At 36.6% G+C, this 72089-nt stretch overlaps 3 protein-coding genes and 1 pseudogene across 4 annotated transcripts; all 4 read right to left on the reverse strand.

The window, feature by feature from the left end:
* Positions 1–9075: 9075 nt before the first annotated feature.
* Positions 9076–11765, reverse strand: LOC149221237 (protein kinase STUNTED-like). Its single transcript, XM_089382935.1, has 7 exons — positions 11328–11765; positions 10951–11199; positions 10619–10779; positions 10390–10466; positions 10151–10298; positions 9899–10048; positions 9076–9692 (listed from the first exon to the last, which is right to left on the reverse strand). Exons 1-7 carry the CDS (start codon positions 11548–11550, stop codon positions 9420–9422), a joined length of 1281 nt encoding a protein of 426 aa, XP_089239061.1. The 5' UTR covers positions 11551–11765; the 3' UTR covers positions 9076–9419.
* Positions 11766–21429: 9664 nt separating this feature from the next.
* On the reverse strand, positions 21430–33155 carry LOC149221238 (hydroxymethylglutaryl-CoA synthase-like). The gene is made up of 12 exons (XM_089385053.1): positions 32773–33155; positions 29284–29390; positions 28936–29068; positions 27091–27234; positions 26104–26262; positions 24919–24992; positions 24724–24799; positions 24516–24571; positions 22749–22836; positions 22478–22618; positions 22214–22363; positions 21430–21928 (listed from the first exon to the last, which is right to left on the reverse strand). Exons 1-12 carry the CDS (start codon positions 32842–32844, stop codon positions 21704–21706), a joined length of 1425 nt encoding a protein of 474 aa, XP_089241179.1. The 5' UTR covers positions 32845–33155; the 3' UTR covers positions 21430–21703.
* Positions 33156–38542: 5387 nt separating this feature from the next.
* On the reverse strand, positions 38543–40775 carry LOC149221239 (inorganic pyrophosphatase 1-like). The gene is made up of 5 exons (XM_089385054.1): positions 40290–40775; positions 39951–40072; positions 39636–39840; positions 39102–39256; positions 38543–38994 (listed from the first exon to the last, which is right to left on the reverse strand). The coding sequence occupies exons 1-5, from the start codon at positions 40440–40442 to the stop codon at positions 38880–38882; spliced, it is 750 nt and encodes a 249-aa protein (XP_089241180.1). The 5' UTR covers positions 40443–40775; the 3' UTR covers positions 38543–38879.
* Positions 40776–40805: 30 nt separating this feature from the next.
* Positions 40806–43233, reverse strand: LOC149221240 (uncharacterized; annotated as a pseudogene). Its single transcript, XR_016249358.1, has 3 exons — positions 42388–43233; positions 41104–42328; positions 40806–40942 (listed from the first exon to the last, which is right to left on the reverse strand). The product of XR_016249358.1 is annotated as an uncharacterized LOC149221240 (transcript).
* Between the last annotated feature and the right edge of the window lie 28856 nt (positions 43234–72089).

Raw genomic sequence — 72089 nt, forward strand, 5'->3', positions numbered from 1 at the left:
TGAGGATATTTCCTTGGAATTTGCATAGAGCCTGACAAAGCGAGACTCAATTTTGAGGGGAATTCAAGTAGTAGTTACAAAGGAGGTAATCGCTAGAGTGACAATCTTGCCTTGAACAGGGACACGTTGGTTCAGCAGGAAGACCTTAGTCCCACTAGAAACGGACACTTTTCTAATGGAATAGGAATAGATTAGAAACAAAGGAAAAGGGGTGGAAAGAACTTCACTCCCACACCCATGGGAGGACATTGCATACTTCAATTAGAAGTACATTATCTGTGAAAGTCGGTTTGAAGTAATTTTTAACTATCATGTTCAAATGTTGGCCCACTTAATTAACATGTCATATTTTATCTTGGAGTCACTAAATCACATGGCCAATGACATTTGGCTAGCTAAGCATCCTGACACTTGTTGGCCAAACCATGGGCTAATCAAGCTCATTATCATCGTTGCACTAGAGCAAAAAAGCATAACTTGGGCAGGATTTTTGGTCACTGCTATAGGGTTAGTTCAAAATGAAGTAGAAAGTGATTATGAAGAACAAAGTGACGATGTTGAGATGGAGGAAGCAAGGCCAAACATAAGAAATGACACTAAAAATTCCCTAGCTGACACACCTATACAAGACTCTTTTGTTGATACCCTCGAGGAAGCTCACTCTATTGATACATCCACTAAGGTTTCGCATGTTGATGAATGCCTTCATGTTGATACACTAGTTGACATAACTAGTGGGAAGTTAAAGAACTCGGAATTTGGAACATGCTCTATTGTAGAGGAACAAGCCCTGCAAACTGAGAGTGGAAAGTTTTTGAAGAAGAGAGTTAGGGTTATTGTCACAACATCACTTACTCATTCATTTAAAGCACCAATTGTTGTAGAGGATCTAAAGGAGCAACCTAACAAGGAGAAATAAGAGGAGTCTAAGCAGAAATAGGATGACAACTCCCCTCAGGTAAGTTTGAATTTAACCCCATGTTTCAAGAAGTTGACAGCTGAAGGAAAGAAGACGATGAATTGAGAAAACCACTTGCAATGTTAAAAGAGAAATTTCATACTAAGAAACCCTCTAGATTAGACTCCCCTGGCTGAGATTGAAGAGATGACTAGTGCAACTTCTCCCCCCTTTGAAACTGAAAAGACTAAAAAATTGTTGTGCAAAGTTTGTGGGGAAATTCATAAGTGAGGTTGGGTACACACGAGACGAGGTAGAAAATCCAAAATCTGTCTCAATGGGAGTGGAAACAAAATTTGAAATGGACAATATGGAGTTTTAGGGTGCTACACAAGAAACTACTAAAGATTTTGTTGTCACACAAGAACCAATAGTTGAAGTAGAGAAGACTGTGGAGAATCAATAGGTTGGTACAAAAGAATCTTCCAATGATGTTGTTGTCACACAAGAAGTAGTAGTTGAGGCAGAGAAACCAGAGGGAAATCAAAATGTTGGTACACAAGAACCTATCAAAAATGCTACGAATACACAAGAACCAATAGCTAAAGCAATATAGTTAGAGGATGAAGAGGAGATTTACATAAACTTTTTGAAGACACTGTTGTAACAATAGATGAAATAATGCAACCTAAAGTGAAGGGATGGTCATTTAGATATAGTATTCATATTTGCATAATTGAGCAAGTGGAGACAGATGAAAGTTATTACAAAAAGGGGTGATCCCATTGAGTGAGCATAGGAGAATTATCCACAATCTCAAGGAGGCCTAGGCTAAAGAAGCGATGATTCAGAAATTGAAAAGGGACAAGTTAAAGGAAGAAAGAAAATAAACAAGTATTGGAACTGCAAGAAACGTCCAACAGTTACAAGAGAATAAGGAGCAAATGTACAACCTTGTACATAAAATATTGAGCTATAGAAAACCCTCCACTTCTTACCCCTTATTTATTCAAGATAATTTTTTTCTTTTTCAATTTACTATTGATAAATAAGGGAGACCATATGAAATAACCACCCCGACATCCTTTCTTGAAGTATTCAAACAGCGTAGTTTTGAAGAACAACATTTGCTATGTGAGTTGTATCTGCATGAGTTTGTCTATTATGGAGAAAAGAGCTTCAGTCTCTCACCTTATGTGGGAGATATCTAGCAAATGGAATTTACCTCATTTGCACAGAATAAGATAAAATGGAAGTTAGCACGTGAAGTTGTAACAACAAACCAGGAAAGTAGAATGTGGTGGATCCAAGAAGAACCAGCCTCTATTGCAGAGGTGGTGAGAAAATATGACAACTTTTCGTGATCTCCAAACAGAATGGCTAAGGTAATTGAAGTCCGCATGAAGGTTTTAGACCTTTATTCTAGGAGCAATTTGCAATTGAGACAAAGTGCATTAAATGGTAGTACACTGAGATGGGAAGTATGTGACAAAAACCAAAAGGATGAAGATCCATATTACTTCCTAAACTTTATACATGCTCTTTCAAGGAACCCTATATATGCTAATTGTATCAAATGATATGAACCCGATTGGCTTGGGTTGAAATTTAGGTTTCCTTTGATTTGGCTTCCAGCATTGAAGTATCAGCATTACTTTTAGTTCAAACTAGTAGATGCAGAGACTTGGTAGTTGGACTTGGTTCATTTTGAAGTATATATGGGCTATTACAGATTATACAACAACCTATAATTTCACTGAGTTGTATGCACATCATGTGTTGACCGTTGATTAATGGGTTTGCATGAGAACATGCAATCACTGCAATTGGAAGGAGATGTTTGGTCTTGGAATTGACATCTTTTTCACTATCATTTCATTATCTTTTCGACCACTTTTACCCTTACAATCACATCATTTTACTATATTGATTACCATTTTGACCAATGTATGTTACCCTTTCATGTCACCTTAATTTATGTAGTTTTAATTCTATATTAACAAGAGGTTAACTGTTTTTGGGAAACATCACTAATAAAATGACAAGAAGGATTTTTCAAGATAACTCGGTGTTGGCATTATGATTCTGGTATGGCTTTATGATACATATGTTATACTTGATGGCAACCCACTCATCTCATGTAGAGAAAAGTTCACGCACTTATATGTAGAGAAAAGTTTATTTCATGTAGAGAAAAGTTCACGCACTTTTATGCAGAGAAAAGTTTATTTTATGTAGAGAAAAAGTTCACGCACTTTCATGTTGGAGAACTTACCTTTGGTCCATGGTAGTTAGTCCTTGGTATTTGAACCTATGGTTTTGGACCATGGTACCTCGTCAAAAGTGTGTATATGTTGGAGAACTTACCTTTGGTCCATGGTGGTTAGTCCTTGGTATTATTGAGCCCCATGTTTTTGGGCCCCTTGTATTGGTTATCTATGGTATTGATCCATGATTTTAAGAAGAAGCTTGCCTATATAAAGCAAAGGAGATCACTTGGCTAATTCATTCTTGCAAATCGAATATCTTAAGATCTGAAATATTGGGTTATTGTTTTAAAAGTTTGATCTATGAAAGTGAAGTTGAAAGCGAATCTGTGAAGGGTGATCTCTCGAGCACTACAGCTGCGGAAGTGCGGAGGCGCCACAGAAGGCGTAGTGCAGAGGCGCCACAGAAGGCGCAGTGCAGAGGCGCCACAGAAGGCGCAGTGCGGAGACGCCACAGAGGCGCCATAGAAGACACAGTTCGGAGGCGCCACAGAAGGCGCAGTGCAGAGGCGCCACAGAAGGCGCAGTGCGGAGACGCCACAGAGGCGCCACAGAAGGCGCAGTGCGGAGGCACCACAGAAGGCGCAGTGCGGAGACGCCACAGAGGCGCCACAGAAGGCGCAGTGTGGAGGCGCCACAGAAGGCGCAGTGTGGAGACGCCACAGAGGCGCCACAGAAGGCGTAGTGCGGAGGCGCCACAGAAGGCGCAGTGCGGAGACGCCACAGAAGGCGCAGGTGCGGTGGTCGCGGCGCCACAGAAGGCGCAGGTACGGAGGGTTTTGGGTGCATAACTGATGTTTGGTTACTGGTATTGAGTTCAGATAACAACATGATTAATGACTTATCTTTATGTACTAGATCTGGTTGATAACTCTCATAATATCAGGGAAAATTTTAAGAACCCCCCCCAAATTTATAAATATAATAATTGGGCGAATCTCCATGGTATATAGGAAAAATGGAAGGCAATTTTATCAATAATATAATATGTATATATAATTTTCTGGCGAATCTCTCACCAGGCATGGCGAATATTTTACTCAATTATAAAATCTTGTAAGAACTTGGCAAGTCTTTCACTAAATAATAAAACTTTGTAAAGTCCTAGTGAATTTTAGCATTGTGAACTCTTAGAGAATTTTTTGAAGAAGTATAAAACCATATATGATAAGAGCCACATGGTGGCAATATCACTATCTTTTTTCACATTTCCACGACATGGAACTTGTCTATAAAATTATAAAAAAACCAACCAGGAACAAGAACAACTCAAACGCTTTGTGAGAGCTAGTCTAGAAAAAAGCAACAAATAACATGTCGGCAGAATTGTTCATCGGTGAGCCGCTATTTCGTGGGCAATCTGTAAAGGAGCAGTTGGATATCATATTTCCAAATCCGGGAAAGCCTTTCCCATCCCTCACAAGATTTGTTAAAAACGTTGGGTGTCTAGAAGGTGTGGATTTGCTGAAACAAATGTTACAAGTGGATGGAAACAAAAGAATAACAGCTAATGAAGCTTTGCAACATCCATACTTTCAGTCCTACAGGACTATAAACAGCTGCCATAAAGATTAAAAATGGAAATCAGCTACAAATCTCTTGATGACAACACTATCAAGATAGAGGCCGATGCTCTCTTAAAGACAGAGCTGCTGGAAATGGAAGCAGGTGCTATGAAGCTGACACTAGTAAAAGATGGGACAGCACAGCTTCCCATAGTGCATCCCACTCTGGGACAATCAGTTTTTTGATGTTTTGCAGATTGGGTTACAGTCTTGCAACTTGTTTTGGATTTGTCACCAACCTGATGTTTTGCTTCTAATTTATTTTCATCTGGTGATAAACAAAGTGTCAATCTTTTCTCAGGATAAAATAGTATTCTTTACAGACATATTAACTTGGCTGAAAAGTCCAGGACAATATGAACAGGACAGCTTCCAGGTTTTTTTGAATATTTCTCCTATCAATTTACTGCCAGAGGGTTTTCTGTGATTTCTTGCACTTCTGAAATTTAATCAAATTTCTACTTGAAATAAAAGTTCAGAAGAGACTATATCACTAATGTTAAACACACATAATTGAGAAGCCGATATGAAGCATTGTTTTTTTGGGTGTGTTACAACTTTGGTGACCATGCAGCTCAGTCATTGCATGTTCAGTTTGTAACTCCACCTTGAAAGAGTGAAATGTGTGGTGTAGGATAAGAAGCTCTCTGTTAAGGCGCAATTGTTTTTCCCCAAAATTCTAATATCTAGATTCTATCTTGTTCATGTCTGTGTCAGGTGATGTTTCTTTTCATGTGCATGTGTTTAGTCAGATATAAAATACTCAAGTTCTCACCAGCCTGGGCTACAGTGGCCATTCTGATGATCTATTTCATACTCATTGCATTTTTCTAATAAAATGACATTATATTCATTTAAATTATGTGATTGAAATAGGGACACAAGAGCTTATTTGTATTTGAAGGTCTATAAGGCAGAGTATAAGCTCACACCAATCCTTGTTATTCTCTGCAAGAGAAAATCAGTTTCTATTTCACTCCTCAATAACACTGACTAAATCTCAGTTTGAAAATCAGTTAAATTAAGAAGACTAAATCCCAGTTTGAAAATCAGTTAAATTTAGATGAAATTACTCATTCAAAATCATTTGGATGAGGAAATTGTCAAATAATTGTAAGTTGTCGTCTTAGAGAACATGAAGGGAGCACATTCGTCATATTCTACCAACTGCAACATACCTACCTTCAATGCACTCTCTGTAAGGACCATAACGGGAGCAAATGTGGACCCATGTACAAATTTTTATTGCCTCAGGGTTTGTTTCGTCCTGTGACTACTAGGTTCGTTAGTCCTTCACATAACTCTCCAACAAAATGAATCCAAGAGTGGAATATAGACTCTTTACACGCAATTTATTTTCTAGAAAGTCTATACAGAGAAATGAAAGTTGCAAGTATAAGAATTATGCTTCAAAAATGAATTTTCTTGTGTAGTGAGCTATACCAAGGGTATGCTTTTGCAAAGTTTTATAACAGAAAAATTTGTCAAGAGGAATTTATTAAGGAAATCTCTTGTTAGAAATGAAATCCAGTTGAGTTGAGATAAAGTCCATAGTTACAAAGAAGTATTGTTGTGGAAAGCAATTCCACTATGACATTCCTGTACATTTTAATACAATATAAAAGGAAATTGATGTGATTTCCAAGCTACTTGAATCCATTGAACACAGAGAGAATCAGTTGAGAACTGATGAATGAACATGGAAATCGATGTAATTCCTAAGCTACTTGAATCCATTTTGAACACAGAGAGAATCAATTGAGAACTGATGAATGAACATGAGCTGAAGCAAAAGGACACTATCATTAAGCTAGTCGACCCTGAAATTGAAGAAAATGATCATGTCAAACAAATCTACTAGCAGTGTACTAATAACGGTAAAATCGACTTGCAAGAAGAAAGTAACTTAAATACCACATTTGTTGGAAAATGAAATCAATCAAAAAATGTTCTAACCAGAGATGAAGTTGATTCAAATGAAAGAAGTTCAAATCAGGGTGAGGTGAACCCAATAAATGAGATGTCGATAATCCCAGGAAAAATCAACTAGCAACAATGAAGGAAATCGATTGAAAATAATTAGTTAATTCCATTGTTAAGATTTCAACTTGGATATCATTTGTTGCCCAGGTACATTCTCTTGGAGAAATCGACCTGCATGTTAGGATGTAAATAAGTTCCAATTAAACAGAACATTTTTATTTGAGGGGAATTGAGGTCCAAAAGAGCAGAGTTCTTGGCAGAGGAACAATATAACTGCAAACACCCATTCAATATCTATGACTGTAGATTGAAGTTCTGCAACCTTGGAAGCACTATTGAGTACTTAACCAGAGCTGTAGAATCATTGGTACTTTATTAGATTTGATATGCAATACAATGCTTGATTCGCCTTGATTCCCATTTATTCTGTTTAATTTCTGCATACTGATTCCTACTGATACCGTTCCAACTGCTTGAAACAATAACATTTTCAAAAGGTCTCTTTCACTCTCACTTCAATTAGAACAGTACCCCTTTCTCTACTACATTCATGCACATATGCTTACATTTCCAATTCTGCAGATTGGTTTTCATGAAATTAACCAATACTTGTTTTGCATCTAACGAATTCATATAACTAAACAAAGCGCTGAAAATATCACCAAAACTGAGTGGCCTCTCTAGTATTACAAGAAGATTTATTCAAAAGAAACAAGAAGTTATTTTAAACTACCCTAGAACAAGTCCATGTGGATGCTTATTTATGACATGCCACAATGTTGTCCATCAAAATATTTTCCTAAAAACTGTCTCTATATTGGGTTTCAATGGTAGGAGTTTTAGAGTTTTCCCTGATGATGACTTGATTTTAAAATAACTTACTTACTTGGGACCATTCACCCTTAATTTCAGAGGTGGCCGTGGTAGAGGAGGCAGGCACTCATCTAACAGTCGAAAGCCCTTTACAAAGGGGAATGGTACCAGCATAGAGAAGAAACACAGACGGTTTGAAGAGGATGATGGATCTGCCAAAGATGAACGATCAAATAAGGTCCAAAAGCTGGAAAATTATGGTGAATTACAGGCATCTAAGACTTCCAAAGCTGCTGAGGATAATTGAGCACCTCAGATGATTCAGCAGACCATGCCATACGCTTTATTTTTTTTTATTGATTATAGCTTTATTTTCTTGAACAAATTTTGGGTTTCATATTGTATTTCTTGCCTTTTCTTTTTTCTCTACAAAAGGTGTAGGCATTAAAAAATTTGAAGTTAGAGATGTAGGATAGTTTTAATGTTTTGGATTTGAAGGCTGAATTTTTTAAGGTGTAATGTTATAGAACAGCTTTGCAATTACCTGAACTCGAGAAGCAGCGTTTCATGGCAATAAAAAATTGCCAAAATATAAATACTATATAATTATAAGTTGAGCTCATATATTTGCAAAATCTGTTAGATTCTTACAATTATTATTCTTTTAGTGATGAGATTAGTATGTTGTTAAGTCAGCAGAATGGTACCTGTCTCTTCATGTTATTATGTAGCAAAATGGTACCATGGGAGGAATATGACCCACGAACATATAGTGGTGGAATTTTACACAACCTAAACCATTCTTATTGAATTTTGTGGATATTGTCATGATTATGGCTTGGTAATTAAATAAAAAGGAATTAGGTTCAGTCCTTTACAATAAGTGATGAATATGCACATTAGTATGGTGACAAGGTCTTTAGTTATTGCTATTGTTAACCATAAATCCTTCCATAGATGGAAACATTTCTATGGATGAAAAGTGAAAATGCAGTGTGGTGTGTGCTGTGATATCCTTGAAGATGAATAAATGCATTCTACTGTGTAGCTTTTAACTTTTGATTCTCATTAATACCATAGTATTCACCGGTACACCTTTGCATTGTCTTCTGTGATATTCAACCTGAATCTTGAAAACCCTGCATCTGTTCATTCCTGATATTATGCAATAAAAATGGCTAGTGTTATAAATGAAATTTGAAAATTAGACATGGCTACTCTGTTTTAATAGTTGGTGAATGCTAACCATTAACTATTTGAACCCTTGGTCCTTTTGTTAAACCAAAAACGCATCAGGCATGGCCCTTATGGCGCATCAAAGAAGGATCTCAAGCTTCAGCACATTTGATCCATTTGATCAATCAACCTGGCATCCATGAGAACTGGTTAGTAGTGGGTAGTTCTTTCTACGGTTCTCTCCACCACTTCTGAATTGACAATATAGTAGCATTACCAAAAAGTTACTCTTCTTGGTACTTGTCTACCCAGAGCAGTGTAATGAACACCGTAGATCCATTTTCACTATTTACATGAGATTGACAGTAAAAAGTAGAAATGTGGACACGACACTGAAAAAATCAGCATGCGAACAAAAGATGCCAACTAGTCAAACATTGCTCAGATCTGCAGCCAAGATAATGGAGTACTGACATCTTGATCTTCCTTTCCACCCATGAGCTTGCTTCTAACTTCAAGGAATGCTTTAACGAAGTCAATGTTATTGTTCAATCCCCTAGTTTTCATACAATCCTTAGCTATTCTTTGAGGTCTAGCATAATACGTCACATTCCTGGCCATATAAGAATATGAAACCATTGTGGCCATGGGAAACTTATAAAGCAACCATAAACAAATGTATTGCTGGCAACAAAACTCACTTCTTTTAATCTTGAATTAAAAGCTTGATGAATTGCTACATCGGCGCAGTCCGTAATCTTCCAAAGAATTGTTTGTTGGCAAAATGCCCACACTATGATCTGTGCTACTAAGTGATACCGTATCATCATCCACCCCAAGCATGGCAAGGGTGCGATGGGTTTGTATATCATGCCCCCCCTGATTTTCTACAATGTCATCCTCATCTGAAGTATCCATATCCTTGATCATTGTATTCTGGCACCACGCCCAGTCAGTCCTCTCATCTTCTCCTTGTAGTAGTTTTAAAATCTGCCATTAATCATATCTTGGTATTAAAGAGTAAGCAGAGATGAACAGATGTGGTTAACATAGAGTGTTTTATAGCTAAAAGAAAATGTAAGAGAAATTGCACCCTAAAGTAATTTTTGCAAGTAAAGAATACCCTCAAAAAACACACGAGGTAGTAAAAACAAGCCCCTGAAGCATATAGAAATGAATAGAGGAAGATAAATTACTCGGCTCATGCAAGGACAGTAATGAGATGTTTCCCTTAGACAAAGCGTAGCAGCAAGCATCATTCTATGCATTTCATTTGTATCATAAACATTTTGCAAACATTTGTCAGCAAGACTTTCCATATTCCCATCCTGTAAGAGTGGTCTTGCCTGGTTTCAACATTTACAGAAGGTTAAACATGAGCCCCTAATAAGGATAATCAATATAAATAAACATGAAGAAGAGAGTCAACTGTAAAAACCAGGACTTACCCACATAATCAGGCTTTCTTGACCCTTGGGACTTGCTGTATCAATTGGCTTCCTTCCAGTTATTAGCTCAAGAAGGACCACACCAAATGCATACACATCCGTCTTCTCATTAACCTTTCCATAAACAAAGTATTCTGGAGCAAGATACCTGTCAAACTACAATCACAATTAGTGAATTTACAAATTGGATAGCTTTAATCTGAAAATGGCCAATCGAAACTGGGAAGATGCTTACATACCCAAATGTTCCTAAAACATCGCTGCAAGTGATATATGAAGATGTTGGTGCCCACCTTGCTAGCCCAAAATCTGACAACTATTATAATAACACACACATTAATTCTGTTGAAATTTTTCATTAGTGCAGAATTCCAAGTTTCAGTTTACAAGTCTAGATCACTAAGATCTCTTCAAATACTGAATTGTGCAATTTAGTCTTGATTCTTCTTGCAGTAAAAAGATTTATACCTGTGGTTCAAACTCTTCAGAAAGCAAGATATTGGAAGACTTTACATCTCCATGAATGACAGATTGAGAAAAGCCATTATGCAAAAAATCTAATGCTTCAGCAACTCCTACAGCCACTTTTAATCGCACTTTCCAAGGAAGTATTGGCTTTTCCTCTCCTCCTGAAAAATATATACATAGTCAATAGCTAGGACTATAATCAAATCTCAGAAAAGAGAAAATGAAAGACCCTGCCATACAATACATAACACTATGATGCTTAAAACGTACTACTGCTTAATATTTCTACACGATTTCATGATTCTTAAAATGCAATACTATTGAGTATATACCATGGAGATTCTCTTCAAGGTTTCCTCTGGATACAAAATTATACACCAGAAGGCGGTTAAGGCCTTCTGCACAGTAACCGATAAGTGTAATGACATGGTTGTGCTTCAATAGAGTAAGAATCTCAACTTCAGAAAGAAGCTCTTGCTCTGTTTTGGATGATGAATTCAAGATTTTCACTGCCACCGATTGTCCATCAGGAAGAAATCCTCTGTACACCTTACTGCAGCCTCCTCTTCCTATAAAATTCCCTGCAAGAATAAGGATGTTACATAATTGAATTGAGTTCACAAGGTTAATATACATTTCAAGGGAAATTTCCCATTCAAAACAGAAGCACAGAAATGAAAAACTCCATGAGGAAAACTACAAATGCAACCTGTTGAAAAACCAGAAGTAGCAGATTGCAACTCCTGATATGTAAAATGCCTGCAGGTTTTACTTAGACAAAGGAACTCTAATCTCCTTGCCAAACAATTTTCTTCTCGACCAGAATCATTCTGCTGACTGCAAGGAAACCCTTCTTCTTTAGAGCATGCTTCAATTGGTGCTACCTCATTTGAAGACCGAGCTTCATGTTCATAGTTGCAAACCTTCTGCATAATCTGTCCTTTCAAATGAAGCTCTCCAGTTGTCTGTGTAAGCCTATTTGGCAACTGTAGTGCCCATTCAACTACAGATGTTTGTTTTGATGTAGACTGTGGAGTAGGAAGCTTGGTCAGTGAATCGGCTCCACGTAAGAGGGGCCATCCAGGTACTGATTCTCCTTTCTCTGTAATCAGTCCCGAAGTCGCCCTTTTGGGAACCTTTTGGTTAAGAACTACCCACTACTAACCAGTTCTCATGGATGCCATAACAAAAGGGAGAAGCATGCCAAGGAAAATGGCATGAGTAAAGAAGAAATTGAAAAGGAGATTTATGAGTTGAAGGAGAGATTCAACATAGTCAAAATGAGGCTTGAAAGAGAATACCAAAGGTAGAGATGGGACCTAAGGAAGAAGGCCAAATTACTTGTCAAAAAAAAGATTTTAAGAGGAAGACCCCTAAAGCTAGAAAGCTAGGGAGGAAGATGAAGCACCTGTTGAGCCTAAAGTTGAATTAGTTCACTATTTTGAACCAGAGCAGGGAATAGTCCTTGATGATGAGGAAGATGTTGAAGAGAGACTATCAGAGAGTCTCATGGACTGCATAAAGAGTTCAAATCAACATATGGATTTGTTGATAGAAGATATGGTGGAAAAAGCATCATAACAGTAGAGGGAGCTACACAAAGAGGATGTCGATGAGACAATAAATGAAAGTCTCATGGGAGGTTAGCTAGAAGTGCTCGTAACATATATACCATATGGGGCTAAAGAGCTTGGTGATTATGATACTGATGCTATGTGTATAGATGCAGATGATAAGGATTTTCAAGAGGGACAATCATTCATAGTTGTCATAAGAATAGAAGAAAGAGAAGGAGTACCTTCCTAAAGCATGGAAGGAAGACAAAATTTGATGTTGGAGGCATCAGAAGAGGCCAGGTAACCTTTTATTTTTAAAATTGGTGAATTTTATGTGAATGCATGCTTTGCATGTGAGGAGAATGGACAACTGGTCCAAAAGGAGAACGAGAGCACTAAATTGATCCAAGAAATCCAAATTGAGGTAGTAGATGCTAGACAATCCTCAAGGAAGGATGAGTTTCCAAAAGGAAAAAACAATGCATAATGAAGCCAAGATAACCTTGCAAGCAATTTTCAGAAGTGACCATGGATCCTAGCAGCCATGTGAAAGATGGATAACAAAACCAAGTTTATGTTAAGACAAGGAAGGAGGCAAAATTATCCCACAAATGTCATTAAGGAGGAGGCCTTGAACAATCAAAGAATGCATCTATAAGAGAGAAATTGTAGAAGAGGGGATGAACAACATCATGATGCAATGTTCTTTAGAGATCGGTTGATCAATCCAAGGTTTAAGGATTGGCTTGAGTAACATTGTTCAAAGAATGCAATCAATAAGACAAAGGTGTCGAGCTTATTGCTGCAACTGGAGAGCTTGGTTCAACAACAAGAATTATGAATGTTGGCACCCAAGGTATAGTACAATTAACCACAAAGAGAGACTCATTGTACTTAGTTGTAATATATAGACTGTTGTATAGACACTCTATATAACAGTGCAATTTGTCTTATAGCTTTACTAATTCTTTAGCAACAGTGCAATTTGTCTTCTTACCCTCCACAAGTCTTAACAATCAATTCTTCAATTATATGTTTAGCACCCTTCACTTGAAGATAGGATAATTCTTCCCATCAAGCTTAACGTTGGGTAGAGGGATGCTTTAAGATGAAGCTATCCTCCCCCTTGCTCAACAATTCTCTACAGATCTCAGAACAGAACCAAAGGTAATCTCAGGAACAGCGTACTATACTACTATGACAAAGAACCACAATTCTGAAAGAAACATCAGTTTGGTTAGGATCTTCAAACAGCTACCAAGGAATCAAGCAAATGCTGCTCTGCAATTCCAAGACTTCAAGTATCCAGATGCATTGCATTGCTCTATGGCACATCAATGCAATTAATTAAGCATAGAAATAACATCTCTATGTAGCGGCACTTAAAATATTACAAAAGGTGATCATTCACTGAGGTACATTCCAAAAAATATATAATTATTGTTGCCACATCATCCAGGTTTAGAATAATAATCTATTGGAATGGACACATTGATAAAAATTCCATTGTTGAGTTTGGGTTTGAGTTATTTCTTCCTCTAACTGCTCTCCAAAGCTAACTATTCAAACCAAGTCACCCTTCAATGACATACAACTCACAAGGTTCTCAAAGGCAGAAAAATCAAAAGCGTATAACAGTTAATATGTCCTTTACTGCTCCATTTTCAGGTGAAAGATTCTCAGTAATATAAACAGATCTTCCAATAGTCAACATGTAACAACAACCAAGAAAATATAGGAATCCACCAATAAACTATAATGCAAGGTCTTTTTTCTCTTTTCGAAAGGTTTCCATGAAAAACTTGTTCAAATTCATTTGTAGAGTAAGCACATAAAACGTTAATGTAATTAACCTTGAGCATGGAACATAATTCTTCTTAATCTCCATGATATTCAAGAATCAAACTCCAATGGCAGCATTGGCTTCAACACGTCTTCCTTTTATCCCTTCAAAGCTGCCATGGGTCATGATGGCTTGATCAATGATCGCATGCTCTTAAGACCAACAGTCTATACATAATTAGACTACAGTCTATACAACAGTCTATACAGACACTGTGTTCAATCCAGATTTTGATTACAAACACCATTGAGGCCATACGGTATCTCCAACTTTTCACATCATTGAGGTCATCAGTATCTCCAGTTTCAAACAGCATTCAGGCCACATTTGCTTCAAAGTGCTTACAAGTATTGTCAAACGGCAGTACATTCTAAATTTACTCATATTACACTTGAGAACTAGAACACATACCGCTTGAGAAGAGAGCTGTTGCCGCTTCAAGTACCTCAAGCTCAAACTAGTCTGTTGTTCTTTCTTGCATCAAAAGAACTGAGTACAATAAGAAACAAGTTCCATGAGTATAAAATCAACAAATACAAATGAATATTACATTTTTTATCATCACCCAACGAACAAGAACCAAACAAAACTCAAGTCTAAGGGAAGGTTTATCAACTTGATGTCGAAAGAAGTACCATGAACAGGTATACCCCATCTTCCGAAAAGCAATTGCAATCCCTGAGAAAAGAAATCATCTTATTGTCTACCACAGTACAGACTATCGACATCTGAGACAAAAATTCATTCCCAAGTAGTCCAAAGCACCTCATAGCAGTTTCTCTATTACAAATCAGACAATATTAATACAACAGATTTCTTGCCTCGAAAACTTTTCAGCAATAATAACTGTCAGCAATATACCAAAAGTGAGGAGAGAAAGAGATTGAGAACGGAATACAGGATTGGAGCATATTAAAGAAGTACCAACCAAGTGTAAAGCTAGGAAGAACTGAGATATTGAGACCTCAGAGGTTAAGGAACTAGTAGGTAACTGGTTTGTATTCTTTTTTAAATGTATACAAGATCTGATACGCTTAGGCCTAAATCAAGATCTGATCAGCAATAATAACTGTCGTAGAAATATTGGCAAAAGTTCAACTGCCAATATACATGAAATAAATGCCATATATATATGATTTGCATCGACTAAACGCTGTGGAGTAACATGATCTTGGTTGGAAAAAGGAGCATGTAGTGAAAAAGAAAGGTTGGAATATAAATCAGACCATTCAGTAAAGCAAATAAAATGATGTTTGGAACAGCAAGGGGCTATTAACAGCCATTCGCACTTTTTGCTTGGGAAGGGAAATCAAGAATTCTTCTATTTTTTCCCAGATCCACCTATTGGAAGATCCAGGCTCCATGTTTCCATAAGTCCAGATGCTGTATGTTTCCCATATACTTAAGGGCCCTACAACCCTATCTTTTGCCAATAAAAATAACTACTGCGCCACATTTTAGACAACACAAATCTAATATTTTTTAGCAGTCTGCGTTTCTGGGTTTGTGAGAACAATTTGGAGCCACGGTTATATTTGCTTCCAAACCAACGGAAGCATTCAACGTTCACTGGCAAAGTGATTATCACCCCTGTTCCAACTGCAGAGGCATGAATCCACCTAATTTGGCCTTCCAGAACAACTGATAATCTGTAAAAACAAGACATATGAAGCCAACTTACCCTGGTTCAAAAGCCGGCTACAGATGGGCAGGACCTGCATAAAGGGGCCTAATTTCTCGCGCTCAGCCAACAATTCGGTCAAGTACCGACTGTTGTTGTTGCTGCTGCAGTGGCATGAGCCGTTCAAATCCAAGAAACAATGGATACCGAAACCAGAGAAGAATAAGCGGATTGAAATCTGAAAATGCAAGAATATCCCACCGAAACTGCTGCTGCTAGATTTGTGAACTAGGATGAAAAAACCTATTTCAAAACCATTTTTATACAGGGACCCAGGGAGCCATATACACCAAAACAGCGGGCTGAATCCGTCAAAACAGGGAGCCGCCCTCGCTCCGCCCTCCATTTCAAAATAAATCTAACATCCCATGACCAAATCGACCCTCACAAACCACTCCCGGGACCAAATCGACCCTCACAAACCACTCCCAAACCAGAAAACCCAAACTGTAAATCAAAATGGGGGCGATTTTGATCAAATACGATTCCGCAAATATCAAAATGGGGCGATTTTGATCAAATACGATTCGGTTAGTTTATCCGCCCTGGGCTAAAATAAAAAAATAAATTAATTTTTAAATAAAATATGGGCTAATTATATAAAAAAAAAATTATTATTTTAATTAAAAATTCGCCCCATTAAAATATAAAAAGCCTTAAATTTCGCCTTTGGGCGATTATTCGCCCCTAAAATTAACCTTGCATAATATTATTGTATATGTATGGATCTGGTGATTGGGTGATTCAGAAGGTTGTTTGATTATGAGCTTCAATGTTGTTGTTGGATCCAGTTTGAAAATTTATGAAAAGTGGTCCTTGAAAGAAAAGAAGTAGGGGGTTGTAGCTCCCTTCTAGGAGAGACTGGAAAACGAGAGAGAGTTATAGCTCTCTGCAGGTTGCAGCCTGCGTACTGGTAAAAGACTGCACCAGTACAAAATCATTGTAACAGGAGTTTCTAATTTGAAAGAAGATAAAGACATATTGCAGCAGGTGGTTTTCACCCACATTGGGTTTCCACCTTATATCTGGTGTTCTTTGGTGTGACTATCTGTTTTTCTTGTTCATGCTCATTATTTTATGGTACTGATATGCAAAAATAATTCAAAGTGAAATAAAGAAGATTTGTTAAAAGAACTTGATAATACTGATTCACCCCCCCTCTCAGTATTATTTTCAACACTCGGCTTGTTGGATTCTGTTACTCTCTTTTTCCCAAGCGATGCAATGTTGCTTCTCCAAAATTTTGTAACGTTGACACAGCAAGACAAGTTTTGGCGTTGTTGCTATTTTGTTTTATACTGATAAAATACTCGATTTTCTTGATGCCTTTTTCAGGAGTCAATAGGGGCGTTGCTATTCAGTTATGTCAATCAAGACCAATGTGCCAGCAAGGATTGGATCTCTTTTTGACAATTCAGCCAACTCAACTATGATAGTTATGATTCCCCATTTTGGTCTCTCACTAAATGAAGATGTTGTAACAACATTTCTTTTATTTTTAGCAAACTATGATAATTTGTTAAACAAGACTCTTTGTTTGGACAGCCTCAGAATAGAGAGATTATCATGGCTAATTTTAGCGTCCATATTAGACGTGATGTAAATATATAAAGACAACAACCCTCTACCCCATGCCGGTGTGACACGATCATCTTTTGGAGAAATATGCATCTTGTAATTTTCAGAAGTTAATGCAACCTTTCATGGGTTCATGGCTTAATTGTGGTTTGTTATGTTAGCTTGCATGTTGTGAGTCACCAACTCCCTACTAAGGAGGAAGGGATCTCCTCTTTAGCAAGGATTGTTGTGTTATAAAGGTAGTGTAGCAATAATATTTTAATTCCCTCACATATTATGTTTAGTGTTGTTATAGTTCTAGCTATCACTATTACAAACTCTAACACATTGTAGTTACAAAGTATTAAATTAGCTTGTAGGATACCTAATAAAGGTTGCTTGTGTGACAACATAGTTCTTGAATCAATCCTTTCTAATCATGTTGCTATTGTTCAATTGTTGCTACAGTTTTATGAGTCCTTGCTAAAATAAAGTGTTAGACTGAGTGTTGTTATATATGTTACAATGTATTACATAGTCAATGGTTTGGACAATTGTTATTGCCTTGTTGGTTGTGTGATTGCGATTGAATGGTATATGCAATTAATTTCCAAGAATGCTAGTTCTTTGAGTTAGAATAATAGAGTGATTTTTATTCTACAAGAGTGATTTTATTTTCTAGTGTTGTGTGTTGAATGATTGATTATTCAAGGGTTTGATAATGATGCATTCATCGTGCAAGAGTAAAGAGTTAAAACGACCTTTGCTTTGATTGAGTACCATGATCTTATAGAAAGAGTTTGGTATTGATCAATATAGTTATTAATTGCTACCTACATATATTTTGCACACTACCCTTGAAATAAACAGACCTACCTTAGTTGACAATCTATGTGTGTACAATTAATTTGTTCTATTAAAAGATAGTTTATTTGTGCAACAGGGACAATGTTCTATGATTGAAAAAAGTGTTTGTTGTAGATGATTTTGTAATTTTCATTTCTTGTTATTGATATTTTGCATGCTTAATGTTTAAAGTAAGCTTTCTATTATGCCTTACTAAATGATTCATCATCACTGAAATTTTGCTTCATTATTGCATGTAAAGATGTTATCTCCAAAGCCTATAGGGAAACTCTTAATCTGTAGACTCTATGTTTAACTTCTCCCCTCACAAGAGCAATAGCTAGGGTTATAAAAGTGAATGCCCTAGGCATCCCCCCTTACTCCATAAATTTTTTTCTTTCGAATTTTTGTCCTAAAGACTCCTTTGAACCCTAGAAGGATAAGGTGTTGAACTAGAATGTGTTGATCATCCATAAAAATTAACTAAGCTTCATCTCCTTTTCTCTCCTAGAGAGTTTGGGAAGTTGTTAGGGATTTTAGGGCAGATTTATGCATATACGAGTGGTTTGAGTATATGTTTGTGGCTCAACATTTAAGAATTGCATTTATAAATTATCTAAAGACAATCTAGCATATTGCACGGTCTACACCACCTAAATAGGGGGCAAAAATCACTCTTTATTGTTGTTCATGCATACCTAACATCTATAAAATAATTCCCTTCTTTAAACCTAGCGTCTATTGGAAGATCTTGCTCGTTAGTTGTTGAATATCATTTTAAGATTTTTTTCTTGGAATAATATATGACATTGAATGTCTCATCATTTCCTATCTTCCAAGCCCTAACTTAGACATGGAGTATTTGAACCCTAGTATAGAACACCTAGGCCATCTTCAGCCTTGTCAGTACTCTATCCAACAACAGAGCTTTTACTAATCACCTGGAGTCCTAGTATTGAGTATCTTTCTAGGTGATTAAGGGAAGTCACTCTTGTGGTTTAAATCCACTAAAAAGCGAAAGAAAAGTTGGTGAGGTGACAGTGGCAACCTTTTCCCTTGTTGCCATAAGGTCTAGTCTCACCCAGTGAAGCTTTGCACCAAACTACATTTTGCGGCAACAATGTGAAAGCATTTGATATTTTTGAAATTAGATGTTCATTTCAAAAGTTGGAAATTATCTTTGATCTTTAAGCTATCAAAGTTTACTACACTATTACACAAGGCCAGCGAAGTAGCAAGGTTTCAATCCATAGTTTCTTCCCTATGGTATTGAATGCTAGGAGAGTCAAGGTTTCTCGTCATGTTATGCCCCCTTTGGATTATACATCTAGAGCCCATCAGCCTTAATCATTCCCCAAGAGAGATTAGCCAAAGATTTATTTACCATGTCACAAAGATTGACAACTAGAACACCCTCTCGTAGCCCCCTCAAACCCCACTTGAACTTGGCAGCCAACAACAGCCAACATGGACATCTATTCTTGCCTTAACATTGAAACTTTGCTCTTACTTTTCATTACGTTATCTCAGATTCTAATATTTAAGCTTCTTATATTTGCCTAGTTTCTTTATTTCTATTTTTCATTACGTTATCTCAGATTCTAATATTTAAGCTTCTTATATTTGCCTAGTTTCTTTATTTCTATTTGTGTTATGTGAGACCCACATTGTATTTTTGCAGGATGTTCTCAATCCAGTTGACCTACTTTTATTCCTTGGACATTAATAAAATTATATTATTTTCTTATTGGATTACATCGATTATTCATTGGACATCAATCCAGTTGACCTACTTTTATTCCTGGGACATTAATAAAATTATATTATTTTCTTATTGGATTACATCGATTATTCATTGGACATCAATCCAGTTGACCTACTTTTATTCCTGGGACATTAATAAAATTATATTATTTTCTTATTGGATTACATCGATTATTCATTGGACATTAATAAAATTATCTTATTGGATTATATCCAAACATCTTTTGCTTCAAGTATTTTAAATACATTGCATATCTCTTTCAAGCCTCGCTTTTGATGGATAGAAGATTCAAAATTTACATGCTGATAGAAAAATTATGCTCACTAACATGTTCTATACACTTGTCGATGCGGTTATTTTTTAATATTAGTCTCATCAAACAATTTACATGTTTTTAATATTAGTCTCATCAAACAATTTATATGTTTAGAGGAGGAATGGACTGTTCTTTTGCCAGCGAGGGCAGGATTCTTAGTTACTTTTACCATTTTTTGGACATCTAATTTAGGCCTGAGACACTCCAGTGCAATTGTAACACGTTTACCATGTTTGAGGTGATCCTTACCAGACTTGGTGTCTCTGATGATTTAAGTTCCCAAAGCTTTTCTGAAACAATTTCAGCTTTTAGAATCAAACTACAGATCAATCACTTACAGGCTGAAGTCATTTATAGACTTAACATGAAACCTGGCTAGTTTATCAAATATGAACACTGCTAGAAAGTCTAATCCAGTGCCAAAAATTGAATGCATCCACCTACCATTTTCCATCACTTTGATTGTTATTAACAATTACACTCTCATGATATTGCTTATTTCCACAATTATATTAATACATGAGGTCCAACAAGTATAAATGGGGCTTACAATCTTCTTGTGCTCTTGGTGGCAGTTTAAGCCATACATGAAAGATATGGAGAATCAGTTTTGATATGTCTGTCCTAGGTGTGTATTCTTAGGAGTAATGATTTGCTATTACTGCACAAGGCTATCCAGAAAGGAAGGATACTTGAAAAATTTATCTTTCTTTCAAGAATGTGCCCCAAAGAGAAGTTCCGAAAAAGAAATGGTCCAGGCAAAGTTGGAATTGCTTAAAAGCACAGTAGATATCAAGGCTTCAAAACTTTCACAGGATAATAATGTAAATGTTCAGGCACATATTTCACTGGGAATTGGGGACAACATATATCTTTGAGAAGGAGCAAGGTTTACTTCAAATTATGATAATGTTCAAGCGGATATTTTTTTAAGTTATTAAGGTTTCTTCACATTGCATATTGTACTTGAGAGAAACATGATGATATTCATTTCACAGGGTTACAACATCCAATAAACTCGAACATCTGAAAAAGAAGATTAACAGCATCTCTCAAATAAGTGCCCAAACATAAGCTTAAACAAAAGCGCACACTCTGCCCAGCTGAGAATGCAACAGCTTTGATGAGCAAAATCTATCACAAAGAAAGTTCTGATGAAATGAGAAGTAGACGTTTTAACTTGACAAATCACCCATGTTATATTCTGATAAATATATCCCAAGTCACAAACAAGCTACGTTTCCTAGTGCAATGAAGTGATTTAATTTATTCCCACTGCTCATTTGTAATTAAAATAGATCCCCCAGGCTAAAGGAGATTCAAACAAATGCTCTTTAAGGAGCATCCTTTGAATTATTTTCTCAACACTTCCACGTTTACTTAAAACAAAAGTAAACAGATACCAAAGAAAAGGAATGGGAGACTCCAGAATGCTATGTTACAATGCAGAACTTACATTCAGCCTCCCATCCTCATAATACGAATATCAGTACTACTTAACCTCACAAACATAAACCATGTTTACAATTCATCATGGGTGGTACCATTGGCAAGTTTTGACTTCTCAAAATTGTCACCAGCACTAATAACTTTGCGGGAATAGAAACGCCGGTACATGGAATCTACTTTAGTCAAATAGAAAGCGCCAGGCCGCAGCAAACTGAGCTGAGAAGTTGAAACGAAGTCCTTTGCTCCGTACAGAGTTTCCATCCGCTTCAAGTTTTCCACGAAATCTTCAGGAAGAAACTGGACAGAAACATACAAGAATAACAAGATCAGCACAGCTTGCAATGTAAACAGATCTTCGTGGCATCTTGTACAGTTTCCAGACGGTTTTTCAACTCCAACACCAAGCACGTGTTTATTATGAAGATACATATATTTCTTGGGTTCCTTTATGGATAAGAAATTGCATAAGAAAAATACAAAACCTCCAAGGCTGTCTTGAACTTTTACCCCTGGCAATGATTTTTATTCTATCTATTAACATTCACGGCTATGTAGATCTGTGGGAGTGAAGAAAAAGCATACCTCATGACGAGAATCAAGTTTGTTTTGTACGTCCATAACTTCTGTAATATTTGACAGAGTAAAAGGGAATTGACCCTCCCGGATTTTAAAAGAAAACAATGTAGAAGCAAGCCCACTGCCATAAGAGAACATCATTACCCGTTGACCATCCTGCACACAAAAAAAAGTTGTAACTACGCTTCAAGAAAAATAAAGAAACAAGGCCTATTAAGTAATTTCTTGATCATTTTCAGAGAAATATAACAGAAATGGGAATAGATTTACCAGAGTCGTATGTTTGTTGTGAATAATGGAGGCTAATGCTGCATAGAGAGATGCTGTATACATGTTGCCTACTTGCTTTGGCAGTAAAGTTGATGGTTGAATTTTTGCATCATACAATGGCTTTGCAAGCTGCTGAGAAACCTGGAAATACCAAAGCAAATAGGTAACCTAACGAAGCAGAAAACTTAAATAACTTTTGAGAAATATATAGGTAAAGATAAAAAGGTTATCATTATTCTGCATATAAAAGGAGTAAGGAACGTTAACAAACCTTTTCTAGGTCACGACTATTGTAGCTATCTTGTTCAGACAAGCCAGCAAAGGGTTCTAGCTTCTCTTGTGCATCCTTTCCAACAGACCTTACACGTAGAAAACACCAAAACACTTACTTTGTTGCTTTGCATAATCATAAATCAAATCTTCCAAAAGCCTCACAACACACATTGGTGACTATGATAGAAACCAGTCAAGATGCATCAATTCGTTGTATTAAACATATCTAATAATTTGTACATTTGACCTTCAGAAGCAAACCAAACAAAGCTATATTTACATATTAAACAGTTGCACTAATTTTAAGAAGATTGATTTTGGTTTACCAACATGAACTTCTCAGGCACAAAATAAATGAGGCTTTCAGTCCCAGTTAAGAAGCTAGTGAAATAAATGCATAACTACTGAAAGATAATCAAAAGCCCTTGATTTGCTTAAAGAAACATAAAAGACCCTCCATTCCTTGATTTGCTTGGAAATCATAAAGGACGGTACTTTCCGTTTCAATATCGACAATTTTTGCTGCATTGTGAGGAAAATTCTTTAATGAATAGGTAATTTATATGTTGTTGTACAAGCTTTGCAAAACACATTATGTTTCAAATATTCAAAGAACACCTGAAACAACAGTGACATGTACCAAACAGAAAAGTTTACATCATTGCACACAAACAGAAAAATGCATAAGTACAATGAAATACAAATATTGGATCCCTGATTTTGAATAATTCAAAAAACAAAGCAGTTATAAGTCAACTGGAGTGGAATCTTGAATGTCTGGCCTCCGTGAACAACTGTGCCTATTCAAAAATCTACAATGCCGTTGTAGATACTACACAGAAAACCTCTACACGGCTTCAAAAGTGAAGATAAAAGCCAGAAGAAATTCTATGAAATGAAAATAGATCAAATCTTATAAGCAACACAAAGTTAGAGTCCTGCAACTCTCGGATCTGAAAAATTTTGAGGAAAGACTGTAAATCATAGTAAACGTTGCAAGAAAATTGAAGCAGCTTGAAATCTTGATTTCATCAACAACCTAGTTTTCCTGGATACTCACCACTTCTCACATACTAAGAGCTGAAGTAAATATCATAGAAAATTCCCAAGCAAACAGATAACAGCAGGAGAATAAGAGGCTGGTGGAAAACTTAATACTGCCAAATATCGGAGATTGTATCATATGCTTTTCCTTTCCTACTATACCCATGTGCTCAAAAATGAACAAAAACACACAATGAATTTCTAGGATGCTGAAGTGGCATCTCCAAATGGAAGTTCAAGACAGTTATTTGGAGAGTATGAAGCTTCCTAACATACAAGGACAGTAAGATGAATCGCAAAATATTTTTCTTTAATAACCAGTCTTTTTCCACCTGATATGTAAGAGGACACCAATGAAACAAACCATTGATACTGGACAGGGAAGGAACATGAGCTAAGGAAAGGCGTCCTTGAACTTATTGAAGGGAAATAAATAAATCTCTGTACACAACTATAGGGGCAAAAAGTCACAAACAATTTCTGTGAAAATTAGATTATAAAAATGCTGGTTTAACTCTAGGAAATAGCATGTCCAAAGGTCAAAGCTCTACAGAGGACACAAGTTGAATTCTGTTGCTCACTTATGTTAAACTTCTTTAATTTGGCTTGTTAATCCAAAAAGAGGCTGGCACGGCAACCAACATAATCACAATTTTTTTTATTTCAAATATTGTAAACTGAACGGGGACTCTATTCAAATTTGTAGAGATTCAGAACCAACCTGGCATGTCTTGAGAAATCATTGAACAACAGGCGACCAAAGCTCTTTTGTACAAGCTGCATCACATATAATAAAGATTACTCAACAGAAGTTATACGCTTTCTTGTCAATGCTTTAAGTACATCGCAATATATTAGGAACTAAAATCCATAATATGCTTTCATTTGCAATTAAAGATGATACTTTCTTATATAAATATAGGAAATACCTTATTGTATGGAGAATGAAATGCTATATAATCTGTATCTAGAAGAGAAAACTGTCTTCCTTCTTCCTTTTCAAACCTGGAAAAGGCAAACACGAAACCTCAACATGAGCCAACCATGCTACCAGACAACTGTCATATGTCCTTCATAAACTTCCAAATGAAACAGTAATGTAAAAATGTGATGCAGAAACTCACTTATTACAAAACCGTTTGTAGCATGAATCCAATGCCATGAGATAACAAGTTTGTGAAAGCTTCCCATCTACAACCTGATTCACCAACATTTCATTTTAAATTCACATGAAAAAAAATTAAGGAATCTTTGCATATCTCACATCTTATGTTTTCAACTAGCTATTTTCAAAAAAATGAACTGCCAAATTTCCAATGGATATCAAGGATACACATAAAAATCAAAAGACCTACACCAGACTTGTTTTGCAAGATAACAAGGGCATATTATCCACATCTACTAGGGTACAGAAATGTTTAATTTCCAATATCGTCCAAAAATCAAACCACCCCATTCATCTTTCTTGTTTGTTCTTTGCAAATTGGGCTTCGTGCTTCCAAATTTGAATGGGTAATCCATTCCTCAATTCAAATTTGTATTCTCAAAAGCTAATTTTTCTTATAGTTTACGACTCTCATATAATTTGTAATTTTAGTCTTTTTATGAATATGCTTCAATGTGAGAAAGTCCTCGGTTTTATTCTATTGGGTTCAAAGCTATCAAGGACCTTGGCCAAGACAGTAGGGAAGCTAAAAACGAGGACAATGCAAATGAAATTTCGCAAATGTACAAGAGGTCTATCATTTTAAATTCTGCTCAATGTAACTGTACACCAGATCAGATTCATCATATCTGTCTTAGCTTAAATTCCCTCATTAGAACTTTCTGATTGATTTATGTATTTGAGGATGTTTAGCTTTTAGCTGTCATTCATTAGAAACATTCAAACAACAAGAGACACAATTGTTTATCATCTCTGGGATTCCAAGTGAATAAGAAATCAAACCTAGAATGGACAAGCATTTCTCTAACTTGAAATGTATTTACCCTAGTGAAACTAGTTAGAGTTGTAGAATATTAACAATAGGCTTAAACACCAAAAACTGCATGGAGGTAGGATTGATGTTTGGCTTGAAAATCTGAGAGCTTTGTTATGTGCTGCTTTTACTAGACCAGCAATGCAACAAGTGGAAACGGATAAAAGAATTTATTTTTTTTTAAAGAGGTAAGCTTTAACTAAAATAGCAACTTAGACTGGAAGCTTCTATCACTCTATTCTACCTGGTGAATCAACATAGCAAACAATAAAATAGCACATATAACAGGAAAGAGTGATATATTAAAAACACACGAGTGAAGAAGCGAACCGGATATTCACTAGCCAGATTAGGCTTATAAAAGTCATAGACATGAGCCATATGTGTTCCCCTGTATTTGCTCTCAGTTGCTATTGGAGCATTAGGCCCTATCAGCATTGCAACAGCAGCTGCTCCTCCAGTAGGTCGTGCTGCCCCTTCAGCATAGACCTTAAACAAGAAAAGATAATGTCAATCTTCTAATATAGTAAGCAATGCTTCTAGTACAATCCTAAAAATAACTAAATCATAACATGAGTACAAAAAATGCCCACTCAATATAGACAAGAATGAGTTTCCATTAAAATTTAAAAGCAGAGCATTATTTTGTCTGCCGGTGGTCACCTCAGCTCTGTATTATCTTTTCATGAGCTTATGGTCACCTCAGTTCTGTATTATCTTTTCATGAGCTTATACATTATTTCAAACCTCCTACAACTAGCTGCCTTTAGGACCACTGCTCAAATATAAAATAGACCTCTTCTATTGTAAATGCAAATATTAGCATATAAAATAACTGATAGCCGATATTTGATTTGACATAAAAGATCTTTTCCAGAATATTTTCAAAATATCATATACACTGTAAAAATCTAGAAGTAGATAATCCGATCCCCTTCCTAAATCTCAAAGCAAAGGTACCAGCACCATTTTCCAGCAAGGCAGTCTCCTACATAACTTCTTTGGGTGGGTATTCTAATATGGATACAATCATTATTCTGTTTTAACACTGGTAAGAGCTGATCTTGATAAAGATAAGTAACAATGACTATTTATGCAAGCATATAATTACTGAAATCTAAAGAAATTGAACATTCTAAATGCCACTGAACAGTTTCTTAACAACACTGGATACTTTATGAATCTCCATTGTCAGGTTATGCCTACAAGTATATTTCAGTATGCATGCATTTCAAAAAAGTATAATTTCAAATGTTCTAACTAAGCATATATTCTTCAGACTGCAAGAAAACTCATAATAAAGAGAACAGATCATACTGCACTGTCTGTAGCTACAACAAGACCATATCTTCCATCCCAAGAACTGCTTTCAATCCAGTTGATACAGTTAAACAGGGCTGCAGTTCCTCCATAGCATGCATTTGTTGAGTCCACACCTTCAATTTCAGTATTACCACACTTCTGTACAATTTACAAAACAAGGAAAATTAGCACTGGAATGATTGTTTACAGGGAAAAAAAATCATTTAAAAAGGAAAAAAATAAAGAGAAGATCAGTGGTATATTTAAAATTTACTTTCTTCTATGATGATACCATCAGATCTATATCAAATTAGAGTTCACATACAAATATGATAATGACTATAAATCCGAGTATATGATATGTTGGATATGGGGGGTCAATCTTCCTTGATATGAGATGAACCTTTTTTCAGTTGAAGATGTCCAAATATTTATCTTTTCTGATTCAAAACCAATTTAAGTAGCTTTCACTGTAAAAATATAGACTTGGATGATTTGAACTCAACATTGATGCTGAGAATTTCTAGTGTGTTCGATTTTAATTTTGTATTAAATCTACCATTATGCTTGTGGCAAATATTAGTACTCATGATTAATGTGTGTTTGTTAGTGCCTCAAGCAAAACAGTTGAGATTTCATAAGCTAATCACCACTGTAAACTCAACCCTAGCAAGCCTATTCTGCTAAAATGGATTTGTAAGTAGGATTCACACAAACCAGGAAAGCTGGGATAGGGCAGCAACAAATGGAAGGTTTTTATATTTTCAAATAAGAATAAAAGAAATTTTTGAATTTGAGAAAAAAACTGTAATAATTGTGACATCGAAATCCCTTTGTCTTATTCGTTGAAATTTTATAGAAGGTCAATTATTTTCACCCTAACCTTGTTGCTGTGGTTATGGCCAGTCTCATGGATGTAGAACAATCTTAGTTTTCATTTCATAAGCACTGACTAGTATATGACACAAGCACAAATCAAAATAGGAAATGTCTGAATAGATTATTGTGTAGCTGCAGACCTATCTCGACACAGACACCAATGCATCTCTCTCAAACGATAATTGCTTGAAAAGATGGATTTCTTTAAGGCAGACCAGATTTAACGAGATGTCCAAGTCTTCACACAATAAAATAACATTTCAGCAAAATTTAAGCAGATGATGGTATATTACATTAAACCTACAAAAGAGGGAAAGTTTTGGGATTACTAAGGCAGCCCACCATTTGTGAGATGGGCAAATCCTCACAAAGAACAATTCAACAAAATCTGAACAGAGGATGGAATGTCACGTGGAAACTAGACAGGAAGAGCAAATGGCTTACAACCATTACAGCAGTCAAACTTTAGGGAGTTGTGTAAGTCCTTGTAGGAAGAATAACATCTGAACAGAAGTCAAACAGAAGATGGGATATTAAATTGAACCTAGACAAGTGTAATGAAAGAGTTGGGACCATTTAAAATACAGGTTATCTTCACCTAAGTAGCAATTTGATCTTCCTTTCTTCTCCATGGTTTAACAGTGATATATGAAGAAACCAGAAAAACATTAATTGCAAAATTCATATTTAAAATGAATTTTCCTACCTTGAATGTGCAGCAAACATAATTTAATGATATGTTCAAAAAATAATCTGACTGTGGAAATATATAGACATAAATTGAAATTGATGGAAGATGAGATCCCATGATTTACTTTGTTGAGCATACTGGCATTGGAAGGTTGAAAACCTACATATCTCTAAACTGTCTTTTCAAAGACATAGATTGAAGTCATGTAAGCTTTTAATTATCATCATTGTGAATTCCACAAAGCAGCTGTAAGCTGTTTGATAATGAGTTTAGTGAATCAGTGAAAAAACCTCAAAAATATGCATCAACCACGTCTTTATTGACTTGCTCTTGTCAATAACAGTTTCGCTGCCAACTTCCAAACGACCAACTTGCTTTGGATCAATTTCATATTTTTCCAAAAGTGACATTACTGCTGTCAAACTGCAAGCATTCATATGAGGAATCAGCTCATAAAAATATGTGGGAAGAAAAATATGTAATATCAAACTAGCATGAGATAACCACCATCTTATGGAAATATTATTCTACCTGCATGAAACAGTGAATGAACTGAAATTCAACGGTATTAGACAGTGCCAAAATCTGTAAAGTTATTGTCAAATATCATACAATATTTCAGCAAATGTTGTTCTTACCTCATAGAAATAACGTCTTCCAAGTCAGTGCAGAAAGTCATGCAGTCTTGTCCAAGACCAATTGTATATTTTCCTTTACTTACTCCATCAAAAGTTTCCAAGTCCTCCTGCAATTAAGGAACCAAAAAATGTAAGCAAACTATTTTGACTAGAAAAATGAGAACTGGAAAACATTTCATGGATATCGATGCATACAACCGGAGGAGAACACAATGACCAACAAATCAAAAGGCTTAAATGCATAAAAATATGAAAATCAGGTAATCACATCCAATCCGTAAGTAGATTAACACTTCCTCTTGTAGATAGTGGGAAAGGAAAACTAGACCATCAATATAAATCTTTGCCATGCGGTGAATTTGACAACAAGGTAGCCTGAATATTCAAGAAATTAAATATGCTGAAGCACCTAGAATAATACATCAGTGAATTGGAAGAATCTGGTCAATTTAACAGCTAATTCAGGTTTTGGCTTACCTGGTTATAGCTTGATTTCTCAAATCAGGAATGATAAGAACATTAACCCAGTTACGATATCTTTAGGAATATGTTGTAACTTGTATGGAAGACTGACCAAAAAAATATTTACATGTCACTTGTGTAAAGAATCATCTCTTCCTCGTGATTGAATAATATAAGGATTTCAGAGGGATATCTTTGAGCATTAGTTGTAACATGTATGGAAGAATGACAAAAAGGGAAAATGTTAGAACATGTAAGGAAAAATGACAAAAATATTTACATGTCACTTATATAAAGAATCATCTATTCCTCGTGATTGAATAATACTAGGGTTTCTGAGTTTTCGGCACCTGATTAATTCTTCAATATTTAGTTATTAAGCAATTGCTGATTTGAACATTAAGTTATTCCACCTGTGTAATATAGAGCATCAGCCTCGCAAAAAATAGTCTCTAATCATTTAAAAAAGGTTGGCATGTCAAAATTGAACTAACATGCAGGACAGGCTGATAGCTTGCAAACCCCCAATTACCTGGAAGAACCCAGACCTCCTTTGAGATTATTTAGCATGCAGTAATTTGACAGCAGTATAGCGTATTTCTCCTTATAGCAAAAGCAGCATCCATAATGGCATTTGGTAGAACCTAAAATACTGCCTAATTCTTGGAAGAAGTTGGAAAAATGGCTTGTGCAAATTCATGTATTCGTGCTGTGCTAGTGAAGTTTTTCCCATTCTAAAACAATTTTATATCACTGGAATGACAGAATATGAGCATATACTGTATTCCAACTTTGAGGCTAATAGAGAAACATAAAACCACGTCAAGTTGTTTCAGATGCCAAGTCACAACAATAGACCATGACATCAAGCTTAAAGCCATGTCTTCAACAGCCTTCCTAATTTGCTCAATTGGATGGCTTTGCAAGGATGAGTGTCTGCATGATACAAGTACATGATACAGAAACAAAAATGTACAAGATAGAAAGCAAGGGAGAAAGAAGACACAAATCCCCAGCGTGCCTAAACAAAGCTACCAAACTTTCATATTTTTTAGCAAAATGTGGATTAATATGAGACACGATGTGGATGAAAAAATAAAAAACATTAGAGTATGCTCTCAGTAAGATTCACTGGAAAATTGCCTTCATCACCCCACCACAAGTTTTCTACTTACAAGCACAACCCATTTTTTAAAACAGAATAGTCACATTAAGCAATTTTTAGATTTTGAACTAGCGAAAGCTCCGGTGTCGAAGGTAACTATGTGGTTATTAGGAACCCATATTCTAACGGTAAGTTGGGAGGTCTGCCCCTTCCACTTGTGAATTTTCAGTCATTGTGGTTGATCAGCTTCTGATTTCCCTCATAGCAAAACACTGAGGAGGCACTCTCCAAATCACCTCCTCCCAATGGTGTGTGCATGTAAAGTGAATGGAAGTTGAAAGGTTATTTCACCTCCAGGTGCCCTGGACAGAGCACAGGCCCTACCCATTCAAGCGCCAGCTTATTCAGCCAGTGTGGTGTTCAATCCCCACCCTTTTGGTCGCATAAACTCCATTTCCATAGCCCAACAAATACATGTATGACCACGCCATAGATCTCACCAAAATGCATGAAAAGAATATAACATACAAAACATAGCTCTCTGATTCATCAAAACAGAGGTTTCTTAGAGATTTTGCATTCATTCATCTACATACATACCTCGAGAAACGGGAAACGAAACGAGAAACGACAACGGTTCGAGAAACGTAGTTTGGAGGTTTCGCATTCAAAAAACGAGAGAGAAAAAACAACAAAAATATGAAAAACACAAATTTAATATAAATTTTCAATATAGTTTCAACTAGATTTACAGCCAGATTTAAATAAAAAATTAAATAAATTGAATACCGTTTATCTCACATACTAATGCTTAACAAATTGACCATTAAATATATGTCTTCTGTTTCTTATGCCTTCTGCTAATTATTGTTAAGCATTAAATATATGTCTTATGTTTCTTATGCCTTCTGCTAATTATGGTTTATGTGTGGAAATTTCAAAAAATTGTATATATATGTCACCCAAGACCAAAATATACCTATCGGAGAGAAACAAGAAGTAAAATCTACAATTGAATGTAGACTTCTTAAACCATATATGGAATTATGTTTAAGCTATGAGTTTTACCCATATATATTAATGCAGAGATTAACTTGTTTTCAAAAAGGGAAATCGACCTAGGTGGTATCTGGTCTTCAATTGCTATTAGGAGTGCTAGTAGTTCTCAGTTTGATGAGCTTAGTGAAACTCTACTCTTCAGGTTTCTTTGTGAATGATGCAAACAACTGCAAACACTTTTACATTCATAAAGAATATCCAAATGTTACATCTATAGAACTCTTTTCCAAACTCCAAGACATTAAGAAAAAGTAGAGGCAATTCAGAATATGATAGAAAAATCCTTAGATGAGATGCATGGCGAAGGATCCGAAGGCCCAAAGACAGTCGAATCAGAGCGTTTGAAATTCAGCACAGCTCTTGCAGAAATTCTCGTCCCTGTGGATTCTATTAAAATTTGGTGCATTTGGTACTTCATTGGTAAACATATGCTTCATTGCAGGAATCTATGAACACACAGGAAGGGAATTTGGTACCTGAAATTTTTAAATAAATATATGCAAAGAGCAAAAAAAACAGAGCTGAGAACGAACTCTAAAGAAACAAATTACAACGAACTGAGCTCTGGAAAAATACAGGTTAACAAAAACGGCCGTAGAAAACGGTGTTTCCCGTGCCGTTGTGTTTCTTGTGCGTTTTTTTCCGGGAACGGTGGCTACCGTCCCGTTTCTGGTAACACAGCCTCAATGGCACCGGGGCCTGTAAGCCATTGTAGGCAAAGCTCCATGCCTCATTAGGGATTGAACTGAGGGCCAGTAAGTGGCAAACCCAAAAATAAAAACTAAAAACACATGCCCATTTAGAATTGGAAATCCTATCTAACTCAAAAGAATTCAAGGAGTGAAGCACCGGGATATATATACCTGCTGGACACATGTAGTAGGAAAGTAGATCTCCATAGCCAAAATCCCAACATTCTCTGGACGAGATGCCATTGTTTTGACAAACTTAATGAATCCGAATTCAGAAATCCTGAGAGTGGGAAAGCAGCTAATAATACCAGGCACAAAACCCACTCTTTTGCAATCACTGCAGAATGAATGCGGGAATGAAGAGATTCGAGCTTCTTAAATAGGGGCGCCCTCCACGTGCCAAAGACCTCAGAAAAATTTACTACTTAACAGTCTTCTTTGGCTGCTTCGATTCAACAACGAGGTCGTTCAAGGTGTGCCTTAGATCCGTCAATTGACAGATGGGAGCACTAAAATTTCTTATAACGTGCTGTATAGTCAAGCTCTTGAAAACTGGGCAGCCTTACATGTGACTTGATTCCTATCTCACGTCACTTTTTTTTGCCCAAGAATCGAAAATCCTCCATAAATCCCAAAGCAAGGTGTTATGTTAGAGTGGTTGTTGTCATTATTGTGATACTACGTAGTACTCCATTTTAAGTCCATCGCGACGGCGAGTGTCAAGTTGGACTTGAAAATTTGTAACCCTTGTCTCCATCCACCCTTAGTCAAGAATGTGACTTTTGATTTTGATTTTCCTATTATTTTTAGGGTATTCTAACTACCCACCCCCATGACAAATATCTAAATGCATGCCAATGACCATAAAGTGGGAAAGGCTCATATATATTCAATCCTCCTCTTACATGGGAACATATGTGCCCTACCTATGGTCCAAATGCCCCCATAGTCCCATGTCATGTGACAAAGGAGGTGGGTTCCAAGAGGCTCCATAGGAAAATGATGTGTCATTGGATTTTTTTTTATATTTAACCTCATTGCTTTTAGAAAGCAAAAACAAAGGGGTTGTCTTCAATCTTTAGAATCAATCTTTTATTGAAATAATATTTTATATATGGGTTTAGCTTATGTTAATGGTCACGAGTAAGTGGAAAAAAATCTAGGGTTTTCATTTTGAGAAGTGTGTGACAAAGATATTGATAAAAAAAAAAGAAATTAATAAAAAGAAACATGGAAATAAATAAATGTACGAAGTGGTTGAATTTGAATACATTTTTTAATTAAAAAAATTCTTATTATTTGAATATAAATATGTATTTAATATTAATTATATTTGGTAGATATAAATCAATCATGTCACATGTCTCTATGAATAATAATAATAATTGAATATGTGAATAATAATAATGATTGAATATACATATAATGTGGTATTTTAGAATAGTTTTTATCATCATAAATATTTTTCTCTTATATTTTATATTAATTATGAGGATTTGTTTATAACAATATTTCAGTTTTAATATACTATGGGGAGATATCTATAAAAGCAATTGTCTCTTTACTAAAATAATAGTAGTTGTCTCTTTTTTAATTCTATGGTGAACTGATAATTTGTTGGAGTAATTTGGACGAAGCCTAAGATTAAATTTAGTGGCTACCATTATAACACCAAGAGTATATTCAATAGCTCATAAGTCAGAGATACCAGGATTTTATGACTTACCTAGAGTCGTGACTCCATGAGGGTGGGAGCGCCTACTCCTTCAGCCTTATCACAACAAACCAAAGATCTCCCCTTGTGGGATTCAAAACTATGTGGAGGGGATAACATTCCATTGTACCAATCAATCCGTCGTCACACGAGGGGACTAGTTGTCCCTTAACTAACATAATAGTTGATTTTTTTAGGGACATTATGATTTCTTGCTAACCCTTCGCCTCACGAGTGTGTGTCATCTAGTATGTGCAAACATGTGTGAGAACAATAGTAGAAATAATAATAGCCATATACATCTATCTTGTGGCATCTAGTAATAGCTTTTATGATTATAAGACCTTCTCTCTATAACTTATAAGTCCCACAATACCACGACCCTTATGCCAACAAGGATGTCCACAAAGGTATTGCCCCCCTACTAACATAACATTTAAATAGTGTGAAGGGAAGATACTTGTTAATGCAACCTTATTATCTCTCTTTTGTGTGGCCTTGCAAGTGGGTGTGTGTGCATGCATGTGAATAATAATAGTTATATACGATTATCTTGTAGCATCTTAGAATAGTTTATATGAGCACAAATCTCATTTCCTCCTTTTCTACTTTGATTTTGAGGATGGGTTTGTGACAATATATAAGTCTCAATAAACCATTGTTCTTGTTCCAATGAGAGTGTTCACTAAGATAGTGCCCCCTACTAACAAACTAGTTGATTGGTTATGGGTTGATTATGCTTGCTTTCTCGACCTTCCCTTCCCTCCTTTATATTGCTTTGTGTGAGTGCATGTGCATGTAAATAATAACAGTTGAATATACCTCTCTTGTGGTATCTTGGAATAGTTCTTATGACTGTAAAATCTCCTCTCTTATCCTACATTAAGTGAGGATTGGTTTGCATCAACACATAAGCCCAAATATACAATGAATCCTTGTGCCTATTAAAGTTTTCATAGAAACAATGATTACCCTACTAACATAATGATAAATTGATTGTAAATTGATTATGCTCGTTTGATCTTCCTCTCTCTCTCTTTATGTATGTGTGTCCAAAAATAAAAACAAGAAAATAGTAATTGAAAATATTCATCTTGTGACAAAAGGGATTAAATCTCTCTCTTGAGGTGTAAACCTCTTTTAGAGTGAAAATCGATTCGATCCCTCTCAGTGCTTGTTAGATCCGAAATTAAAATGGATCTAGACTAGTTTAATCATTAGTCTTTAAATAAGCCACATTAAAGAAAAGTACCATGAAAAAAACCATAAATTAATTTTATTTAATTTTAACTAAATATTAAACATTACAATATTTCTACCACACTAAACGCATCTCACATCTCATTAAACACATCTCAACACAATAAATAATAAAATATTTTTAAAATTCTCCGCCATTCTTAATTCTTTAAACTAAATTTAAAATCCTCTACCATAACAATACTTTATATACTAGCAATTGCCCCAAAAGGTGCAAAGAGAGGCCGATAGTTTTTTTAAATTGGAAAAAATTGTATAAAGGAGGTATTTGTAGATATGTATGCCATATGCCATATGTATTGACATATTTTAATTTATATACATAAGGTTGTTGTTGTTGAACGTTGTTATTCCCTTGTGAGGAATTAGTACCAGAATGACCTAGCCTTTCCTCCCTCCTACCCTATATATATATACACACTAATTTGATATACCTCTAACAAAATATTAAAACTAGAGAATAATGAGTGTTGGAAACCACTATTTAAACTCAATTAAAATAATTGTATTATAAAATCTACCATCTAAATCATATAATTAATTAATACTATCTTTAATTAAAATGATTGGATTATAAAATTTATACTCTAAATTATATTATTAATTAATACATTATATATATATATATATATATATATATATATATTTGTGTTAATTTATATATAAATGATAAGTGGTGCTATTGTAATTTTATATATACTCCAAATCAAAAGTGCAGATTTGATATACCACTCAAAAAACACCTAAAATAAGGAATAAAAACTTAGTTTGCCAAATTTGACGGATAACAAATACCATTAAATTACCCTTCTAAAAATATATTTTTTTTTAACGAGAATAATGAAATTTTGTAATGAAGATTAAGCCTCGAATGAACAAAAGCCATAAAAGAGCTTTTCAAAAGGTAACTTAAACTATGGCATAAAAAAACAAAAAACTTAAATGGAAACAACAAAGTTCATAAAAACTAATAATTATACTTGATAGGAGGAAGTCGATTTCATTGGGTTAACAACTTCCAACATTCATATATGAAATAATAGTCAAGTAAGAGGTAGGATACATTGTAACCACCATTGATTATTTTGAGGAGCTACTCAACCTCTGCTCTTCTCTAGAGTCCTTGTGAACAATGAGACTTACAAGTTCACTGAAAGATAGTGGCAGAAAGCTTGAGTGTAAGGTTCTTTCTCCCTGAAAATAAAATATCCCACTCCCTCTATTTTAATTATTAAAATAAACCACAACTCTAAAATTAAACTCTTTTTAATTTATTTTAAAAATAATTATGTTGAATAGTTTCGAATAAATTTTGTTTTAAGTTTAAGGTTGTAATATAATCACAATGCGGGAATGTCTACATATAATGCAAATTATTTTTTTATTTTTTTTTTCCGGGGAAAAAATCAAAACTTTTTATTAAGAGCGATAAAAAGTTTTACAAGCGATTGAATCATATGCCACCACATCTGGCTCAGGAGTCTGCTGTTCTGCTCAACATTTATCAAATTATTTTTTTTTTTTTTTTTATTATTATCAATATGAGAACATTTAATTTATTGTAAATAATTATCATATAAAGTTATTTGAATAATTCTATATAAATAGATTTTGTAATATAAGATGACTATTTTAGTTTAATGAAATGAAGAAATTAACTTTAACAGAAATGCAAACTTATTACAATTATGCTTATATAATAACACTATCATAGTTGAACAAACATAATTCAAATGAGGTGAACAGAGATCAAGAAAAAATTCAAATTAAGTTAAGGAGCACTCAATTTATAAACAATTGTTGCCCTTAATGTTTTACATTGGTGTTGAAGCTGAAGAAATTTCTCTTCATATGCCAACTCAAAATTCCTACAAAATTTAACATTTTTCTCATAGCATGTGATCTTTCTTCACACAATCTATAAACATTTTAGTGGGGAAATCTAATAGTGAAATTGAGATTAAGGATCAATCATCATCACTAAACAATGCCTCGGAGTACTTACTTCACTAACTTCTAACGAGTATTCTCATATTCAAACATCCTGGAAGCAGTTCCACAAATGATAAGCTTCTCCTTCTTGTGTAACTACTCAATGCTTTGATTTTCCTTCCCACATAAAGAGCATTTTGAATTCTCCTTGTCACCACAAAACGCACACACCCAGTGTTTGCAACCCTATAGTAAAGTGAATTAAAATCCCCATGCCCTTCTAATGAAATATTATGTAAACCATGGTTCAAATCCCAGTAGATCAAACTAACCCAAAAAAAATACGAGTAAAAATTGTGGTGATTACCATGAAGCAAAGTCTTGCTTGTTGATGAATACAAAGAACACACATCAACTTTTCTGCAGAGCCCTGAAGCACTGTATCTATGGGATGTATGTTGGAATTTATAGCAAAAAAGCTGGGAATATTCCTCCCAAGAATTTGTATGAGGAAAATTGAACAATTATCCGAATTTGTATGAGAAAAAATGAACAATTATAGATTTGAAGTTGTAATCTTCTCAATTCTTAAAAAAAAAAATCACTCAAAAAATTTAATCCTCTAAAACCATAATAATAAATTCAAAATTTTGATAACCAAAAATAAATTTAAACTATTTATTTCAATTTATCAAATTTCAATAAAAATATCTCAAATATTTCATCTTTCTTAAATATTTCATTTTTCACTTGACTATAATTTTATACAATTTCATTTTACTCCTCTAAAGCCATCCTAATAAATTCAGAATTTTGATATCCAAAAATAAATTTAAACTATTTATCTCAATTTATCAAATTTCAATAAAAATATTTTAAATATTTCATCTTTCATTAACTATAATTTTATACAAATTCATTTTTTATTTTTATCTTACTCTTCGGCTCCCTAACTTACAGCGTTCCTAGCTTTTTGCTATCAACCTTTGAGTCAAGAATTTAGCACATACTTATTAAACATCCATGTTCTCCATAGAACTTCCAAAATTAAAGCAAAAAAGCTTTCAAATTTTGAATATTCAATATAGCTGCTCATGTAACGATTGCTTTAAGCAGAATTTCGATTTTGTCGTATGTGATGTACTGTTATCACAGATATGACATTCAAAGTCAAATAAATCTATGTACATCTCTTGGAGGGGCACACTTTGAAGTGAGCTTTCAGCGAAACTTCTGAATAGAATTTTATAAAAATGTATGGACAATGCATCCAGACACCAATATGAGCCATTAATACATGTCATGAATGTAATCATGCAGAGCAGGAAAAGGGGGTTAGCATATATGTTGTGTGTGACAGAGATTAGAATAATTAAGGCTCGAGTAACTTGACAAACAAATCTTCAACATCTTTTGCATTAGACCATTCATGCACTTCAGCCTTGACAAGATCACGGTTCTTCTGAATAAGCTTCCACAGCGGGTATCTGCCAAGACATTAATCAATACAAGGTGTTTTATGAGAACTTGGTTAACATTAATATCACTGAAAGAATCCTGGGAAACAAAATTTTGGTTTAATGGTATCACTTACTCTTTTCTGGGCAAAACATAATCTCCATCTCTGAACTTCAAGGAAGGGCAGAAATCTCCACTTCCATCCCCAAGATAAATAAATTGTTTTTTATCAGCTGGTTCTCCTGATTCCCCTTCCAAGGACTTTCGCATAATCTCATCTATTATTGCTCCCTGCAACGCAGAAAACTATCAGCATGCAATATTTCTCTAATAACTATTTGCACTCAGAGAAGAAAAGTGAGATGAATTCCAGAGTCAGAAAAGGGATGGAAGGATCCATCAACTCTTTGGGTGTATTCATTGGATGCATTGTCCATTGGGTACAGACAACAGAAGCAGAAATACATTTAAACCCTGATTATCTCAGATTCAGACAAATGTCCTATAGAATAAATATCATAACTCCATATTTGCATATCGGACCTGTAAATTATAAGTTATAGGTCCAAATATACATATCAGAACATGTGATATTCTATAGCAATAAGCATATGAGACCCCAGTTTAGATGGGTGTTTGCTAATGTGTAACAGTTGAGAATAATGAATACCTTGCACATATTAGGAGGGCAGAGGCCGCAGCCATGAGGAGGGCCTTCAGTAAAGGGATGAAAAGGCTGAATCCTCAATCTCCCCTTCTCATCAACAAACGCTGGATTTGTCTTAATCTCAGTGAAGTATTGGAGCAGGTCATGGGCTTGAAGAATGGTCTTTATGAAGAACATATTAGCATCGCTCACAATTCGAAGTTCACACCTGCAACACAACAACAACCAAAGAATACTTGATTACAATCAATGCAGACTTCTTCAGTGAAATCTAATAAACTAAAAAGGAGGAGAAAGAGCCATGATATCATAACCCACCCCATGGAGAAGGCAAATTTGATTGCACTTATAGTTTCTGGGTACAGAGGAATGGTCTTCAAACTCTCTTCAATATCGCTTATCGTCTTTCCCTGGTCATGCAGCTCCCCCATTATTTTATCCTTCACGTACAAACCAGCATATTAATTGCAGAAAATCTCAAGGATGCTTCTAGCATTTTCAGTAAAGTTGACTACTTGAGGATTCTAATGAGCACCTGCTGGTATGAATCTAACCAAACGCATAACAAAAATAGGCACAAGTTGCAGTAACCCCTGAACCAACAAAAACTCAATCTCGTATTACATGAAGATCAAAATACAAATAGTAATTACTTACCATAAGAGTATTCCATGGAAGCGTGGGGAGCAAAGCCTGGAAGAGCGGAGTGGCTCCGAGCTGTTCAATCACCCAGGGATCGCTATCACAGTCAATTATGGTGAGATCGAAATCAAATACAATCACAGTACTACTGCCCTTCATGCAACCCATAGCTTCGCAAGCAGGCAGAAAGGAAAATGAATAAGTTAAAACCAGAGAGAAGACCACAGAGAGATTTGTGTGAGAGGAAGGATGGTAAAAAGCCCTCTTATATCACAACAACCACCAGGGAATATTATGGTAACAAAGCATATTCGAGGAGGATGTTATTGTGTAACCCAAAAACATAAAAGCATCAACGTATATTCACTGGTTTCTCGCGTGTCGGTCAATCCGCGCCAACGACCAAGGAGTCCATTACCACATGGACTCCTCTCCTGTTGAGAATAATATTCACAGCATATGCTCTTTTACATGTAGGTGCTTTCTTTTGTGCCACTCCTTTTATTTTTTTTACGCGTAAGGTTTGTGAGATTAAAAATGGTTTATAAGAATATCTACACCATCTCCAAACTCCCCCACCGGCCTTCTACCAGTGACTAGTTCCAGCAGCACTACTCCAAAGCTATAAACATCACTCTTTTCATCCACTTTCAGCGTGTATGCATATTCTGAAAAAATAACACAAGAAAAATATTGTATGAGAACTTACATATAAGCATTCGATCCATCAGCAGCCTTCATCTAATTGATTCTCTTCAGAGAAACATAGGGCATGGAAATTTCACATTGAAATAATATTAAAGGCAAGGAGATAAGCTTGATTGTTTACCTGGAGCAATGCAACCATAGGAACCTGCAATGGAAGACATACATTCCAAAGCCCCAGAATCCTGCAAAAACTTTGCAAGGCCGAAATCGGCTACATGGGCCTCAAAATTGGAATCCAAGAGAATGTTGTTGGACTTTACATCATGGTGTATTATAATCGGGCTGCAATCATGGTGTAAATAGCAGATCCCTTTAGCTCCCTCAACAGCAATCTTGTATCTGGTAGCCCATTGTAAATGCCCACCTTTCTTGCCGTGCAGTAACTCTCCCAGGCTTCCGTTTGGCATGTACTCGTAAACAAGCAGATTGATTTCTTGATTTGAGCAAAACCCCAACAGTCTCACTATATGGCGATGTCGAATCTTGCCCAAAGTCTGAATCTCTACAGCAAAACCATGGTCGTGAGAAGACTCTCTTCCAATCCCAGGCAACCTCTTCACTGCAAATTCCTCATCGCTCCGCATCGAACCCTTGTACACAACCCCTGCTCCTCCCTTTCCAATAATATTTTCCTCTTTCAAACACTCCAAGACATCTTCACAGGTGAAGTCCAGCCTCTGGAATGTTGTTAGCTTCCAGGATCTTGAAGCATTGCTTTTCTTCAAAGCCCTGGCTTTGATGATGGCAGCAGAGGCAAAAACCAGTGAGCATAATAGCAAACCTATGACCAGAACCAGCTTTACAGTGGAAGAAATCAAAGAACCCTTAACATGAGCATGCGGCGAATTGGGCTGAACTGTGCAAGGTCCCAGATACAACCCACACAATCCAGGGTTCCCAACGAAGGAAGTTGCATTGAAGAAAGTGAACTGGCCACCATTTGGTACAACAACAGACAGATTATTGTAGGAGAAATCCACAGAAGTCAAGCTCTGCATCTGCTCTAATTCATTAGGAATGCTTCCAGAGAAATGATTCCGCGAGATATTCAGATAATTAAGGATGCCCAGACTGGTGATTGTGGAAGGAATTGGGCCACTCAGATTATTCCTACTCAAATCTATATATGATAAAAGCTTGCATTAGCTTATCCCATCTGGGATTTTCCCCGAGAATCTATTGTTACTGAAATCCAACTTGCTCAGTTGTCTCAGTTCATTAATCTCAGTAGGAATAGGTCCTGTGAATTCATTTCCATTAAGCAAAATCTCTGTTAAACCAACGAACTTACCTATAGTCCGAGGTAGGGGTCCGCTGAGCATATTAAGAAAACCTTGGGCAGAAGCCTCTTTAATTAGTAAAATTTAAGGTTATTACTACACCGGGTGGGAATCGAGCTTGTGACCTTCATCGGAGGGCCCGAAAAAGATTCTGTTCTAGGCTTCTTGAAAGCCGCATTGGAAAGCCCGGCTTGATCGCTGCTTCTCTTCTGTTCAGTAGTGCACTCTCCACCTTCATCAACCTGCAGAAGCATCAATAGATATAAATAAAGACACGAAAAATGCAAGAAAATAGTAAGAAAGCAGATAATACGGTGATGACTTACAGCATTCTTCTGCAAATTATTATTGTTCGAAGATGATATTAAATAATGACAAGAGATTTGCAGGACCCCAAGGTTGCTCCAGAGATTCAGCACCTTGAGGTTCGACAGGTCGCCGATGGAATCGGGGATTCCACCATGGAGCCTGTTATGGAACAGATTCAGGAGCGTGAGCGAGACCAGGTTCTTGAATTCTTCCGGGATTTGTCCAGTCAGCTCATTGAATGAAAGATCCAACGACTTGAGGTTTCTCAGATTGCCGAGCTGGGGAGGAATGGGGCCTGACAGGACGTTCAAGAAGAGGAAGAGCGAGTCGAGCGAGCTCAGATTGCCTAGCTCCGCGGGAATCGAACCCGTGAGCCCGCAGTTAGACATGTCCAGTCGGATGAGCTTCTTTAAGTTCCCAAACTGAGGCGGGATCTCGCAGGAATAATTGTTGTAGTGGCCGATGAAGAGGTATCTCAGCTCGGCGAGTTTGCCGAGCTCTGGCGGCAAGTTACCGGTGAGGCCATTTCCGTTGAGGCCCAGGTAGTGGAGACTCGTCAGGTTTCCGTAGCAAGCGGGAACCGAACCCTAGAAATAATTTCCGCCGAGGTGGAGGTACCGGAGTCTGGCCAGTGACGCAACTTCCAGAGGCAAGGGGGCGGAACCCAAATTTTACGCGCCACGTGTCAACCTGAATGCCCCACTTTTCTCTGTAAAAGTTCACGCCACCTGTCGACCCGAGAATGAAAAGGACGACGAAACTCTGTTTCAAAGGAAGGCCTATCGGCCTAAATATTTATTTGATAAAACACCATAACCATACTTTGTCAAGAGCATGCGATGTAAGTCATTTTAAATGAAGTATATTTTATGAACACAAATAATAAATCGGCGTGCATTTAAATATTGATAATTCAACTTTGTGTGATGGAGGAAATGATACTTTTGAAAAATTTTAAAATTGCGATGTTTCCGAAAAAAATGTTAACCTACAGTCGATTGTTTGCCTTCACGTGCGTTTGTATTTTAAAACTATAGAGTAAATTTGAAATATGTGTATACTTAACATATAAATATATATTTTTATTATATAAAAAATAATTTCACAGTTTAATTTGAAATGATTTTTTTGGTATTTAATTTTGTTAAAATTTAATTAAGATTTTTAATAATTATAAATTTAATTCGTTTAATTTCAGAATTTAAATTTCTTAAAAAAAAATTAAACGCTGAATTAAAAATGTATTTTAAATAATAAGAAATCACAATTTTATTTCAAATTATATTATATAATTTTTATAAAAATAAAAATAAAAATATTTATTTACTAATTAAACTATATCTATAAAATTGTTTATTAATAAAATCAAATCTACAAAAAAAATTAAATAAAAAACCAAAAAATATTAATAAAAAAATTAATTTGTAATAAAAATAATATCTAAATTAATATTAAAAAATATAATAATATTAATAATAATTATAAAAAATTATTGTTTTTAATATTATTTAAGTTAAAATGTTTGTAAATCTTCACATGATACTTAACTTTACTTCTCATTAAGAGTTGGTCTTCTTCTGAAAGGAGGGTAAAAGTATCTTGAAAAATAAAACCCTACAAAATTATCAATAAATTATTTTCATTATTAATTGATACAAATAATTGTGTTGAAATTTTTTATAAACAAAAAGATTTAAACAATAATTTAATATAAATTATTCAAATAATATATATTTTCAAATAATAACAATAATAATAAATTATGTTCATTATTAACTGATATAAATAATTGTGTTAAAGTTTTTTATAAACAAAAAGATATTAAACATTAATTTAACATAAGTTAATTTTAAAATTAATGTTATTAAAAATTATATTATAATAAATTTTACTATTAAAAAATAAATTATCATTAATTAAATATAAATATTATGTAAAAAATATTTCATATCAACGAAATTGGTCAAAAATGGTGGATAATGAAAAAGGTGAAAGACTTTTAATTTGTATAAATATATGTGATTGTGTGTCCTTTGATATAACAACTAACAAATCTATACAAAATGATAGACCACAGGCCCTACCCATTCAAGCGCCAGCTTATTCAGCCAGTGTGGTGTTCAATCCCCACTCTTTTGGTCGCATAAACTCCATTTCCATACCCCAGCAAATACATGTATGACCACGCCATAGATCTCACCAAAATGCATGAAAAGAATATAACATACAAAACATAGCTCTCTGATTCATCAAAACAGAGGCTTCTTAGAGATTTTGCATTCATTCATCTACATACATACCTCAATGGCACCGGGGGCTATAAGCCATTGTAGGCAAAGCTCCATGCCTCATTAGGGATTGAACTGAGGGCCAGTAAGTGGCAAACCCAAAAATAAAAACTAAAAACACATGCCCACTTAGAATTGGAAATCCTATCTAACTCAAAAGAATTCAAGGAGTGAAGCACCGGGATATATATACCTACTGGACACATGTAGTAGGAAAGTAGATCTCCATAGCCAAAATCCCAACATTCTCTGGACGAGATGCCATTGTTTTGACAAACTTAATGAATCCGAATTCAGAAATCCTGAGAGTGGGAAAGCAGCTAATAATACCAGGCACAAAACCCACTCTTTTGCAATCACTGCAGAATGAATGCGGGAATGAAGAGATTCGAGCTTCTTAAATAGGGGCGCCCTCCACATGCCAAAGACCTCAGAAAAATTTACTACTTAACAGTCTTCTTTGGCTGCTTCGATTCAACAACGAGGTCGTTCAAGGTGTGCCTTAGATCCGTCAATTGACAGATGACAAGGCACCAAACTAGTTGTCAATTGCCTTCTTGCTCACAAAATCCAAGTATGCCACACCCTCCAAGAGTGCTCTAAGAAAACTCTAAGTATCTAAGAGTATGAGAGAGAAAGAATAATGAGAGAGCTCCAAAACTAAATTGACAAAAGGTTACCAATTGATCCTCATAAGCCTTTTTATGATTTAGGCCTCTATTTTCTTTATTTTCTATTATTTTCCTTCAATTTCCTCCCCACATGCAACCTGTGACCTTTCACGGCCCTTTTCTCCTAATTTCCGTTATTTTCACAAATAAATGTGCCATCAGGTATGCATCAAAGAGGAGGACATTCACAAGACAACTTTTCAGACGAGGTATGGGCATTATGAGTTTGTTGTAGTTCCATTCGGTTTGACTAATGCTCCAACTACATTTATGTGCTTGATGAATAGTGTGTTGCGTCCGTATTTGGAAGTTTTTTATTGTGTTCGTTGGTGACATATTCGTATATTCTAAAAATGAGGAAGAGCATGCTGAGCATTTAGCAGCAGTGTTAAGGTTGTTGAGAGAGCATCAATTGTATGATAAGCTCAACAAGTGTAGTTTCTTTCAGACCGAGATACACTACTTGGGGGATGTTGTCTCCATGGAGGGCATTGCAGTAGATCCAGAAAATATAAGGGCCATCATGGAGTGGGTAGCTCCTAAGAATGTGGATGAGGTGAGATCTTTTATGGGGTTGGCAAGCTATTATAGGAGGTTCATCAATAACTTCTCATAGATTGCTTATCCTATCACATCATTGCAGAGGAAAGGTAAGAAATTCAAATGGACAAAGGAGTGTGAGGCTAGTTTTGAGCAGCTTAAGCAGTTGTTGACACGTGCACCAGTGCTAAATATTGCAGATCCAGATAAAGAGTTTGTGGTATGCACAAATGCTTGCAAGAAGGGACTTGGTGGAGTCCTTATGTAGGATGGACAAGTGGTATGCTATGAGTCATGGAAATTGAATGAGCATGAGAAGAACTACCCCACACATGATCTTAAGTTGGCAACAATTATTCATGTGTTGAAGATGTGGAGACACTATCTTCTGGGCAGGAGGTTTACATTGACGAGTGATCATAGTGGTTTGCCGTATCTGTTTGACCAACCAAATCTGAATGGTAGCTAGGCTCAGTGGTTGGCTATGATCAGTGAGTTCGATTTTGAGTTAAGTATATCAAAGGTAAAGATCACATAGTGACAGATGCTCTTAGCAGGTGGATACAAGTAAATCACTTAACAGCTATGAGCTCCTATGAGACAGACTTACAGGCTAGGATCTTGTAGGCAGGGCAGTGAGATGTCAGGTACATTTATACACAAGTTGCAATAGAGTATTGGTACAAGTGATAGTTGTATTGAAAATAATAATAAAAATATATTTTCATTATTAATTAATATTCAAATTGTGGTTTGAAATAATGTAACATATTTTTTTTAAATAATAATAAAAAAATATTTTGGATATTAATTGATATTTAAATGGTTGTGTTGAAGTTTTTCATAAACAAAAAGATATCGAACACTAATTTAACATAAGTTAATTTTAAAATTAATGTTATTAAAAATTACATTATAAGAAATTTTGCTATTAAAATAAAAATTTATATAAAAAATATTTCATATGAACGAAATTGGTCAAAATTGGTGGATAACGAAAAAGCTAAAAGAATATCACATATATAATAAATATATGTGATTGTGTGCCCTTTCATAAAACAACTAGCAAATCTATACAAAATGTCAAAGGATTTTTTTGTCTCTTCGAATTGTAATGTGACATAAGTTTTGTCATACCAAAATAGTTATGTTGATGTATCATACAATTATAATGGTCTTAAATTTTTTAAAATAAACATTATTTAATTTGTTTTTAATATTATTTTTATTTTTACTTATAAAAAATTTAAATTTTAAATTTCATTAATGTAATTTATATATATTTTAATTTTATTTTATTAATATAATATAAATCTTATTTTTGTTAAAGTTTTATTAGTACAATAGGTTGAGGATGGACCTCGTCAGTAAGGCGACTCAAGATTAAACCTTACGCCGGTGGTTGTGCCCGGGAGGAGACATGCGAAAAAATCCAGTCAACTAAGGGTTGGTGTGGCCCAGGCTGGGTGCGATCCCCAGGTGACTTTGACTACTTAGATGCCCCTCGGTCGCAACTCCTCAAGCCACAAGTTGATCCTAGAAGATCATAGACAACTTGACAAATATATATATATATCATATTTTTTTTATTTAATTTATTTTATAAAATTTGTTTTTTTTAAAGAAACAAATATTAGATTTGTATATTAGAAAAAAAAAACTGGATTTTGGGCTAGAACCCTTACAACATTCCTCATGTCTCAAAATTTCAAGAATTTCACTGATTCACAAAATGAAAATTTTGTTCTTGTGGCTACCTTTTCCCCCCATTCTAAAACATGCTTACTAAAGATTTGGCAGAAAACCCCTAATAGCAAAATATATTTGCATAACATCATATTACAACAAAATTTGTAGAGAGAGTATCAATTTCAAACAATGGTACCAAGCCCATTGAGCTCTGACTTTATCCTGAATTCCCCATAGTTTTCATTTGTCGAAGCTTCTTCGTCACTGGCTTATCGCCAGTCTCATCCGCCTTCACATTATGCAGATCGCCCCTACTGTTCAATTCTTCCAGTTCAATCACCCTTAGATCTAGTGCTACCATCTTTGAGCTAACTTTAGCCTTGAATTGCTCCAGAATCCTCCTTTTCTTCACTTGCTTCATTTCCAATAACAATTGAAATGATTTCCATTGTTGCTCCACCACTTCATCCTGCTTGTGAATGATCCCTAACAATTCCCCAACAAATTCTAACAATCTCTCAATCAGCTAATTAGATTTGCCGATTTTCATTTATAGAGGAACGTATGCCATTATATAGGTAAGTCACTCCGCATGTCGAACTAGAAGAACAATTCTCCATTGTTAACCAACAACCACTTGCAATAGTTGAACATTGCGTAGCTGAGGAACCACGTTTGTAACAACCTTGGTGAAAATTCCATGTGATAAAGGTTAATAAAGGCAAAATAATAACCACGGTTGATGGGACACTTATTCCAAGCTTAATGTTGGGAAATACATCCTAGTGTGGGTGTTCATTTGGTTATTAATGACTAAGGAAATTAGCAAAGGCAATGGCTAAGGCTTTGAAAAAGAAAAATGACATTTTTGGCACATTTATTTATGAAAATAATGGAAATTAGGAGAAAAGGGAGGTGAAAGGTCACAAGTTGCATGTGAGGAGAAAATTGAAGGAAAATAATGGAAAGTGAAGAAAATAGAGGCCTCATCCAAAAAAGGCTTATGAGGATCAGTTGATAACCTTTTGCCAGTTTAGTTTTGGAGCTCTCTCATTACTCTCTCTCTCTCTCTCTCATACTCTTGGATACTTAGAGTTTTCTTGGAGCACTCTTGGAAGGTAGGGCATACTTGGATTCTTGAAGCAAGAAGGGAAAGGAAGAGTAGGAAAGTGCAAGAGGACATCAGGATCAACAACTACATCGGATTTTTCTTGCAGGTACCGAGTTGCATGTATGACTTCCTCACTAGTTTTGGCATGCATGGCATATGCATGTGTTTTGTTGATTGTGATATGTCATGGGCATGGAGGATGACCGGGATTGAAAGTGGATTGCCTAGCCTTGTCATTTCCTAGATAGCCATGGTGATTGTGGATTTGTTTTCCTTGTTTTGTTTTGGTTGGTTCTCATGTTTCCTTAGCTTGGGTTGAATTACTGGTCCTCGAAGCCTTGATTGGATAAATGCTCTAGAAGCCCTGGAAGGCTTAGATAGAGACCATTTTGATGATGGTTTTGTGATGTCTGACTGTGAGGTGGAATCACTGTTTGATGGGTTGAGGTGGATGGCCTCTGGAAGACCTGGATGAGTTTTGATTGATGTGTTCTATGAGATCCCACATTCATGCTTGGAATATGGCACGAGAGTGAATGGCTAAAGAGAGATTTGGCTCAGCCATTCTACGGTCATGTGGAACATGGAAGTCGCATCCTGGGTTTGGATTTTGTATCATCAGTATGAGGTTATTTCTCCTTGTAAATCTATGAGTATTATACTGGCTTATATGTGGTTTATATGACTGTGATTTCATGAGTATTTATGTTGCTATTATGCTTGTTTTTTATGTGTTTTATGAAGTTCCATGTATGGCTCTCATCATGTTTTTACTTGTAAATGAATGATCAATGTATCTATGACCTAATGGATGAAATGGAAGTTGATGTGTTGAGGCATCAATGTTTCTTAGCGATTCTCAGCTAAGTATGAGACCCTTGTGCTCAAATATGTTATTTACACCTCTAGATTACATATTTGTGATATGCTTGATGAAATGCTTGTCATGGCTAGTAGAGATCGAGTCAAGGTCTCATTTCAATGATTTCTTTTGCACTATCATTTCCTTGTTAATTTATTGTTCTAGAGGTATCATGAAATTCTGGGTAGTGACCTGGGCTCTGGTCCTGAAAATGTGGCGTAATTCCCAGGGATGTTGGTACATAACTGAGCAAAAGAGTCTCTGGATGCTGGCTTGTAGGCCTGTGAGAGAGTCCAAAGGTCCCTGGATACTAGCATGCTCATAGCATGAGAGTGTCCAGAGGTCAAGTTGTCCAAAAGTTCAATGGGACCCAGGGGCTAGCTGCCTGAAAGATTGGATTAGTTCCTGAGGGTTCTAATGCTGATGTTGAATGTATGTATGGCATGTTTTCGTTGGTTCCACTTCTTTAATGTGACTTAGGAGGTCGAATCCTATCATAGTGGCCTCTCGTCACATGTTTACCCTGACTGGTCAGTTGCTTGGGTAGATGTGGGAGGAGGGTGTTACAACGCTATTCCTTAAATAACCCCATCTAGACCATTACCTTATGCAAGTGAGATTCAGGCATCCATATCCAGACCGATATTTTGTTGACGCCAATGGAAATACAGTCGACAAATATGGAGGAAGGTCAATATTAACTCTAGTCTATTGCAAAATGAATATACCTCCATATCCGAGGATCTTCTCATCATTGTCTGTCCCTGGCAAGTTAACTTCCTATGCCACTTGTGACTCATGCTTTCTCCCTAGAAATGCCATCTATTAATCTGATTGAGACACAATTTTAATGCATTATGTTGCCATAACTGATGAATTAATGTACACCTTATTTCAAGACATGCATGCTTCGATTTGCAGGCTTTGATCCTTACAAAAAATGAGATGTGGGTTGTATCCACCGCGTATGCTTGTATCATTATTCTATTGTTGAGACCTTTGGCGATTTTAATACAACAACTTTATTTTTTGCTCATATTTAAGCTAGGGTGAATATTGAATCAAACTTTGTTCTAGTTCTAATTTTCCTTGCTCCACTATTGCCCCTTTTTTTCCATTGTGTCTGCCACTGAGTTCAAGTGCATGTATACATGAAAGAATTCAAGTTGTTCAAACTTCCTTGATAGTAAAATAATCCTTTGAAGAATGGGAGGATGGTCGAGACTTGGAGTTTCCTTAGTTTTTGACAGTTGGTGGATAACGATCATTAAATCTTCAAACACTAATAGTTTAAGGATATTCTTTGCTAATGATAGTTCCATGCCCTTCCAAATCACTAGATATTCCACTTGATTATTGGACTTAATTCCCAATCCCCAAGCATATTGAGTCAAAAAAAATTCATTGCGAAAAAGAATAACCCCTCCCGCTCCTGCCTCCTTTTTTTAAAAATGATTTATTAATTTAATTTTATTATATTAAATATATTTCATAAATTTTGAATATGAATATCCTTTTTAACAAACTAATAATGTCATACATTCACTTATCCATGCTTGAAAATAAAATATCATTTTAAATCACTTAAATTGGAGGTTTAAACATTTTTAAAATAGGTAATAAAGCTTTGTTTTGCTGATAGGTGTGGTCTATATTAGAATTGAGCTTAAGGAATTTCAAATATTTAAATCATTCATGGTCAAGATTTGATAACCTAGGAATATTATTTGTCTTATACATGATCTAATAGATAGTCTGGAAGGTTTGCAAATCGTATTTTAGTTTTTTAGGTCAGTTCCTCACTTTAATTCATTAAAAATTAATTTATGAAACATGGTTTTTTGTTTTACAGGGATTAGTGTCCACACGGATCTACTCTATCCCACTAAGGTATGGTAGTGCCTTAGAAACAAAACCACAATAAAGTCTAACTTGATTTCATTTTATATGAATAGATAGAAGAAGAAAGAAGGGGTCATTCTTTCGTTTGAACTGCTGCCAAAGCAAGCTTTTCAACATAAGAATATTTACTTTCTGTATCATTTAAGTTTTTACTCAAATAATATATAGGATGCTCAATTCCTTCGCCTTCTTGAACCAAAACCATGGCAATGGTTGTATCTGCTGCAACTAGATACAGGTTAAAGTCTTTTTGATAGTCTGGTGCATACATCAATGATGCTTTGATCAGCGCTTCTTTCAAAGCGTCAAAGGAAGCTTGCGCATCCTGATCCCATTCAAAGGGCACCTCCTTTTTCAAAAGACGAGTATAACCTTTAGCAAGTTCGGCGTAATTTGGTATGAACCTCCTCAGAAAGTTTGCTTTCCCTTGTAGTTTCTGTATCTGAAGCACATTTGAAGGTGGAGGCAAATTTATAATTGCCTGAACCTTACATGGGTCGAGACGAATCCCATCTTTCGAGACTACAAAGCCGAGTAAACGACCAGAACTGACGCAGAACACACATTTGTGTGGATTGAGTCGTATTTTGTAGTGTCGACAGCGTAGAAATATTGCTCTTAAATGCTGCGGATGTTGAGTCCGCTTTCGCGAATGAGCCGGAAGGTCGTCGAGATATGGTTGAACGATATTTTTGATGTCGTGGAAGGCGTAATTCATTGCCCTTTGAAAAGTTGCTCCCGCGTTCTTCAAACCAAAGGGTAATTTTCGATACGCGAATGTGCCCCACGGACAAATGAACGCAGTCTTTGACTGGTCCTGTGGGCGGATATTTATTTGATTATACCCGGAGAATCCATCCATAAATGAAAAGATTTCACAACCGACGCATTCATCAATTATCTGGTCGATTAAGGGTGTAGGGTAGTTGTCCTTTGGACAAGCTTGGTTTACATCCCTATAATCGACACAAACTCTTATGGTTCCTTGTTTTTTCATAACAGGAACAATGTTCGAAACCCAATCGGTAAGAGGAACCGGATAGATAAAACCATCGTGAAGGAGTTTCTCAACTTCAGACTTAATGGCAGTGGCTTTCTTGGGGTGCACCTGCCGAGGCCGTTGTCGTACTGGTTTAACATCCGGATACATCTTTATCTCATGTTCAACTATACTTGAGTCAATGCCTGGCATTTCATCATACGACCAGGCAAAGACATCTCTAAATTCGCGAAAAAGAGCGTTATATATTTCCAGCTCTGTAGGAGAACAACCTTTGCCAACATAAATATTCTCCACCACATTTGCTTTGGTTGAGATATTAATGGCTATTGTTTCCTCAATGTTGGATAGGTTTCGCTCGGAATCCACCGTGTTTACAGTATTCGATATAAAATCGAAAACTGATGGATGGAGTAGGTCGTCTGGAGTTTCTTCTGTAAGAAGGGAACGATGGTGGAAATCTTTCCATGGTCCCTCTTTAATTGCCATCGATTGAAGGATCCCTTCGTCAGTGTAATACACTTTTGACCAAGGATCTAAAGAGGTACCGTATTCTCCAGACCTATCTATCCAAACGCTCGATGAGCGCTGATTTGGGTTGGCCTTCCAAGCTAGAAACATTGATTGCTATAATATTTCTATTGGGCTTGGAGGCAACACCATCGTATGATCCATGTCATTATCGTTTTCTGAAGACTTCGGGATAGAAGAAATCATATTGCAGGTTCCTACGGATGCTACTTCTGCCAGATCAATTGGAGGCGGAAGTGCGAAAGTACCCATCAACACAGGGTCTTTTAGTAGGCCTACTCCGATATTTTGGAGCGAATGACTGCTCCCATGGATCAACGGAATGCTTCCCGTAACTTGAGAACCATTTGGAAGGAAAGTGTGTTGGTCGATGATTGTAACCTTTCCTTGATAAGGAAATGCAATCTTCCTAAAATAGGTTGACACAACTGCGGCCATGGCGTATATCCACGACCTTCCCAGTAGAATGTTGTAATCGAGGTTTCCGTCGATAACTTCAACATCTATTTCTACTGTTTTTCCTCCTAGTTCGACTTGCAAGTTACTTAGAATACCGTATGGGGTATATGTTCGTCCATCAAATGCTTTTAGCGTTGTCGATGATCTTGACAAGGTTGGAGATCCCAAAGTTTTCCAGCAACTCATCGACATAATACATGTCGATGCTCCCTCATCAATTATTGTTCTATGAACATTTTTGTTGAGGGCTTTCACTTGAATAAGGAAAGCTAGTTGAGCTGGCAACTGCGGATCGTATCCTTCGTGACTGAAAGATACCAGATTGGAATCCTTTGGGTCAACCCCACCGATAGCTGATAATAGGGCCTGCCTTTGGGATGGGCAATTTTGAAGTACTTCAAGGGTCGACATTGCCGATGGCGATTGGGCCAAGTCCTCCACTACATTGTAGTGTTGTGCAGCTCTTGCACGAGGATTGAATGTCGATTTGTGTACTACTCCCTTAGGCGGTTTTATCGTCAGTTCCGGAATTACGGGTGGCACAACTTCTTTCGAAGTTGTTGTCGAACTACTAGGTTGATCACTATCCTTGTTGTTCGACATCTGTGGATTTCCATAATCTTTGTTCCTTGTGGATATCAAAGCATCGTTCTGATGTTTTGAAATCGACAACATTAGCACTTGTGACGGGGAAGCATTATCATTGGCAACCAGATTTGTTCCTGGGTTGGGAAACGGATCAGTTAGCACCGCAGAAGTTTTCGATCCTTTAAAGAATTTATTAACTTCCGTTCTGTGCGGACAATCTTTTGTCAAATGATCCTCCTCGCATATCATGCAAGGAAATGGTAGTTTCCCTTTCCTAGGTTGGTTTGCGGAAGATTTTCCAGGGGATGATGATCCTCCTTTTTTGTTCTTCCGATTGTTGTTCTTCTTGCCCCCTGGCTTCTTGGTTTCTTTGCCTTTGTCTGATGAGACGGCATTTACTTCCGAGGCAAGAAGTTCATCTGCATTTTGACTTGAATTCTTACGGGCCTTCTTTGATTGGGCCTTTGTCGATTTCGTGTCTGTGGTGCCAATCACGCCGTCGCCGGCATGAGAGTCAACATTTGATTTAGGCGGCGGAGGAACTAAAAATTCTGGTCTAGGCGCGTCAGGTATTTTGTCGTAGAGCATGCCGGACTGAGTATAAATCAAGTCCAGATATTGCGCACGAGCAATGACTTGCTCTTCTGTGACAACTCCCCCTTTTGCAACATCTTCTGTTATAGAAGGTAACAAAGACTTAATGAACCATTCAGCTAAAAGCTGATCAGGAACGTACGTTTTTACCATCCTGCGACGACGACGCCACTCATGAATATGATCAGATATGTGAGTAGCTGTCGTTTGCTTGAAGTTGGTAAGTAGTTCTGTTCCTGTTTCATACCTGATAGGTAATTGAAAATGGGTTAAGAAAGTCGTTGCTAGGGTACTGAAGTTGTCAAAGGAAGCTCTTGGCAATTCAATATACCATTTTGCCGCCGGACCAGTTAGAGTCCTCTGAAAAAGGCGAAGCCTGATCGAATCATCATTCAAGGTATTCGACGAACACCACAGATGGAATGTCATCACATGATTCGATGGATCTTCACCTGGATTTCCATTAAATTTAGGAATATCCGATGGAAGTTTATGCGGAATCGCAGGCCACCAAGGGGCGTAAGCGATTGGATCGTTTGTTAAACGGTTTAGATCTGGTAACTCTAAAGTTGCCACGAATGGTAACTGTTGATTTAGGTTAGGCGAAGCATACCCAGGATACGATGGAATCGCCTGAGCAGTTGGTCTTTGCATACCAACATAATGCATTTGATGTTGATAACTCTGATAGGGTTGATGAGCATAACCACCATAAAATGGCTGGTTTTGACCGTTTTGAATATACGGTTGCCCACTGTTTGCAAAGATTTGTTGCTCAGATCCTTGGTATACTTGTTGGAATTGCGGTTGTTGGTATTGCACCAGCCATGGTTGTGACGCCACTTGTTGTTGCCCGATACTAACCGTTTGACCAAGGTGAGGGGTAATAGTACCCGTTTGGGCCTGTGTCATTCCACCAGTTGGCGATTGTGGTTGAGTCGCAGGGTTAAACGGTTGTTGCATTACAACCTGAGATACCTGAGGTTGACATACAACAGGTAGCGTTTGCACTTGCGACACTGTTACAATAGCTGGTGTGGTTGGAATATTTGACATAGGTAAACACTGTTGCATAGAATATACAACACTTGGTTGTTGAGGTAGTGTCGGTACCCAACCGCTAGATGTAATTCCAGCGTAACCTATATTTTGTTGCGAGCTCCCGTATGGTGGTCCTCCTGTAGGAGTTAATGAAAAGGCATATTGCCCCCCATACGGTGGTAGTCCGGTACTCAAAGGAATAATTTGTCCTTGAGGAGCGGATTGCCCAAATTGACTTCTTGAAAGATCAATTTGTTGAGATCCAACATAAGAGTTTCCTGGTGCTATACCGGGTAAACAAACAGGAACAGACCATACTGTCGAAAGAGCACCTTGCGGAGCTTCCTCTAGCGACTGAGAGCTAGTAGGAACAGATGGTATGCCGGCGAACATCGTTGGGGTAACAGCAGGAGGTTCTGCCGTCGCTGTATCGGATGATACAGTTCTAGATGTCGACGGTTGTTCAGACATTTCAAGTCTATCCAAAAGATTACCTAGCGATTCTACAGGAGCTTCCGATTGCGGTAGGCTAACTTCCGAAGAAGATGGATACAGAGTGATCCCGACTCCAAATTGCGATGGAGTACTAGATGGAAGATCCTCTACTATCTCTTCGATAGCAATCAAACCAGGTGGAAGAGGTAGACCGTCAGGTCCGTAAAAGATTTCTGGTGCCGAAGAAGGTATGGTATCTACAGCGACAGATGTTCGGGGAACAACACTATCTGAACCGGTTACAGATGAAACTGGTTCAGTAACACACGTGTTTACCCTCAAACTAGGATCAGTGATACTGTCCCTCGGTAACTGTAGAACTTCTTCTGTAGAGGCAGGGATACCAGAAATGTTTGGAGTAACCGGAATCTCAGAGGTGGTTGGAACAATAGTTCTAACTTTACCAGGAGATTTAGATCCGGTTAAACGAGTTCGTTTTGCCCGCAGTGGTTTCGATTCTGGGGACAAAGACGGTTGACTCGCTAGTCTCCGCGAACGACGGGGGTTCAATTGACTTTCTTCCACGATTGCGGATTACTCGATCAACTAAAAATAAAAGGGGAAGTATATTTCCGATTTGAATAAATTTTAGACGCTTGGACACAACTTTGTTTTTTCAGTTTTAAAGAGTCGAGAAAAAACAAAAGATGACTCTAGTCTCCTTCGATGTTTTAACGAGCCCGAAGTGACAAATGCTCGGATGGACCTTTTCCGTTATAGAGTCTGAAAAGGAACAAAAGGAACTACTCTGGAGATCTAGGAATAGAGGGTGTACCAGATCAATCACAAAACTGCAGAATACGTTTTACGGTACGGCAGTCAATCTTCCCGAATGCTGTGTTCGGTGCATTGCGATCGATAAGGCGGCAGACACGGCTTCCTATGGATAAAAGGATTAATCCTATAGTGGTCTCCCAATATATACGCGACGGTACGTGGGAGCTCAAGTCCGTATTGGCACTTACCGACTCAAAGTGGAGGAATCACCCAACCAACAGTGAGGACGACAGTTACCAGGTTTAAAGACGCCGGAACACGTCTCTATCCTAGACCTCTAGATGTTGCGTTAAGTTCCAAAGCGTTGTTAGATTCATTCAGTTTATTTTAAGGTTGATCTTTCTTATGAAGTTTGCCTTTTAAGGTTCACCGCGTGATGATGGATGTAATTCCTAAATGCAATCTAAAGATGATAAGCAAATTTTATCTTCTTTTCAGATTATGAAAATCCTAGCTACTAAGGGAAAGAGAATCAAATTCTTTTCTCAAAGAGCATAGAGCACACTTTACAATGCACTTTTCCTAAACCAAGCCAAGCAGACTGTCTAAAATGCAAATGTACAATGCATGTATTTCTTTTCCAACTTTCTTAGTGTTATGCAAAAAGAAAGCTAAATGTGCAAATTCGAATTATTTCAAAAGCGAAAGCGATTTATCAATTTCCTTTTTCAAAGATGAGAGAGGGTAGAAAAACACTCAACAATTTTTCTTTTCGAAAGGAGAAAAAGCTTTGCGACACTTTTAAAAATGCACCAATTCGAATCAAAAGCAAAAGTAGATCATATAATCAACACTTTTAAAGGGTGTTTGGCTGCCTATGGCTGAAAACGACAGTTACGACACTTTTCAAACACAAATCGACAGCTTGATTAAACTACTTTTTGCGAAAGAGAGACTGAAAATGATAAAAATACAACTAAAACATTAACAGTCCTTTGCACATTTGGGGTTGGAATTTATGCAAGGAAAAGATGTTTCTGAACAGAGGGACACTGATCTAAGGCTGCAAAAACAGAGAATAAAACTGAAGGAAGTGAAACTGGGGGCCAAAATTCAGTGGCAAAGGCTCCAACAGTCCAGCGCACCTGTTACACAGGCTACCTGCGCTTAAGAGCAGGTACTCCCTTCGGGAACTGCGCTTAAGAGCAGGTGCTCAGTTCAGAACCTGCGCTGGCTCAGTGACGAGACTTTTGACTGGCTCCGGGTCACTATTTTCAGTTTAGTTCAGTATTTTAGGCCGTGTAAAAGATCAGTAAGCTTGATAAATAAGGGTAGATCTGATATGAAGGTTCTAAGCTACCATAAAGAGAACAAAATAGAGAGTTTGTAGATTGATTGTTCAACTCATAAACATCCCGGAGATCGACTGAAGTAGCTTTGATCTACTATGCATTCGTAAAACGAATGCAGTTCGAAGGCTAGCTGGCTAATCTTCAGACTCCGTCTATGTGTTTATAAGATAAACAATTACAAATAGACAAACAAACTATAAGCAAGTTCTCCCCAGCGGAGTCGCCATTTTTGTTACAGGGATTAGTGTCCACACGGATCTACTCTATCCCACTAAGGTATGGTAGTGCCTTAGAAACAAAACCACAATAAAGTCTAACTTGATTTCCTTTTATATGAATAGATAGAAGAAGAAAGAAGGGGCCAACCTGTGTCTTCCGTTTGAACTCCTTACTTGAATCTTCCTCCTTCTTGTAGCCGTTCGGTTCTTGTCCGCTTATATGCCCAGCTTTTAGGAATACCTGCGAAATCAAAGCAACCAGATACTATGCAAGAACAAAGATCTATCATATAAGTAATCTAGGGTCAGTGTAGATTAGCCATTCACATGTATAAGCATAAACACATAATGCACAAGTAAATGGAAGGAACAAGAATAGCTTTATTGATCAAATAAGTCAAGAGAGTTACAACCAGCTGTTCCGACCCAGCATCATCCTCTTGACATGAAAGAGTTCTCTTAGAACCTCATACAAAAGCAATCACCCAACAAGCTCAAAGATCTCCTCAAGAAACTATCAGCACTTCCTTGCAATAAGCCCAAATTCCAACCTCTGGATCTCATGGAAAGGGATCCATTTATAGCCATTTGACAAGGTCATGAGTCAGCTTCTTTGTTTTTGATTAGTGTCCTCCCAACTGATAGTCCATGCTTCCACTTGGTGAATGAGCATCTATGACTCATCCAAGGTCGAATTCTGAGTAGCAAGTGTCACAGGAGAGAGTTATGGAAGATTCCATGACTTTCCACCTCGCAAATCAACACTGCCATTTGTCACTTTCCCGCCCAGCGCACCCTGTAGAAGGGCTACCTGCTCTTAAACGCAGGTGCACAGTGTATCTACCTGCTCTTAAACGCAGGCAGACCATGGAGCAAGTGCTCTTATCCTGAATTGACCTGTTTTGAGTGGTTTTTCATGAAGGACTTTCTGGGAGGAGCTGTAATCCTTTGACCTTTCTCCTTTAGGGGTTGAAACAACACTTTTAGGGACTAAGAATCCCTTGAATTATGGATATTTGTCGCTTGGAGTCGCAGGACCCAAAAATATCTATAACATTTTGGTCATTATCTTGCACTAACATGGCTAAGGGTTATCAATACTTTGAAAATTTGCGCCAAATATTTGCCCTCCTCAAACATGTGTGAGTTTTCCTACTAATGATACTTAATCTGCGTGAAACGTTCGTCCTCCTCAAACGTCCTCCCTTAATAGATTTTTGGTTCTTATTGTCAATCCATGGAATATTTTATTTTGTTAATAGTTTGCTTTATTCTTCCATATCTTGAATAAAGATCAAGGATGTCTGCACTAGAAGAGGAAGTTGTTTGGTTGTTTCTCATCGGGTCATCTCATTAGTTCCTTGACTTTCTTTTTATTTATTTTTGATTGTTTCAGTTGGGTTCTCTGATACTTCAAAAGGAAAGTTCATTGTTGAAAGATAGAGATTGACATTATTTGCAAGGTTGATCTATGGAAGTGTGAGTAGTGGTACTTGGCTAGTAAGTTAGTTATAATTGTTGTTAATTGTGAATTGCATTATTAAAATTTAAACATTGTTGTTTGCCAAAGAACATCCATATAGAAAGTAAGATTACTGGGTATTTTTATAAAGGCTTCAAAATACGCTTAATTAATATGCTAAATAGGACCCTCATCCGTTCACATCTCTAAAATATTTAGCTTAATAGTCACCTTGACATTTCTTGAATGTAGAGAAATCCTTTCTTCCTTGAGGTGATCTTGAGTGGCATTTTGTTAAAATTGGAAACTAGGGCCAAATTCCACCTTAGGACAACTCATATGATGGAGATGATTATTGCATTGGATTCCTCTTTTTAAGAGGTCAAATTTTGATATAAAGATCATCTCATTCTAACAAGCATAAGTGGAATTTTGAATTTATTCTCTCTCATGCACAAATTGTCAAGGTTGGCCTCAGTCAAATGTAGGCTCAAGAAGCCCAATAGATGTGTCTCCTCACCCTCAACGAATTGCATAAATAGGAGTGACATCTCTCCTAATTTGGACATCACTTATCACATCATTTCATCTCTCTCTCTCTTCTCTTGATTGGTTGATACAACTTGGGAAACATCTCTCTCTTCTTCGCACATGTGGCAGGAGGCCAGAAATTTCAGGACAAAAACAGGCCAAATTTTAGAGCAATATTCCAACATTGACCAAGGTTGATTTGACCATCTTTGACTTCAGTTTTCAGGGCATAATTTTGATTTTTCTAGGCCAAGTTGTTGGGCACAGAAACCGAGATGTTTTGGGTAGGTGACTAGTGTTGAGCTCAATGTGAACTTCAGATTTGACCAAGGAAATTACAACAATTTTCTCTCTCCTTTGACTGGGTTTGAATGAACAATTTTGGGCTGACTTTGACTCTCCTTGAAGGCCGAATTCGATTTCTATTGACCGAGCTGCTTAGAGGACATTTTGGTGCTGATTTGACTAGCGTTGACTTTCTGGTTAGGGTTGTAGTTGATTGTTGATTTTGACAGGGTTGTTTTAACTATATATTGGGCAATTGAATTTGATATATGAACTCTCTCTCTGGTGACCTATTGAATATTAATAAGAAGATTTGATTAAAGGGTTTTCCCCACAGTGGGGTTTTTCCCTTGCATCCACCAAATCTTGTGTCCTCTTGTCTTGGCTTGTCTTTTGCACATGTTTTTTTGTTCTATCTGCATTTATTATCAATGTGTTTGAGTTAATGTGATTGCTACTGTAAATAATAGGAAATTGTTATCGGGATGATAAGAAACATTGAAGTAAATTGTGCTAAATCATAGAACATATTAGTGTTATCTAAAACTAACATGGCATCAATTCTCAGGTGAAGACAAAGCCCAAGCAAGAGTGAGGAAAATAAATCACTAAGTGAAGTTGTTGGACAAGAACTTGGAACTAGTCCCATTGACGACTACATCCTACTTCAAATTCGAGGACAAGATTAAGGACAAATCTGACTATCATGCATGGAAGATGTCTCTAGATTTGACATTGGAAGAAAATGATGCCATGGACTATGTCAAAGGAAGAGTAGTGGAGCCTCCTTCAAATGCATCCACAGCTGCACAAACAATGTACAAGAAAGGTGAGTTAAAGCTCATAAAATTATTGTCGATTCTATTCACAAACCTTTGGTTTCCTATATTTATGATTTGGAAACATCTAAAGAAATGTATGAAAAGCTTGTTGGGATGTTCAAAGTAAATAATACAAATCAAGTTCTCTTTATCAAGAACAAGTTGAAAGACATTAAGATGGATAGAGGAGAATCCATTCAATCCTACTTCATGAGGATTACCGAGATCAAGAATGATCTCCTATCTATTGGAGCTCACTCTTATTGCACTTGGAGGCCTTACAAGAGAATGAGATGTGTTTAACACCACCATCCTCAATAATGACAGGATTCCAGGATTTGATAAATTATTGGCTAGATGCACTCAAGAAGAAATAAGAATGATGGAAAGAGACAAGCCCTCAAATGGAAACAATCCTACCGCCTTCTCCACTCATGCTAAGAGGAAGAAAAATGCTGGTCCAAGAAGACAAGGTCAAGGGTTCAAGCTAGGATTCAAAGAAGGAAGAAAAGGGATATGCTTCAATTGCAACATGCTTGGACATTTTTCTAGAGAGTGTCCTCACAAGAAGGATACTCCAAGAGATGATGGCAACCATAACAACAACTACAAAGGCAATGGTAATCAAGGGAACAATAGGTTCAACAACAAAGGAAAGAGGAATGATCCTGCTACTTGAAATGGAAATGGTCATCCTCTGTTACGAAACCAGCTCAAGAAAAGATAGAAAAGATAGATCAACGCCTTAGAATTCAGCATTTTCGAGGGGGCAACCTCCTTTACATTACATAAATGAACAATTCTTGGATGATTTAAATGACAAAACCTCCTTTCTATATATAGGAGTCTAAGGAGTCACAATATAACCCAGCCGACCTAACAATAATAATATAAAGCCACAAAAATAACAATAGAGGGGTTCTATGGGGCACAGTAATAATAATATGGGGATAATAGGGGCACAACAATATTAATAAGGGATGCAACTACAACAGTAATGGGGTAATCACTAGTATTATAGGGACCCAACATGCCCCTCTCCTTCAAAAAAAGTGTTGTCCTTAACACTTGAGTAGTTCGGATGCTTTTGTATAAAATTCTCATCCTCCCATGTGGAATCTTTAGCGGATAAGTTCTTCCACTTGATAAGATACTCTAAAATTGATCGATTTCATAGCTGTCGAGTTCTTGTTTATGTGACTGCTTCCGATTCCAATATAATTTTTCCTTCCTCATCAAGTTCTGGCAATATTGTTTGAACTGGGAGCTTGTCGCCTATAACATTCTTTAAACATGAAACAATGAAAACTGGGTGCAATCGAGAAGCTGCAGGAAGCTCAAATTTGTATGCCATAGTACCAATCTTTTGCAACACCTTGTACAGACCATAATACTTTGGTGATAATTTATTATCCTTCTTAGCTTGCTTGAGGGACATTTTCTTATATGGTTGTAGCCGTAGGAATACCCAATCACCTACATCAAAACTTCTTTCGTTGCGATGTTGATCTGCCTGTTGTTTCATTCTATTCTGTGCCAACACAAGGTTATCCTTTAAGAGTTGGAGGACTTGTTGTTGATGTTCGATGTGATGTTCCACTGCTTGAACCTTAGAATTTTATCTTAAATATGATGTGATGGATGGTGGCTGATATCCATAAAGTGCCATAAATGGGGTCATTTTTGTTGATGTATGGAAGGAAGTGTTATACCACCATTCAGCCAAAGGCAACCATTTGACCCATTGTGTTTGTTTATCAGATACAAAGCAATGAAGATATCCTTCCAAACATTTGTTTACTATCTCAGTTTGCCCATCAGATTGAGGATGATAAGATGAGCTATGAGCTAACTGAGTACGAAGACAAGAAAATAATTATGTCCAAAAATTTCCAGTGAAAATGGGATCTCTGTCACTTACAATAATCTTTGGGTTTCCATGTAGCTTTTGAATTGTTTCCATAAATGCAGTAGAAACTATATTGGCTTTAAATGGATGTGATAATGCACAAAAGTGTGCATACTTGGTAAGTCTGTCAACTACCACCATGATGACACTCTTTCACTCAAACTTGGGTAAACCTGTGATAAAATCCATTGAAACCTCCTTCCAATGTTGGCTTGGAATGGATAAAGGTTGTAATAGACCCGGTGTCTTAATTGTTTCAACTTTATTTTGTTGGCAAACCAAACATTCTGCCACAAATTTTTGAATATCCGATTTAAGGCCATCCCAAAAAAATTCCTTCTTAACCCTATGGTAAGTTTTTAAAAATCATGAGTGCCCTCCTAAGGGAGAAGTGTGCAATTCCATAAGAAACTTTTGTTTTAGTTGGGAATTCTTATAGAGGTATAACCGATCTTTGTACCATAAAGAATCATTTTGCTAGCTAAATGTATCAGACGTACTGGAATCTTGTTGTAACTTTCGAATAAGTGCCCACACTTCTTTGTCATTCTTCCATTGCTCTCTTGCTTCGTTTATCCAATATGGTTGGATAATAGAAATGGTGCACAACAATGCTTCCACATCCTCATCCTTTCTTGAGGGTGCATCTGCCACCACATTTTGCTTCCCTTTTTGGTAGATGATTTCAAAGTCATAACCCAACATCTTTGTGACCCACTTTTGTTGCTCTTTAGAGCATAATCTTTGTTCTAAAAAGTATTTAAGGCTATCATGATCCATTTTTACCTTGAAGTGTCTTCCCATTAGGTAGGGTCGCCATTTCTTAAGTGCATGGAGTATTGCCAATATTTCCTTCTCATAAATAGCTTTGTGTAAAAAATTTCCCTTGATTGGACGACTTTCAAAAGCAATGGGTCTTTCATCTTGCATTAAAACAACACCAATTCCATTTCCTGAAGCATCACATTCCACAATAAAGGTTTTTGTGAAGTCCGTGTAGCTAAGATCGGTGCTTGGCACATTGCCTCTTTAAGATGTTCGAAGGCCTTTGTTGCTTCTGGAGTCCATGAAAATGCATCTTTCTTCAATAATGTTGTTAGAGGTGCTGCTATTCTCCCATAATTCTTAACAAACTTGCGATAATACCCTGTCAACCCAAGAAATCCTCGCAGATGCTTTATGGATGTGGGGATTTTCCATTCCTTAATGGCTTTAATTTTCCTAGGGTCTACCTTAACTCCTTCATGAGATACAATATGATCCAGATATTCTACCTCTTGTACTCCAAAGAAACATTTGGATCTTTTTGCATATAATTGTTTCTCCTCCAATAGTTGTAGCACCCTATCAACATGTTCAACATGATCCTTCCAAGACTTGCTGTAGATTAGTATATCATCAAAAAATACTAACATAAATTTTCTAAGGAATGGTTTGAAAATGGAATTCATCAAACCTTGAAATGTTGAAGGTGCATTGGTAAGGCCAAAAGGCATGACCAAAAATTCATAATGACCCTCATGAGTTCTAAATGTTGTTTTCGGAATGTCTTCAGTCTTCATTTTGAATTGATGATATCCTGAACGAAGATCCAACTTAGTGAAGTAAATTGATCCGTGCAATTCATCCAGTAATTTATCAATGACGGGAATGGGAAACTTATCTTTAATAGTGAGCTTGTTGAGCTCCCTATAATCTAGACACATGCGCCATGATCCATCCTTCTTGTGCACTAATACTACTGGAGCAGAGAAAGAACTTTGATTCGGTTGAATTATACCATCCTCTAGCATTTTTGCAACCATTCATTCAATTTCACTCTTTTGGGCATAGGGATATCTGTACGGCCTGATGTTTGGAGGAATACTTCCTGGAATCAGATGAATAGCATGATCATGATCACGAATAGGTGGGAGACCTTTGGGAGTCTCAAATACCTTGGAATGATTGTCCAAGACTTTTTGGAGATCTGGAGAAATAGATGATTGCAATGTGGAAACATCTAGCGAATATAATTGTGCAATTACACCCCTTTGTTCCTTTTTTAGAAGCTTTGTCATACCATTGGAGCTGATTACCTTTCCTGGTTTCCCTGCAATACCCCTTAATTCAAATTTCTTTCCTTCCACAGAAAATTTCATGAAAATTAAAAGCTATTGTACCCAAGGATTGTAGCCATTGGACTCCTAGTACAACATCAACACCTCCCATTGGAATGGAAAGCATTGGGCTAGTCAATACATATTCTCCCATTAATAGCTTGATATTATGGCACTTTCCAGAGCAATTTATTGTTCCTACATTTGCAACCATCACTTGACACTCTGGTGCTGGATATAAGAAGCAATTCAATTATTTTGCTACCTTACAATGAATAAAATTGTGGGTACTTCCTGAATCAATCAACACTATTACCTTTTTCTTCGTGATTTGTCCTTCTATCTTGATGGTTTGAGGAGTGGTAATTCCCACCAATGCATTACAAGATATGGTCGGATTCATTTCTTCTTTATCTAGGCTGTGTTCCTGGAGTATATCCTCTTCTTTTGACCTTTCTTGCTCCTTTTCTTCTTCCTCTTCGCAATCTATGTAGAATAATTTCTTCTCAGCACACTTATGACCTTTAGTGTATTTGCTATCACAACTGTAACAAAGCCCTTTTGCTCTTTTTTCTTCCAATTGTTGTGGTGTCAAACTTATAGGTTGTGGAAGACTAGGGGCAACAACACTTCCATCTTTATAGTTGTGAGTGGTATGCTACCTGGTTGCCATAATTTTGCTTTCCATTTTTCTTGCTAACCTGAATGCCTTCTCTAATGAATCAGGTTCCCAAAGGTGAACATCATGTTGGACATTATCCTTTAAAGTCCCTATGAACACATCAATCCTATTCTCCTCTGGAATATTTTTTACCCTTATGTTCAATTTTTGGAACTCCTCAATGTGCTCCATTATTGAACCCTTTTGTTTGAGACTTATCAATTGGCTAAAAAAAGTGTTGCTTTTTGTATCCTCATAATGTGCTGTCAATTCTTCCGTAAAAATTGCCCAAGTGTTAATTTGTTTACGAGAGCAAAGCCATTGATACCATACAAACTGATTTGGTTCCAAATATAAAGTTGCAATACGTACCTTTTGTGTGTTTTGCACATTATTGAGATCGAAAAATTGCTCCATCTGTAATATCCATGTTGCGGGATCCTTGCCATCAAAATTCCTCATATCGATTTTTGGAATATGGTGGGTCTTCGATCCCACATTAGAGTCTAAGAAATCATGATTAACATTTCTTTTGTTCGCATCATGAGTTTCCTTTACTACCTTTTCACCATTAGTAAGTATTTCTTGTAGAAAATTTGTCAAATCTGTTTTCAAATCTGCCATGTCTGTCTTCAAATCTGCCTCCAAATCTGCCATGTCTCTGTTCAAATCTATCTTCAAATCATCCATCTTAGCTTCCACACCCTTTATCTTAGATTCCACGCCATTTATCTTAGCTTCCGTTAGCTTTTGTGAGAGTGACATTTGTTGCACTTGTTCTTGTAATTTTGATATATCATGTAGCATTTCTTCCTCTTCTTCATGAATCATGCTAGAGCTTTCAGGTTCCTTACTAGGTGTTTGCATTTTATTTCCTCAGGGCATCAGTTACCGATAATAATGCTCTACTATGCCCTTTGAAATCCTTCAAAATAAATTTTCAAACCAAGCTTAAGCAAAAATTTTAAAAATTCTACACACCTTTTTTCACTTTGTAGGAGCTCGATATTGCCTCTGATGTATCTCTGTACTTTCTGATCATCCAGTTCTAAAATTGCGACCTGCAGTAGCCCTCCGTGTCCTATTTCCAATGCCACCAGTCTGACCCAAATTGGATTCTCCAAAGAAGAGTTATGTGAAGTCTCCCACAGTGACTTGATTATAGATTAGTTCAGTAGAGCGAACTTGTACGACGTGCCACGAGTCACTGTTTCGACCTTTGGCTCTGAAAATATCCACAAGAAACTACAGTCCGTCCTCTTTTTGTAACTTCTTACGAAATTTCAATCTGATGCTCAGAGATAAAGTTATGATGATTTTCCTCAGGTCACCTATTTGGAATGTAATTCAGGAGTCTGCAAAAGACCAACTTCCTCAGATCATATCTCCGCAAATATAGTGCAAAAAGCTCTGAAATTCAGACTTGAGATTCCACGCAATTTCTTCTCAAACAGGTTTTTTTTTTAGCTACTAAAATGTCGCAGAAAAAAAGTTATAACGAAAATGCCACGATGACCTATTTGGAGCAGCGAAACCCTAGAATCCAAAGCTCTGAAACCAAATGTTATGAAACTAGCTCAAGAAAAGATAGAAAAGATGGATCAACGCCTTAGAATTCAGCCTCTTCGAGGGGGCAACCTCCTTTACATTACATAAATGAACAATTCTTGGATGATTCAAATGACAAAACCTCCTTTCTATATATGAGAGTCTAAGGAGTCACAATATAACCCAACAGACCTAACAATAATAATATAAAGCCACAAAAATAACAATAGAGGGATTCTATGGAGCACAGTAATAACAATATGGGGATAATAAGGGCACAACAATACTAATAAGGGATGCAACTACAATAGTAATGGGGTAATCACTAGTATTATAGGGACCCAACATCCTCCCAAGAAGTTGAGAAACTCCAGGTATGAAGAAGTTAATGTTGGTGAAAAACAAAAATAATTTTATCTTATTTCTGCCCTCACCACTACCTCTTCTCTGCATACATTAGATCATTGGTTAATTAGTAGTGGTGCCTCAAGGCACTTCACTGGGTACAAATAGGCTCTCTCAAACTTCATTGAAAAGAAGACGAATATTGAGACTATACTTGGGGATAATACCACTTATCCCGTGAAAGGAATTAGGATTGTTACTCTTCACTTAAATCAAGGTCAAACCCTTCATTTACAAGAAGTGTTGTATGTACTTGATCTGAAAAAGAACCTAATTTCTATTTCTGTGATGTAAAATAAAGGTTTCAAGGTGACATTGATTAATGGGAAGGTTCATGTTTGGAAAAGGAACCCGAGAGATGCATTCACTCTTGGATTCAGAGTTGAAGGTATTTATCAGGTTGGAGGAAGTCCGTTGGGAGCAATGACTTGCAATACTTCTCTTCAATCTGAATTATGGCACCGAATATTTGCTCACCTTCATTACAAAGCTTTACCTGATGTAAGAAATATGGTCACATGTATGCCCAAATTAAACTTAGATCATGAAGGTGTGTGTCAGTGTTGTGCAGTTGGAAAACATACAAAAGGACCATTCCCCTCAAGTCAAAGTTAAACTACCAATATTCTTCAATTGGTCCATTCTGATCTATCATGTATGTTTCTGTTGGGTCCCTGTAATACTAGTGATTACCCAATTACTATTGTAGTTATACCCCTTATTAATATTGTTGTGCCCCTATTACCCCCATATTGTTACTACTGTGCCCCATAGAATCCCTCTATTATTATTTTTGTGGCTTTATATTATTATTGTTAGGTCAGCTAGATTATATTGTGACTCCTTAGACTCCTATATATAGAAAGGAGGTTTTGTCATTTGAATCATCCAAGAATTGTTCATTTATGTAATGTAAAGGAGGTTGCCCCCTCGAAGAGGCTGAATTCTAAGGCGTTGATCTATCTTTTCTATCTTTTCTTGAGCTAGTTTCATAACATTTGACATCAGAGCTTTGGATTCTAGGGTTTCGCTGCTCCAAACAGGTCATCGTGGCATTTTCGCTATAACTTTTTTTCTGTGACGTTTCAGAAGTCACAAAAAAACCCATTTGAGAAGACATCGCGCTGAACTTTGGGTCCGAATTTCAAAGCTTTTCGCACTATTTTTGCGGAGTTATGATCTGAGGAAGTTGGTCTTTTTGCAGACTCCTGAATTACATTCCAAACAGGTGACCTGGGGAAAATCATCATAAATTTCTCTCTGGGGATCGAATTGAAATTTCGTAAGAAGGTACAGAAAGAGGACGGACTGTAGTTTCTTGTATGCATTTTTCAGTTCCAAAGGTCGAAATAGTGACTCGTGGCACGTCGTACAAGTTCGCTCTACTGAACTAGTCTATAATCAAGTCACTGTGGGAGATTTCGCATAACTCTTCCTTGGATAATCCAATTTGGGTCAGACTTGTGGCATTGGAAAGAGGACATAGAGGGGTACTACAGCTCACAAATTCAGAACTAGATGATTGGAAGGTACAGAGATACATCAGAGGCAATATCAAGCTCCTACAAAGTGAAAAAAGGTGTGTATATTTTCTTAAATTTTTGTTTAAGCTTGGTTTGAAAATTTATTTTGAAGGAATTCAAAGGGCATAGTAGAGCATTATTATCGGTAACTGATGCCCCGAAAGAAAATGCAAACACCTAGTAAGGAACCTGAAAGCTCTAGCATGACTCATGAAGAAGAGGAAGAAATGCAACATGATATATCCAAATTACAAGACCAAGTGAAACAACTGTCCCTTACACAAAAAGGAACAGAATCTAAGATGGATGGTTTAAAGAAAGGTGTAGAAGCTAAGATGGACTGTTTAAAGAAAGAAGTGGAATCTAAGATGGATGATTTGAAGACAGATTTGAAGATAGACATGGACAATCATTCCAAGGTATTTGAGACTCCCAAAGGTCTCCCACCTATGCGTGATCATGATCATGCTATTCATCTGATTCCAGGAAGTGTTCCTCCAAACATCAGGCCGTACAAATATCCCTATGTCCAAAAGAGTGAAATTGAACGTATGGTTGTAGAAATGCTCGAGGCTGGTATAATTCAACCGAGTCAAAGTTCTTTCTTTGCTCCAGTTGTATTGGTGCACAAGAAGGATGGATCATGGCGCATGTGTCCGGATTATAGGGAGCTCAACAAGCTCACTATTAAAGATAAGTTCCCCATTCCTGTCATTGATGAATTACTGGATGAATTGCATGGATCAATTTACTTCACCAAATTGGATCTTCGTTCAGGATATCATCAAATCAGAATGAAGATTGAAGACATTCCGAAAACAACATTTAGAACTCATGAGGGTCATTATGAATTTTTGGTCATGCCTTTTGGCCTTACCAATGCACCTTCAACATTTCAAGGTTTGATGAATTCAATTTTCAAACCATTCCTTAGAAAATTTGTGTTAGTATTTTTTGATGATATACTAATCTACAACAAGTCTTGGAAGGATCATGTTGAACATGTTGATAGGGTGCTACAACTATTGAAAGAGAAACAATTATATGCAAAAAGATCCAAATGTTTCTTTGGAGTCCAGGAAGTGGAATATTTGGGTCATATTGTATCTCATGAAGGAGTTAAGGTAGACCCTAGCAAAATTAAATCCATTAAGGAATGGAAAATCCCCACATCCATAAAGCATCTGCGAGGATTTCTCGGGTTGACAGGGTATTATCGCAAGTTTGTTAAGAATTATGGGAGAATAGCAGCACCTCTAACAACATTATTGAAGAAAGATGCATTTTCATGGACTCCGGAAGCAACAAAGGCATTTGAACATCTTAAAGAGGCAATGTGCCAAGCACCAGTCTTAGCTACACCAGACTTCACGAAAACCTTTATTGTGGAATGTGATGCTTCAGGTAATGGAATTGGTGCTGTTCTAATGCAAGATGAAAGACCGATTGCTTTTGAAAGTCACCCAATCAAGGGAAAGTTTTTAAGCAAAGCTATTTATGAGAAGGAAATGTTGGCAATACTCCATGCACTTAAGAAATGGCGACCCTACCTAATGGGAAGACACTTCAAGGTAAAAATGGATCATGATAACCTTAAATACTTTTTAGAACAAAGATTATCCTCTGAAGAGCAACAAAAGTGGGTCACAAAGATGTTGGGTTATGACTTTGAAATCATCTACAAAAAAGGGAAGCAAAATGTGGTGGCAGATGCACTCTCAAGAAAGGATGAGGATGTGGAAGCATTGTTGTGCGCCATTTCTATTATCCAACTAGATTGGATAAACGAAGCAAGGGAGGAATGGAAGAATGACGAAGAAGTGTGGGCACTTATTCAAAAGTTACAACAAGATTCCAGTACGTCTGATACATTTAGCTGGCAAAATGATTCATTATGGTACAAATATCGCTTATACCTTTGTAAGAATTCCCAGCTAAAACAAAAGATTCTTATGGAATTGCACACTTCTCCCTTAGGAGGGCACTCAGGATTTTGAAAAACTTACCACAGGGTTAAGAAGGAATTTTTTTGGGATGGCCTTAAATCAGATATTCAAAAGTTTGTGGCAGAATGTTTGGTTTGCCAACAAAATAAAGTTGAAACAATTAAGACACCAGGGCTATTACAACCTTTATCCATTCCAAGCGAACGTTGGGAGGAGGTTTCAATGGATTTTATCACAGGTTTACCCAAGTCTGAGGGAAAGAGTGTCATC

The sequence above is a fragment of the Pinus tabuliformis genome, chromosome Q (assembly GCF_031772625.1).
Source record: "Pinus tabuliformis cultivar Carrire ecotype Pingquan chromosome Q, CPIR1, whole genome shotgun sequence".
In the NCBI taxonomy this organism is placed as follows: Eukaryota; Viridiplantae; Streptophyta; class Pinopsida; order Pinales; family Pinaceae; genus Pinus; species Pinus tabuliformis.

Excerpts from the sequence above, each read along its gene's own strand:
- LOC149221239 (XM_089385054.1), bottom strand. The coding sequence starts at position 40,442 with ATGGGTTGCATGAAGGGCAGTAGTACTGTGATTGTATTTGATTTCGAT. Across the intron at positions 40,073-40,289 it reads TTCCATGGAATACTCTTATG|GATAAAATAATGGGGGAGCT; the intron begins GTAAGTAATTAC and ends TTGTACGTGAAG. Across the intron at positions 39,257-39,635 it reads GCCCTCCTAATATGTGCAAG|GGAGCAATAATAGATGAGAT; the intron begins GTATTCATTATT and ends TCTGCGTTGCAG.
- LOC149221237 (XM_089382935.1), bottom strand. The coding sequence starts at position 11,550 with ATGCAGAAGGTTTGCAACTATGAACATGAAGCTCGGTCTTCAAATGAG. Across the intron at positions 10,299-10,389 it reads GATGTTTTAGGAACATTTGG|GTATCTTGCTCCAGAATACT; the intron begins GTATGTAAGCAT and ends GTAGTTTGACAG. Across the intron at positions 10,049-10,150 it reads AAGAAAGCCTGATTATGTGG|GCAAGACCACTCTTACAGGA; the intron begins GTAAGTCCTGGT and ends TGTTGAAACCAG.
- LOC149221238 (XM_089385053.1), bottom strand. The coding sequence starts at position 32,844 with ATGGCATCTCGTCCAGAGAATGTTGGGATTTTGGCTATGGAGATCTAC. Across the intron at positions 24,993-26,103 it reads ATCTGGCTAGTGAATATCCG|GTTGTAGATGGGAAGCTTTC; the intron begins GTTCGCTTCTTC and ends TTGGTGAATCAG. Across the intron at positions 21,929-22,213 it reads AACTTGATTCTCGTCATGAG|TTTCTTCCTGAAGATTTCGT; the intron begins GTATGCTTTTTC and ends GTTTCTGTCCAG.